The sequence below is a fragment of the Olea europaea genome, chromosome 2 (assembly GCF_002742605.1).
Source record: "Olea europaea var. sylvestris chromosome 2, O_europaea_v1, whole genome shotgun sequence".
NCBI classification, from domain to species: Eukaryota; Viridiplantae; Streptophyta; class Magnoliopsida; order Lamiales; family Oleaceae; genus Olea; species Olea europaea.
This window is the reverse complement of record NC_036238.1, coordinates 10097399-10169487: the sequence shown is the minus strand read 5'-3', so window position 1 is coordinate 10169487 and position 72089 is coordinate 10097399. Positions and strand designations below refer to the sequence as shown.

The 72089-nt window shown below is 34.9% G+C and overlaps 4 protein-coding genes and 1 long non-coding RNA gene across 5 annotated transcripts; 1 reads left to right on the top strand and 4 right to left on the bottom strand.

Annotated features, from left to right (window-relative positions):
* Positions 1-23172: 23172 nt before the first annotated feature.
* On the bottom strand, positions 23173-25959 carry LOC111410722. The gene is made up of 2 exons (XR_002705744.1): positions 25643-25959; positions 23173-23545 (listed from the first exon to the last, which is right to left on the bottom strand). It is a non-coding gene; the product is annotated as an uncharacterized LOC111410722 (long non-coding RNA).
* Positions 25960-35677: 9718 nt separating this feature from the next.
* LOC111372194 lies at positions 35678-36543 on the bottom strand. The gene is made up of 3 exons (XM_022994414.1): positions 36194-36543; positions 36027-36117; positions 35678-35936 (listed from the first exon to the last, which is right to left on the bottom strand). Exons 1-3 carry the CDS (start codon positions 36541-36543, stop codon positions 35742-35744), a joined length of 636 nt encoding a protein of 211 aa, XP_022850182.1. The 3' UTR covers positions 35678-35741.
* Positions 36544-39218: 2675 nt separating this feature from the next.
* Positions 39219-42581, top strand: LOC111410707 (UPF0415 protein C7orf25 homolog). The gene is made up of 4 exons (XM_023041186.1): positions 39219-39481; positions 39598-40417; positions 41537-41703; positions 41880-42581. The coding sequence occupies exons 1-4, from the start codon at positions 39234-39236 to the stop codon at positions 42085-42087; spliced, it is 1443 nt and encodes a 480-aa protein (XP_022896954.1). The 5' UTR covers positions 39219-39233; the 3' UTR covers positions 42088-42581.
* Positions 42582-42668: 87 nt separating this feature from the next.
* Positions 42669-43714, bottom strand: LOC111410716 (NDR1/HIN1-like protein 6). Its single transcript, XM_023041198.1, has one exon. It carries the CDS (start codon positions 43546-43548, stop codon positions 42778-42780), a length of 771 nt encoding a protein of 256 aa, XP_022896966.1. The 5' UTR covers positions 43549-43714; the 3' UTR covers positions 42669-42777.
* Positions 43715-45566: 1852 nt separating this feature from the next.
* Positions 45567-50493, bottom strand: LOC111410698. Its single transcript, XM_023041174.1, has 3 exons — positions 50383-50493; positions 48314-48669; positions 45567-48032 (listed from the first exon to the last, which is right to left on the bottom strand). Exons 2-3 carry the CDS (start codon positions 48658-48660, stop codon positions 45776-45778), a joined length of 2604 nt encoding a protein of 867 aa, XP_022896942.1. The 5' UTR covers positions 48661-48669; positions 50383-50493; the 3' UTR covers positions 45567-45775.
* Between the last annotated feature and the right edge of the window lie 21596 nt (positions 50494-72089).

Sequence of the window (72089 nt, the reverse complement as noted above, 5' to 3'; positions counted from 1 at the left end):
CAGAATCATTTGGACGTAACCCATGTTTTTTTTATCAATAGTTCATTATTCTGTTCAGCAACAAGTAGGCAAGATATAAGTTCTGAGTACTTTTTAAAATCACGCTCGCGATATTGCTGCTGCAGGAGCACATTCGAGGCGTGAAAGGTGGAAAAAAGTTTTCTCCAACTTATCTTCATCGGTGATTTTTTCTCCACACAATGTCAATTTTGAACATATTCTAAACAATTCTGAATTGTACTCACTCACAGTTTTGAAGCCTTGCAAAGGAATGTGCATCTACTCATAACGGGTTTTGGGGAGGACTATAGTTCTTTGATGATCAAATCTCTCAGTTAATTTTTTTCAAAGAATCTGTGGATCTTTTTCAATGAGATATTCAATTTTTAATCTATCGTGAAGATGATGGCGAAGGAATATAAGTGCTTTTGCACGATCCTGTAAGGATTTTTTGTTTTCTTCTTTTATTGTCTCTCCCAAATCTTTTGAAACAAGATTGATATCAGCGTCGAGTACCCATGATAGATAGTTTTTCCCAGAGATGTCAAGTGCGGCAAACTCAAGTTTCGTGATGTTTGCCATTTGATTAACTACACAATAAAGAAAATACAATTAGTTTTGAAGAATGTAATTAAACATCATATAATGATGAATCAAGTAGTCAATAACATAAGTTACATATTTTCTTTTAGGGATAAATACTAAAATAATATTTTCTTCAAAACATATGCCACTTTAGGAGCACGTTGTAATTTATTATTATTTTTTCAAGTTCAATACGTCAATATTCTTCTGAAATATTGAAAAATATAATTTATGCTCTTCAAGAGCAAATAATATTCTTCAAAAATATTAATTATAATATTGTGTTACTTCAGGAGTACCAACAAATTATTTATAATAGATAGATCTTCGATTAATATTCTTCTGAAATATTAATTATAATATTGTGCTACTTCATGAGTAATAACATGATAAATATAATAGAGCATAAAAAAATATTTAATTGGGTTAAGGACAGAAAAAAATATTCAATAATCATCATAAACTTATATTTTACAAACATAAAAAAATTTAAAGTTGAATTAAAGCATGAATTAATACATATAACGTTATAAAGTAAAGAATATTTAATAATTTATGTACATGAATTAAAGCAAATAGTATCTAACTGTTTTTGCCGCAAAGTTATCCAAAAATTCATATAATAATGGTGCCAATGATGGCTCAAATTTACTTATTGTTACTAGGCAAATTGTTTTTAACATTATAATAATAACAATATTGCAAATTGATTGGAGTTCGTACACATCTAATAATTGTGGCAAAAAAGTTTAATACTCTATATGGCTAAGGCAAAAAAAATTTAAAAAAAATGTATGTGTTTTATGTATATGCATACAAAAAAAAAAAAAAAATTTACATGTTATCAAATTAATTTTGATACATGTGATAGAAGAAAAAACTACTATCTTCACAAAATTTCGAAGAATTATGCTTTTTGTGTTGATAACGTATTATAAAAGTGAAGAAAAGAGAAGAGAACAGAGAGAAGTTAATAGACTTGTGTGTTTTATTAAAAAACAAAGCCCTATATTTATATGGCAGAGTTAAGGATACAATAATAATTATTTCTAGGGCTGCAAGGGTAAAATTATCATTCATTTGTAAACCCTAATAAACTTTCCTTTTACAACAGAAAGTTATCTACAAAGGAGAAAATGTAGAAAATCCTTATACAATTATAAAGATGATATACATCAAGTCTAAAGTTGATGAAATGGGATGAAAGCTTATTACGGCATTTGCAAAAACAATTGGAATATTTAAAGAATATTCATAAAATTGAAAATCATTGTAATGATTCAATGATGAGAATTGAATACCCATGTATGAAATCCACTAGTAAAAGTGACTGACTAGTGTAATAATTTAATAGAAATCCTCTAACCGTGTTTGGAAATCTATAAAGTTTTCGATAAAGTTATTGAGAAGTATGTAACTTCATAAGAGGATTTTTTGGTGGTGATAAGTTGTATCTATTAAATGAATCGATAGTTGGCTAGCTACATTTAAGATGATATTAAGTCACATGTAATGGAAAGTCTAGATATATAAGTCTTAAACGTGACTTCATAAGAAAGTTAAACAAAGATGGAATAATTTCCCTAAATTATGTAAAGTCAATCAAGAGCTTATCGAATCTTTAACTAAACTTCTAAATAGAGATTTAGTACTTTGAATAGGATGTAATTGAAACTCTTAAACTAAAAAATTCACCAAAGAATGCAACCCTACCTGTTGTTACTTAAGAAGTAATTCACGGATTCAAATGGTAACAACAAGTCATTTGATATGTGGATAATTTCAGCATTATAAAATCTGCAATAATCCTATCCTAATTAAATAATGCTAGTTGTTATTTGAAGTGAGGTTGAGCTTTAAACTCTTGTTGACATCCGAACTCCGACCTAATAAAAATAGTTCGCTAACCCCACCTTAGTTAAATGTAAGTTCGGCCCATACTCCTAGGTCGGACAAACCCACCGTTATCTCAGAAAAATATCATAATTATCCCTTGTCACATCACCTATCAATCAGATACACTTGCCATAAGTGACATCATCGCGCCCGGAACAACCAATTCCAAGTCCTTGAACTCCAGCCCCTTGCAGGTTATCATTACCTGGGTAACACATTGACACATAACCATAGGCCTCATCGACCAATCACAGGAGAATTCGACGACCCGAGTTCCGAGCTCGGCACTGTTGCTAATTTCACTGATGTGATGTAATTTCGCCTGAAACTATGTATAAATAGTTGAATAGAACTCTTGTAAAAGGCAGGTGATTTTCATACAACAACTCAAGGCATAATTACACTCTCTAAACATATTTTGTAGTCTTTTTCAATAATAAATTGCCCCTTTTTTCCTTAAAGTTGGCTTAAAATTAGCCTTGCTAATTTTGACATCAATAGTTAGGCGCTAGAAGGAGGGCCCTAATTGTGAAAAATAGTCTCATTCTCTCCACAAAATCCGAGAGCCATGAGTCATAGTTGAAGTTCCAGAAATCCATTTCACACCCACCCTCACGAAACGAACACACCACCAAATTCTCCACGACGGCAGGATACTCAAATGACTGCCATGAGGGAAGCCCTGGAAAAATTGACGAACGCAGTGGGATGGTTGGAAAGGAGTCAAGCCCACTTGTCCCCACCAGATCCCAAGGTCGAATCCCCCGTAAGGACACAGGTAAGGCGTCCCTCCACCAGGAGGACCCTCCACTTTTCAAGGGGAGAATCCTCCATAAGCCGAACTAACGAGGTCAGAAGTAAGGAACCTGAGGCAAGGAGGACTGCAAGAATGTTCGACAGATTGGGGACCCAGCAATCACTAATCCTATGCAAGGACAAGCTGACCTGAACATCCGTTGAAACAAGCAGAATCCAAACTGAGTGCACTTAAAAAACACATCGCCAACCTAGAGGCTAAAAACAAAGGTTGCACTAAAGATTACCAAACCAAACGACATTCCCCCTTCATTGAGGATGTCCTCATGGAACCACTGACTGAAAAATTGAAAATCTCCTAGATCGCCGCATACGAAGGGGATGGTGATCCCCTTAGCCACATGACAAATACACCTCGTGGATGGAACTACAGGGGGTAAGCAACGCAATCATGTGCCGAGCATTCTCCCTGACTCTAGGAGATAAAGCGCAAAGATGATTTAGGAGACTGCATAAGAGGTCGGTAAAGAATTGGAATGATCTGGCCACAGTGTTCTTGGCCCAGTTCATGGGCTCCAAGGCCAGAACCACGCCAAAGAAATGACTAGTAAGCATCAAGCAGGGAAGAAGTGAATCCCTCAAAAGCTATCTGAGCAGGTTCAACAAGCAATCCATGGAAGCAGAAAAAATATCTAACGATGCGGCACTCATGGTCGTACTAGCAGGATTGAGGCCTAGAACACGATTCTGGTGGTCAGTATACGAGGACGGTCCAAGGACTTATCATGAGTTCCTTAACCGAGCTGAGAAATACATAAGTGCCGAAGAAGCGACCTCTGACCAAGAGGAGGAGACCTCCGAACCCGATTTCAACAACACAATAAAGGAGAAAAAACCAAGTCGCAGCACCCAGCCCGAAAGAAAGAAGAAGAGAAAGAGAACGTCCTAGGGCTCAACCATACAAATTTCGAGAATACCACCCACTCAAAGCCTCCTTGGAAGAGGTATTCATGCAAGCCAATGCAAAAAAGGCATTTCACAAACCCATGATCCTAAAGGACGGACAAGCAGGACAACATCAGGGACCATACTGCCGGTATCACAGGATGGTGGGTCATGACACTGATAACTGTCGGGACTTAAAAGAGGAAGTTGAGTCCCTAATTCGAAGAGGTCGGTTACAGGAGTTTGTTACCAAGCCAAAAGAAGCAGATCGACCTACGACGCAGCAGCCGCTGCTACAGGGGCCTCCCACGCGAGTTCAGCAGGCAGTTTCCAACCGTAATCCACCATCACATGCTGAAATCAAGATGATGGTGGGAGGAAATTAGTATGTTGAGGGATCCAGAAGGGCGAGACAAGACAAGCCCGAAGTGCTAGAACCATGCCGAACTACTGGGAACCAACCCCAAGATCAGTATAGACCCTGAATGGTTCTGGTTTACGAAAGAAGATTCTGAAGGAATCCTTCAAGACCAGAGTGACGCCCTAGTGGTTACAATGACTATTGCTGGAGTAAAAGTCCACCGAACTTTGGTAGACAATGGAAGCTCAGTCAACATACTGTAGTCACGAACTTTGAGGCAGTTGGAAATATCAGAACGCTATCTCCAACCATATCTAAAGAAACTACAGGGATTCTCTGGGAACCCTATTAAAGCCCGAAGTCAGATCGTCTTTATTGTGGAGCTAGGCGAAGCTCCTAGCCAAAGAAGGATCCTAGCAGATTTTGTGGTGGTTGATTTGCCATCCAATTATAATACAATATTGGGATGACCATTTTGCACGAACTGAAAGCTGCCACTGCAATTTACCATTATTACATGAAATTCCCCACTCATTATGGGACAGGAACTATCCGAGGGGATCAAGCTGCTGCGAGGGCCTGCAATGTCGACATGCCAAGGCTACAAGTCAACATGCTAAGGAGAAGGACGAACATGCAAGTCAGGGAGGCCAGATTGAAAAGACTAGCCGTTGCAGATCTCTCGAAGATCAGCATAACTGAGAAGAACCTCAAAAAAGCCACAGATGAGCAACTGTCCTTTGAGGAGAAGGAGGCGGACCCACACCCTTATCTTGGAGTTCTGGTTATCTCGTTGCCTGTGGCCGGGATAACCATCCCCAAAGTCTTGGTGGATACAGGAAGCTCTCTGAATATCCTATTCAGTAATACCCTTAAATGGATGGGTATCTCTGCTAACTTCCTTCGACCATACCTGAATATGGTCCTAGGATTAAGCGGAGCCTTGACCTCTGCCAAAGGATCAATCAAACTCAAAGTTGAGTCAGGATCAGCACCCCGAGAGGTGAAGACAAACTCCAAGTTCGTGGTATCTGACATTCCCTCCCCTTATGATGCTGTGATGGGACAACCCCTACTATTCAGCCTAAAAGTAGCAGTTTCCCTATATCACTATTTTATCAAATTCCCCACACCCCATGGTGTGGGTGAAGTCAAAGGGAACAGGGAGCTCGCCGAAAGATGTCAGTGGAAAGCCTGTACCAATAATCAACGCAACCCCCCGGTAGTGCATATGGCGAACATATAGAATCCGAACATAAGTATTCGAGATCGGACCCTCACAAAGAGAAGTAGGCAGTGGATGCCTGGGTCCAAAGTGGGAAGGCCCCTATCTCGTGATGGAGTTCTCGCCAAAGGAGGCATATGAACTGGAAAACTTAGGGGGTAGACCCTTACCCCATCCTTGAAATGTCAAACACCTCAAGCAGTTCTATCGGTAAACGGGAAAGTCCATAAAAACCGCTTGTAATGCCAATCACATCAATTAAAATAAAAGATTTCTTATTTTTGAACATTTTATTCAGCATTCTGTCAGAATATTCAAAGCCATATTCCCTACACAGGCCGATCTAAGGCTGTACGTGTTACCCTTAGTAGACATTCCTCTTAAGGAATCTTACAAATCCCTGCTCCCTATGCAGGACGATCTAAGGTCATAAGTGCTGCAACCCTTAGTGGAAATTCCTTCTAAGGAATCTTACAAAGCCCTGCTCCCTACGCAGGCTCATCTAAGGTCATAAATGCTGCGACCCTTAGTGAAAATTCTTCCTAAGAAATCTTACAAAGCCCTGCTCCCTACGCAGGCCGATCTAAGGTTGTACATGTTACCCGTAGTGGACATTTCTCCTAAGGAATCTTACAAAGCCCTGCTCCCTACGCAAGTCGATCTAAGGTCGTAAGTGTTGTGACCCTTAGTGGAAATTTCTCCTAAGGAATCTTACAAAGCCCTGCTTCCTACGCATGCCGATCTAAGGCTGTACGTGTTACCCTTAGTGGACATTCCTCCTAAAGAATCTTACAAAGCCTTGCTCTCTACGCAGGCCGATCTAAGACTGTACGTATTACTCTTAGTGGACATTCTTCTTAAGGAATCTTACAAAGCCCTGCTCCCTACGCAAGCCGATCTAAGGTTGTACATGTTACCCTTAGTGGACATTCCTCCTAAGGAATCTTACAAAGCCCTGCTCCATATGCAGGCCGATCTAAGGCTGTACGAGTTACCCTTAGTGGACATTCCTCCTAAAGAATCTTACAAAGTCATGCTCCCTATGCAGGTCGATCTAAGGCTGTATGTGTTACCCTTAGTGGATATTCCTCCTAAGGAATCTTACAAAGCCATGCTCCCTACGCGGGTCGATCTAAGTCTGTACGTGTTACCCTTAGTGGACATTTCTCCTAAGGAATCTTACAAAGCACTACTCCCTACGTAGGCCGATCTAAGGTCGTAAGTGTTGCGACTCTTAGTGAAAATTCCTCCTAAGGAATCTTACAAAGCCCTGCTCCCTATGCAGGTCGATCTAAGGCTGTACGTGTTACCTTTACTGGACATTCCTCCTAAGGAATCTTACAAAGCTCTGCTCCCTACGTAGGTCGATCTAAGACTGTACGTGTTACCCTTAGTGGATCTTCTTAAGGAATCTTGCAAAACTCTGCTCCCTACACAGGTCGATCTAAGGTTGTGAGTGCTGCAACCCTTAGTGGAAATTCCTCCTAAGGAATCTTACAAAGCCCTGCTCCCTACACAGACCGATCTAAGACTGTACGTGTTACCCTTAGTGGACATTCCTCCTAAGGAATCTTACAAAACTCTGCTACCTACGCAGACCGATTTAAGGCTATAAGTGTTACCCTTGGTGGAGATTCCTCCTGAGGAATCTTACAAAGCCCTGCTCCCTACGCAGGCCGATCGAAGGTCGTAAGTGCTGCGACCCTTAGTAGAGATTCCTCCTAAGGAATCTTACAAAGCCCTGCTCCCTACTCAGGCCGATCTAAGATTATTCTACAAAAATTCTTCTTAAGGAATTCTACGAAATTACGCAGGCCAAGCTAAGGTCATACACGCTACGATACCTATTGAGAATTCTTCCTTAGAAATTCTCAAAGATCCTTCCCTATATGCAATTCCAGCTAAGGTCGTATGTGCTACGATACTTAGTCAAAATATCCCATTAGGAAGGCAAATGTAGATAAGTTTGTGAGGTATTGTCGCACATAAACGAGATCGTGCTAAAGAAATCATGCTAAAACATAAACAGTCATCCATTCCAAACAAAATGTCATGAAACATCAAAATGAAGTTCGCAAATGAGTCAAAACATATTACAAAATACCAAATATCTTCAAAACAACAACCTCCTAGGGGTCTTGGGGGATTGGGGCGCTACCCTCAACATCCTGGTCAGTAGGAGATATCCAAACTTCAGCAGCTTCAGACAATTTGTGCAGCTCCTCCCTCTACTCGCCTAGTGCTTTGTCCAGAAAGGTAGCATCAAACTCCGGCCTCTCCCTTCGGACGTGCTTTATCAACTCTTCCAAGGCCACTACATACACATCTTGGGCTAAGGCGTCAAACTTTGGAGATTCTCTCCAAGCCTCCACAGCTCTAACACCTTTGGCCTTAGCCTCTTCAGCTCTCTTCATTGCGTCCTTTGATCTGGTATGAGCTTCCTCCATCTTTTTGATAGCCTTTAGCGTATGAGAACGCTCCTCGAAAACTTGGGCCCTCAGCTCTTCCGCCCACGCCCTCTCCTCTTCAGCTCTCTTCTTCTCCATCTCGGCCCTCTTGTTGGCCTTCTCACCCCAAATCTTTAAAGCAGCAACCTCGTCCTGGAGATTCTGCTCAGAAGTCAGCACAACATTTAGCTCATCACCCATTTTTTGAAGCTGACCTCTGTAATCCTCCTCCTTGGCAGCAAAATTCACTTTTTCCTCATTCATACTCTCATATAATTTTACGGCCTGATCCTTGGCCTCAAGTAGCTTGTCGAGTTCGGCTTTTACCTGAGAAGGTCAAAAAGTAAATACAGTTAAAACACGATAAGTAACAAAATCTCTGTAACAAAAGCATTACCGAGGACAAGTACCTTGTCCGCCACCAACATCATGTACAAGATGGAGCGATGACCATGAAGTTGAGCAGTGACAATGGCCTCCCCAACAGGCATCTCCCCCAAGAAATTCTGTTCCTTTTCCCCTCAACTCCTTGTGAGAAGGTTGGCAGATTCATGTAAAGGTAAGGGGAAGGCCGTGGTAGTCTCCCTCGACGGAGAAGGAGCACGTAGAAAATCCAGAAATATCTTCGATCGATGGCCCAGCAAACTCTTCAAGCTCGGTCGCTGCAAGTTTGGACACCGATCTTGAGACCTGACTGAGCTGGTGGAGGCAACAGCTGGGACACTCGGAGGAGTTGAGGATGGCAATGTAACTGCCGGTATTTTGGACACTTAAATCATGGGCACGGCAGTTGGGACCACCAGCGACGGAGTAACCTCCTCGACCGACCTAGGAGGAGAAGCAACTGGAGTAAAAGTTGCCAAAGGAAGAGGGTCATCGGGTGTCGCAGATTGGTTCCTCTTAAGTGGCTGGGAATCCTCCTCAGTCCCTTCCGAATGACTCTCCACAGTTAGAACCTCCCTCCTCTTCCCCTTAGCCGCAGCTCCTGCCTTAGCCGCTTTGTAGCCTAGCATCTCGGAGTGACGTGCTGAAATGGGAAGAAAGATATAATATCGTTATCATATGTATTAATAATAATAACAAAGGCTTAACCTTCATCTGAGCTGGACGGAACCGAGGTAGACACTCTTGGAGCAGATGGACTAGACGTCCGCACTTGCACTAAACCAGCCTGAAAGAGGTTTGACTCCGAGATCACAAACTCACAAGACCTCTGCCTCTGTGGAAAATTCCTTATCACCTCAGCTCTCCTTTGTATATCTCTTGTCAAATTCTCCTTTTTATAATTTGCCAAATAGGACAAGGGTCAATATCGCATCAATGTATAATCACTTACACAATGAATGGTAGAGCCTATGGACTACATCCTCTCTGCCCACCTCAGAAGGATGGAATTGCCATTCTCTGGACACATAGAAAAACTCCTCTTTCCATTTTTTAATTGAGGACGGAGTGTTAAGACTAACGAGCCCCCAGTTCTCGGCCTAACGCTGGTATACCACTAATCGGAGTTCTTCCCATACTCCTTGAAGGTTAAAAGGGAGTTGAACTGTTGGACGCTCAGTTCAAGATTTCCTAGATTATCCCAGAGAATGAGGGTGGTGATCATTGTTCCCCATCCGTTCGAGCATAACTTAGTGGGAGCTATGCCCCAGAAAGAAAGGAACTTACGGACTATTCTAGAGAATGGAAGCCTAAGTCATGCTTGAAGAATGGCTGAGTTAAGAGCGACGCATCCTTTCAGGAGAACGTCAACTCGGTCAGACGGTTCTGGCATTATCATGATCATCGAACTCGGAATGGCGTACTTAGCTTGCCAGCTCACCAGCATATCACCCGTAACAATAGATTTATAAAAACTAGCCCCCCACTCACCTGAGTTATTCTCCTGACTGACCTCGCGAGAATCATCCCTTTCTCCCCTCGAATCCTCACTCCCCGACCTCATAATCACAGGATGTCCTAAGTCCAGTGGATTAACTACGGAAAGAGGGACTGGGGTCAAGACTTCCTGACTGCTGGACAAAGAACTAGGAGAGAGTGGGACAGATTCTTCTTGGTGATTCCCCAGGAATGCACTCTAGATTCGTTCGAGCTCATGCAGAGGAAAATAAAGCTTGAACAGAAGAATGTGAGGAAGAAATAGAGGAATACCTGAGAACTGAAGGTCGTCGACATCACTCGTGAAAACAGAATACGAATTGAAGAAATTTCCCGAAAGCTTTGAAAGAGAAGATTCGTACAAAGTGAAACAATGAAAAAGAGGAATGGAAAGGGATTTAAGGGAAAAGAAACTCAAGAGACACGATCTGAACCGTTCATCCAAAAATAGAGGGAAAGGTCAAACGGCCTAGAAACTTACAAGTCAAAAACAACGTAGTGTTGATGAAATTTCCTGGAGAAGCAATCCAAAAGTGTTGCATAGCTCATCCCTATCCAAGCACGACACTTGGCATAAGTAATAATTACCTTTCTTGGAAAAAGAACCAGTCAAGTCAGAATGTCAGCTCCCCCTTATGGAAGAACTGACTTGGGGGATAACTAGTGACATCCGAACTCCGACCTAATAAAACAGTTCGCTAACCCCACCTCAATTAAATGTAAGTTCGGCCCATACTCCCAAGTCGAACAAACCCGCCGTTATCTCAGAAAAATATCATGATTACCCCTTGTCACATCACCCTATCAATCAAATACACTTGCCACAGGTGACATCATCGCCGCCCAGAACAACCAATTCCAAGTCCTCGAACTCCAGCCCCTTACAGGTCATCATTACCTGGGTAACACATTGACACATGACCACCGGCCTCATTGACTAATCATAGGAGAATTCAGCAACCCGAGTTTCGAGCTCAGCACTGTTGCTGATTTGACTGATTTGATATAATTTTGGCTGAAACTATGTATAAATAGTTGAATAGGAATCTTGTAAAAGGTAGGTGATTTTCATACAACAACTTAAGGCATAATTACACTCTCTAAACATATTTTGTAGTCTTTTTTCAATAATAAATTGCCCCTTTTTTCTTAAAGTTGGCTTAAAATTAGCCTTATTAATTTTGATGTCAACAACTCTTAATGAAATTCAGTACTAAGTTACTAAGTACAAGTATCTCTAAAAGTTACAAAAATATTGAAAAATCATCACCGAAATGAACTTCGAGATGGTGTCGTCTCAACAGATAGTTGAAGTGTTTCTCTTAAAAGTTCAATGAATAGGATGAGCATAAGGTCACATTAGCGCTAAGCGAGTTGAGGAACTTGAGAATACGTTATACTTATGTGTGTGTTTTTATCAATATTGTCACAAGAAATAATTGGTTCAAAACTTCTATGCTACCTCTAATTCCGATTTTACTTTACTTGAACTACACTATGGTTAGATTCAAATCGAAAGATATCTAATACTTATGAATAAATGTCGCCATTTTGAATATGTGATCATATTGATTTTGAACAAATGGGGATTGTTAAATATTTGCTCAAAATCAATGGAATGACAATGAACTGATTATTGGACTTAATTGTGGAATCAGTGGAATCAAAAGAAATTGAAAAATGAAAATTTTGATTTTTGCCTATGCATACGCATAAGCTTAATTTTGTGCGTAGGCGAGATGTATTTTGGCTAAATCAAAATCAAATTTATTTCTACTATGCATACGTAAGATTTTAAACTATGTGTATGCATAGTGTTAAAAAATAGACATTGGCTGCTTTTTCAATTTGAAACTTGGTGACGTTTTGGATGAAAAAGTTGTCACTTTTCATCATGTTTTGGCACTATTTTGTGGTATATTGATTGAGACCTATAAATAAGTGATGAATAATCAATAGGAACACATGAAAAACATATTGAAGATCAAATTCATTCCATTAGTGAAGATCAAAATCTCTCATATTCAAAATCATTTTGTGTTCTTGAAGTTTTGATAGAAAACACTAAGTGCTTAAGTGTTTCTCTAATACAAGGCTTGATTAATCTTTCAAACCATTTGCCAAAAGTCCCTTTAAGCATCTAACTCAATTCTAGAGTGGGCAAATATCGTTTGAGAACAACAATTTTCGTGTTTGAGCCTTCATTGTGACTACGATGATTTCTTTGTCGTTTCTTCATTTTTTGTTCTTTGTTTCTTCTCCTTCCCCTTTGTGAAAATATTGCCCAACATTTTTGAGCTTAGCCAATACGCTATTTAGTTCAGTGAATCTCTAAACATGAAATTAGCATAGAGGTTGAAAGGGAGAAAGATCAGCAATCATAACATTTTACGTTAAACCTAAATAAGAGCAATTCTTTGCAGTGGTACAAGGAAGTAAATGGATCAATTAATTCATTGCATACATACACCAATACATAGAAGAAACAATTTTATTGTATAATGTCGATAAACTGTGTTGATAATCCTTAAATAAATTCCATCATTTGCCTTCGCACCTGTAAATCTCATTTTCAGCCAGCGGTCATGACTCACCACCAATCTGGTAATGGGCGTTCTCCTCATTTTCTCTCAGCTGCATCCCAATTTGCACATCATTAGCTAGTGTTCAACACTAAAAACGATTTATTTCATTTGCAAATAAAAGGGCATTGTACTGGACCAGTTCAGGATTTTGCAAAAATTTCATCTTTTCGGTGTCATCAAATCATCTATGTTTCAGAGTTTCATGTGATCTTGAACTGGAGTGAGTAAAATGCTTTATCAAGACATTTTCCGGACATTGAACTTGTGCTCTCCGAAGCAACCAGCTGACCTTAATGCTGTCACATTGTTAGTGAATGCTATGAAAACAAGAAAGGGCAAGAAGATTAGAAGATAGCAAGACAGTAAATTTTACATAAAAAAGCAGGTGCCTATTGAACCTCTTAGCTAACTATATTTGATTCGTTAACTAGGTTGCTTCATTTTGGCTATTTTGATGCTATAATCCTTGATGAACCCCAATCTCCGTGCTCATCCAACGAAAATGAGATTAGTATCCAGTTTTGAGTCGCCAATCACTCCATTCAGAACCATTAGTACATCATCACTGATATTGAGTGCGGAAGCTTCAGCAACAAATTCATTAACAATGCCATTCACTTCAACCCAACTACACCCAGGTCTTTTCTTGATTCTTTGATCTCTCATCATCTTTGCTGTTCTTAAAGCATCTTCCCACCTATTCGCAGAACGATGTGCACTCCGTAGGAGTATGTACGAAATAGAAGAAGGTGGACCCTCTCTCCATCGAAAGAAATGAGATTATCGCGGATACAACACATTAAAAAATTAGCCAAATTTGTCAGGTACTAGTTGAAGTCCTTTCTTTCCTGCCACTTCTTCTAATTCAGAATCCCCATGTTCCAAAGCAGCACTCAGAATCGATCTCCAGATAACAGCATTTGGTTTCATGGGCATTCCCTCAATCAACTCTATGGCTTCCTTTAACCGCCCTGCTCGACCAAGAAGATCCACCATACATCCATAATGCTCAATCTTGGGCTTCAAATGGTAGTTATTCACATATATCTTGAATAATCTCTCTTCCTCAGTAACCTATCATGCATGGCAGGAGGCTGATAAGACGGAGAGAAAAGTAATTTTATTCGGGATCATTCCAGATTCCACCATTTCATCAAAAGTCTGAAAGAATACTTTCGGCTTCCATGTAGTGCCAAACCAGAAATCATACTAGTCCATGAAAATAAATCCTTGTTCTTCAAGGCGTCAAATATCTTCACAGCTGAATTAAGATGTCCAATCTTTGCATACATGTTAATTAAACCATTATTCCCGGCAACATCCACAACAAATCCAACACGTTATTAAAATAACCATGAATTGAACTACCAAAATCAGCACAATAGTTACAGTTGTAGGAAAACAATCTTGTCCAACATCTTCTATTCTCATCCTCTGGAAGAACTCCATTGCCTTAATTGGAACCTTCTCTCGCACATATTCCCCAATAATTGCAGTCAAAGAAACCATTTTTTTCTTTTTTTCTTTATTTTCTTTATTTATTATTTTTTTTTTCGGCATTTCATCGAACAACTTCCTAGCATAATCAATACAACAATTCAAAATATGTCCATTTATCAAGCTAGTCCAAATAGCAACATCCTTTAAATGCACTCTTATCAAACCCATACCGAGCCAAATGAATTCTCCCATTTTTACAGTACATATCAATCAGCGCACTCTAACCAAATGGGTGGTTGTTGGTGGTTGATAGTGGTGATTGTAGTGATTTTTGTTGGCGGTGGATTGGATCTAGAGGTGACGATTTTGTTGATGGTGTTGGTAATGTTGTTGGTGGTAGTATGTCACCAACTATTTGGTTATTCGTCACCAACTATTTAGTTGTGACCTAAAAATTCATAATTTGTGACAGAAAAATAATTTGTAACCAACTAATTTGAAAATTTGTGATCCACAAATAAATTGTGAATTTATAATTTTTTTGATTTGTAACCGGTGAAATAATATGTAATAAATTAATTTGGTTAAATATGATGTTGTGACCTTACTTACATGTGATATAATTATGACCTTAATATATTTAATTAATAAAATATTTTTAGTTAATTAATTAATACCTAAGTTTTGAATTTTAAAACTTTAAACCTTAAAATTGAATTGTCCATATGTAATACATGACTTGTGAATTTTTCTCTACTTGTGAACTCATTTGTCATTACGTACAATATTCGATACATATTCAAGCTTGGATACTCTCTGATATGCATACATAATAATTTTTAATTATCTTATATGTTTATATTTTTAAATTTTTTTATACGTATCGGATACATATTTTTTATTATTTTATATTTTTAAATTATTTTAAATACGTACTGGATATGTTAGCACACATGAAGAAGAATTTTATTAGTTTTAAACTCTTTTAAAACTTATTATTATTGGCTATAGGTTGACAAAAAATTTACTTAATAGATAACTATTGTTATTATCAATATTATTGAAAATAGATAATATTTATTGAAAATATACAATTAGAGTTTTAATTTATTTGATAGCTATAATTTTTTTATTAGAAATATACAACAGTATTAAATCTTCTAATGTATGTAAAATCGTGTTAATAGTATATTTTTATTATTATGAATACATAATAATAAGTGGAAATTGGGTCAAATAGCCTATCTCATGATACAATTTGCAAATATAACTTTTGACCAGAATAAAAGTTTTAAAATAAATTTTTTAAATTAATATTAAAAAACTACTTGAATTACCCTGATTCATTCGACACAAAAAAATTTCCCATTTCCTTTCCCAAATCCATCTCTTCTCTCTAGAACGTAGTAACCCGTCTATCTAACCATTGTTTCTTCTTTCTTCCCAATTTTAACTCTTATTCTTTTGTATTTCTTCATCTAAATGAGATGAAATTTGTATGTAATTATTCTTCCATTTCAAACGCTACCATCACCTTGAGCAGCTTCGTCGCGAATAACGACCAGTGTGAACGACCTATTCAAGTAACCAATTTCCCAATTACATTTCTTGCATTGACGAACAGGTAATTTTCCTTGCACCTTGTTGTTCATTCTTCTGATCAATATAATGCTCTAAGAAATTTATTGCATTTTGAGTTTGTATGTTGTTATTCGAAGAAATTATATTGAAGGGAGCTATGATCTGTTTGTTGAAATTTCCAAGTGATTGGTGGAACTTAGTTTCTATTTTTTCTTTGTAATCTTTTCCATTGGGTTACTAGAATTGATAATAAATGGGTTGTTGCAACTCAAAATCAGTAAAGAAAAGTTGTGGGGATGATATGAAAATGGTGAGGTATCTTTAAAAGAAATACACAGATTATTTGCACACAAAGCAGGAAAAGACGATTCTTTAGGACATGGCTTAGCCATACAGACGACCAAAATCCTTTACCCCTCTTGTCACTATTTATGTAATTGTCTTTTACACTCGTTGGCACTACTATTACTAAGCAACTCTATAAGGTATGTTTCACTGCTTGTTCCATTTGGCTTGTTCACTTGGCTCTATGGAATTAAATTTTAATTAGTTTTTTAATTTATGACCTTAATATATTTAATTAATAAAATATTTTTAGTTAATTAATTAATACCTAAGTTTTGAATTTTAAAACTTTAAACCTTAAAATTGAATTGTCCATATGTAATACATGACTTGTGAATTTTTCTCTACTTGTGAACTCATTTGTCATTACGTACAATATTCGATACATATTCAAGCTTGGATACTCTCTGATATGCATACATAATAATTTTTAATTATCTTATATGTTTATATTTTTAAATTTTTTTATACGTATCGGATACATATTTTTTATTATTTTATATTTTTAAATTATTTTAAATACGTACTGGATATGTTAGCACACATGAAGAAGAATTTTATTAGTTTTAAACTCTTTTAAAACTTATTATTATTGGCTATAGGTTGACAAAAAATTTACTTAATAGATAACTATTGTTATTATCAATATTTATTGAAAATAGATAATATTTATTGAAAATATACAATTAGAGTTTTAATTTATTTGATAGCTATAATTTTTTTATTAGAAATATACAACAGTATTAAATCTTCTAATGCATGTAAAATCGTGTTAATAGTATATTTTTATTATTATGAATACATAATAATAAGTGGAAATTGGGTCAAATAGCCTATCTCATGATACAATTTGCAAATATAGCTTTTGACCAGAATAAAAGTTTTAAAATAATTTTTTTAAATTAATATTAAAAAACTACCTGAATTACCGTGATTCATTCGACACAAAAAAATTTCCCATTTCCTTTCCCAAATCCATCTCTTCTCTCTAGAACGTAGTAACCCGTCTATCTAACCATTGTTTCTTCTTTCTTCCCAATTTTAACTCTTATTCTTTTGTATTTCTTCATCTAAATGAGATGAAATTTGTATGTAATTATTCTTCCATTTCAAACGCTACCATCACCTTGAGCAGCTTCGTCGCGAATAATGACCATTGCGAACAACCTATTCAAGTAACCAATTTCCCAATTACATTTCTTGCATCGACGAACAGGTAATTTTCCTTGCACCTTGTTGTTCATTCTTCTAATCACAATATAATGCTCTAAGAAATTTATTGCATTTTGAGTTTGTATGTTGTGATTCGAAGAAATTATACTGAAGGGAGCTATGATCTGTTTGTTGAAATTTCCAAGTGATTGGTGGAACTTAGTTTCTATTTTTTCTTTGTAATCTTTTCCATTGGGTTACTAGAATTGATAATAAATGGGTTGTTGCAACTCAAAATCAGTAAAGAAAAGTTGTGGGGATGATATGAAAATGGCGAGGTATCTTTAAAAGAAATATACAGATTATTTGCACACAAAGCAGGAAAAGACGATTCTTTAGGACATGGCTTAGCCGTACAGACGACCAAAATCCTTTACCCCTCTTGTCACTATTTATGTAATTGTCTTTTACACTCGTTGGCACTACTATTACTAAGCAACTCTATAAGGTATGTTTCACTGTTTGTTCCATTTGGCTTGTTCACTTGGCTCTGTGGAATTAAATTTTAATTAGTTGTTTAATTTTGTTGTAATAAAACAAAAGCATTTTAAAAATTTGATTCATTCATTCACTAAACCCTTTTAAGGTGGTTCGTATTTGATGGCACGAGCTTTAGCTTAATTTCCTACACATAAAGTCCATGGTAATTTTGGCTTTTGATTTGAGGGCCTATACACGATTTTACGATCTTTTTTCTCTCTTGTGTTCCCTTATTTGAAAATTTACTTCTGCAGGAGTATGTATTTAGTCAGTAGGTAGTTGATAGTTATCTCTTGCACTTGGTAGTTGGTACCGAGGGATCTACTTCCATTATTATCAAGTGGGAATTTCTTTTTTTCTTTTCCTTCAAGAGCACAGTGTAATATTTAGCTATTTTTTAATTTTATCATCCGAAAGCCATGTCTTGCAATATCGAAGGGCTTACGCTCTTTGGTATATTCTAATGACAATAATCATGTTTAATTATAAAAAAAAGCAACTTTTGACTAGACGTATTCAAGGCCCATGAAATGGATGCTAAGGATGCCTATTGTTTTCATTGATTCTAAAAATTAGAGGTGTAAACAGTCTATATGCTAAAATAAAAATATAAGGAAATTCTCTACCTTGCACGTGACTCATGTCTGATCAACGATGTACTAGTAAATGACTTGAATCATAGTTTTCATTCATGCAACATTTCATCAGTCAATTAGTTCACTGGTTTGTAGATTTGCACATAGACATTTTTTATATTTTTGAAGTTTGGTAATTTTCTATTAAACCTAGTAATACACATGTTGCTAAATCATTCTTTCTTGCTTTTAACATTTATTTTTGGTTAAATTCAGTGCTAGATGCTTCAGTAGTAGCTTATGCAAAGTCTAAACGGAATAACTTGTAGGTGTTGCTTTAGAACTATTTTACTTCATCTTATCTTATCTATGCTGGTGTTGCTATTCTTAAGACTATTCTATTACCTAAAATTTTAGTCCTGGCGATGCAGAAGTTGATAGAAACACTAAGCATATCAGTGAGAATTTTCATTTGTGTTTACTCTGACCAGCATATCTATGACAATATTATCTAGAAGTATTCAATCATTTTTTGTAAAACACACACTTAAGTCTCCGAATTACTATCTGATGTTAATGATACTGTAAAATTCACACAGGCAAAGACATCAAGAAACTGATGCTCAAATCTTTAAGGAAACATATCGGATTGGTCCAACAAGAGCCAACTTTTTTGGCCACATTAATCCGAAAACGTTCTTATGATTAAGATGAAGCCACAAAAGGAGATTATAGAATCAGCAAAGCTCACTAATGCACACAGTTTCATCAGTGCCCTTTCGGAGGACTATTCGACTAAAGTTGGTAAACAATGTGTTCAACTTTTCGATTGGCAAAAGCAAAGAGTTACGATTGCATGCGCTATTAGATGAGTGAAAATGAAGCGAAACGGACATGATATTAGTATATACGACACTCATACTTTAAAATTATTATGTATCGTTTGGATCATGGGGTCTCGATTTCACTCTAAAACTAGTAAATGAATGTTTGAAACATGATAGAAGATTTATATACTTGAACGAATAGATGTATTATGTTTTTTGTTCGTTGTCGAGTGTAGTGTAATTTCCAAACAAATGTATGGTGTTACTCACTATCGTTTGAACTTTGTGTGGATCATGACATCAAAATGTAGCCAATCATATTTTGGAACATCTTATGAGATTTGTACAAGTTAAACGAGCTATTTTGTTGATTTTCTTATCTTAGAATATAATGGAATTTGAGTTACTTAACTTCGTTGTTAATGAAGCTCAGTACTTCGTTGTTAATGAAGCCCAGTGTAGTTTACTCACAAAACAATAGTGTTAGTTACTACCACGTGAACTTTATATAAACTACGGTGCCCAAATTTAGTGAAAACTTACATTCATTTATTTTCATGTGAATACTAATGCACATAAAGTTAAACGGGCATGAATTAATTCAAATGATACCTAGCCATTTAAAATGACAACATGTCATTAAATAATAGTGTTGGTCATTATTTCGTGACTTTGTATCGACACTAGCATCCAAATTTAATAAAAATTTGTATTTGTTCATTTTATGTAGATACGAGTGAAAAAAAATGTGACAATAATGTAATTGGAAGTCATACGACTAAAATGTTCACGTGCCATTTTAGGTAGTGGATCGATTTTAGTTCGAAATGTTCTATACTTTATATACCCTAAACAGCAATCATACTTGTAAAATGATCACGTGTTGTTTTGGGTAGTAGGGTTCGAATTTCACTTATACATGTTGAATGATTACACATTCGATGTTTTTTATATCCTAGACCCTAAATGACACCCCTACGAGTAAGACAACAATATGCCATTTTAAGTCAAAGAGTCTTGATTTCACTCTAAAACTAGTAAAATAATGTTTGGAATATCATCCAATACTATAAATACAACCATACATTTAAACCATATACATAAAATCCTCTATCCTAAGCCCGAAACCCTAAAGTCTAAAGACAACCATACGTTTAAAATGACAAAATGTAGTTAAAACTTTCATCCTTAAACTTTCAAGTGGTTATAGGCGTGAATAAACCGAAACAAACATGAAATGAGTAAAAACATCACTTATACGTTTAAAATGACCAGATGTCTTTTTGGGTTACAAGATATCGATTTCACTCCAAAATTATTAAAGCAGTGTTTAAAATATCATACATGACTTGTACACATTGAATGACTACATGTGCTATGTTTTGCATACCACACTTACCTACTTTTTTTTATTTTTCAAATATAGTGTAGTATAATTTCCAACCAGATTATAGAGTGACTCATTATAGTTTGAATTAATGTATCGATGGTCACGTTGAAATGCAGTTGAAAATTTCATCTTAAACTTTCAAGTGATTAAGGGCATGAATAAACCAAAAAAAAATGATTTTTACAAGCTAAAATGAGCTAATTTATTATCTTAACTCACAATAAAATATAACAGAATTAGAGTTCTGTATCTTCGTTCGCAGTAAAGTCTAGTGTAATTTTCTCACAAAATAATATTGTTGATCACTATCGTGTGAACTTTATATTGATACTCAAGTCCAAATGTAACGAAAACTTCCATTTGCTCATTGTCATGTACATACGAGTGAAGATAAAGTGAAGCAGATATGAAATTTGATTAGACGACACCCAATCATTTAAAACGGTAGCGTTTTAGATTACGGGTTCTCGATACCCAAATGTAGTAAAAACTTGCATTCATTCATTTTATATCGATACAAGTGAACATAAAGTAAAACAAATACAAATATAGTTGAAACAACACCTGACATTTTCATTGACATCATGATGTTTTGGGTCTCGGGCCTTGATTAAACTCCAAAAAGAGCCGATAAAACTTGGAACATTTTAGACAACTTATACAAGTTAAACGAGTCAACTTGTTGAATATATTATCTCATAATTAGAATATAATAGAATTTACTTACTTTCGTTCGTCGTTAAATCTAATGTTGTTTACTCACGGAACAAATGTGCTGGTTATTATCGCGTGAACTTTATGTCGATAATCGGGTCCAAATATAATAAAAACTTTCATTCGTTCATTTTCATGTGCATACTAGTGAAAATAAAGTGAAGCGGATACGAAATTAGTTGAAACGACACCCAATCATTTAAAACAACAACATGACATTTGAATTATAGGGTCTCGATTTCAATCCAAAACGAGTTGATCATGTCTTAGAACATCATATAACACTTATACAATTGAAACAAGCTAATTTGTGGAGTATCTGATCTCATAATTGGAATTTGAATTATTTAGCTTTTTAACGACATCATGTTGTACTTGATGATGGGGCCTTGATTTCACTATAAAATGAGTCAATCAGATTTGGAACATCTTAAAAGACTTGTACAAGTTAAACGAGACAATTTATTGAATATCTTATCTCATAATTATAATATAATCGGAATTTACTTACTTTTGTTCGTAGTTATATCAATTCGGTTTATTCATGAAACAATAGTATTTATCATTATTCTGTGAACTTTATATCATTACTCGGGTTCAAATGCAATGAAAACTTTCACTCGTTCATTGTCATATGCATACGAGTGAAAATAAAGTGAAGCGAATATGAGATTAGTTGAAACGACACCTAACCATTTAAAACATCATGACATTTTGGATTATGAGGTCTCGATTTCACTATAAATTAGTGAAAAATTGTCTACGTTAGTTAAAACGTAGACAAATTGTTTATAATGATAGCATATCATTTTGGATCACAGACACTCAATTTCATTCAAAATATAATTAAAACTTGTTTTCATTAATTTTATGTAAATATGAAGAAATGTAAAGTGATACAAACATAAAATTAGTTAAAACGGCATTCAATCGTTTAAAAGGCAGTATGCCATTTTCCCGTTGGTTTTGAATTGTGCATGAGAAGTTAGAATGAAAGTAGGGATTTATGTTTGGGGAATTTGGTACATTTTTGTTTTTGGATATTTTAGATATTCCAAATGAAGGGTATTTAAGACTTTTAATACGTGATAAAATAGACTAAAGGTTAGTTAATCAAAAAGTATTGACCATAGCTTATTTTACCAAACATTATTGTTAACTAGGCTTTTTAAACAAATCACCTCAATATTTATTCAAAAAGAAAATTCAAAATGTGGTACATTGGCGGAGGCTCATTTAATACTTTTGAAGGTTGAAGGTGTAAGGCTACTTGAAATTGCTAATCTATCATTAGATGAATTAGAGTTAGAGGATGTTATTTTTAATGATAATGAAGAAAGTGATGTTGTCATGTTGATGTTGAAAAAAAAAAAAAAAAAAAAAATACACACACACACATATAGAAAAGTAATAAGTTGCATTGTGATTGGTACTATGACTGTTACCGTACATGTTTTTCTACGATAGTGTTTATGATAAACTTGCATCTTGTACAATCTTCATTTCGAGCAAATTAATCAACGAGTGCTGCCATTGTCCAGAGCCACATGGGCCCTGAATTTCTGGAGCATAAAATGTGCTGCCCTGGACAAGCGGCATTATTGTTAAGAGTTTTGCTAGAGTGACATGGGCCTGTCACTCTAGCCCCTTGTTCGTCCAGGACCCATTTTGCCCTGGACAACTAGCAAAACTCTTATTGTTTATCAACCTTTCGGTTAGGTAAACTAAACTGCCAAGAATTTGTTCATGTGTAGAGGCTTAAAAATGTTACAAATGGCCAAATATAAAAACTTCTCATACATTTGCATCTCGCTCCAATCTTGATTTTACAATGAAGAGTTTCAAATTCAAGCATTTCAATGTCTTAGGCCAATTGGGTTTGCCAAGCCCAGGTGGAAAAATAACTTGATGTACATAGCTCAATTCAGTCACGTTAAACTCATACAATTCGAGTTCATGGCTACAAAAACAACTGTGATGTACAATCTACCTTTACAATAACAATAGCATTATTTATGAACTCAACCATTGTAGTTATGTCCTTTTAAATCACATTTCATTGTTAATTTCCATCAGGTCATTTGATACATAAAATTTACGTCTAATGTTTCAAGCATCTTAAATAAACCTAGATTGAGTGAAATACATTCTATTAAAGATTCTAAGAAAACAGAGTTATACAAACTAAAAATGATTGTAGAACATGCTTTGTAATTCACGGTCTAGAATTGATGTTTCCCTTCAGTCTTGGACGCCATTTTTGCCATCTTCTTTCAATCTCCTCTTTGCTTCTTCTTGCTCTGCAAAAAACACGGTTTATTCACGCCAATTAGTTCACATACAACCTTACAAATCATTTCGTAGGATGCTTATAAATACAACACCATTCCCAGCTATGCTAAGATAAGAACATTTGCAGGATGGAAACACTTACTAGTCGTAAAGCATGATCAAAACTACATACAAAGATCTTATTGTAATATACAAAGAGCAATCAATTAGTGGCGATCATCATGCCAGAGTGGTCGTCTCCAAACAAAAAGTATAGAGGATAAGCTCATGAAAATAAGTCTGTTTTACATGTTTCCTAAAAAGTTACTAATAATTTCCTTTTTATCGACTTAATGTCAAACATTAATTTCAACCTCACATTCATAGCTACAACTCGTTTATTATCCACACATTTTGTGGGACCTAATACTATTCACCCTAAAAAGTTATAACAATTTTAGACAAATGGAGCATTAATCTGCCAACAGAGTATCTCACAACTGTTCATAACAAATAATGGAACCAATGATCACCTCGGCCAAGTTTATATACCAGAAGCAAACAAATGAAAATGTGATGTGGATAATATAGGTATCTCGGCTGTACAGTGTTGACCATATTTGTGCCATAAATTCTGGAAAATAGCACAGTAAAACTTGCATCTACTGTTGCCCATTGAAGCCACAGAAAAGCACATTATATTAGTTCAAAACCATTAAATGCCAACGGCAATTAGAATGATTCAAATCTCTTTAAGAATTTATAAAAATACATTATATCAGTAATGAAATTGATCAAGTATGGGATCCAGAAATGGCCAATTCTTGTGGCAATAACTCATCCGGATGTTATTAAGGAAATTTGAGAAATGAGAATCTTAATTGACTTCTATATGGAGCATAAATTGCAAAATCTCATGGAAACAGGAAGTGAGCCACAAAATTATGACTCTAGTCTCATCAATATACATTTGCTAATGGAATCAGATCTGACTTAATTTGCATTAAACACGTTCTGGTTTACTACATATATAAGAGTCAAGTATCTCCAATAAAAAGTTAATAAATGGGCCCAGCCTATATATGGATGTGCTTAAAAGTATGTCACTTATGTTACTTATTTTCCAAACATTATTTTTTTTTCGAAGTTAGTTTTTGTTAATAAGAAAAAGTTACGTGTTATTGAAAGTCAGTTTTAACTAACTTTCTAGAATAGAGGCTTTCAAAAAAATCTAGAATGGTAAATTCTAAGCACAACCAAGCATGTTCATAATTTGACTAGTTCCAATGGAAAAATCACCATCTACACATTTTCATTCCGAATCACAACCTTCTAGCCTAAATAAAAATACAAAATTGATGCCTTCTGTACTTCACAATAAGAAAATGCTGATAACCCAAAAATTGACAGAATGCAGCAGAAAATTTAAATTGCGGTTATGTGTTCTACATTTTCTCACAAGACATGCTGCTGTTTGTATGTAAACATTATATTAGTGTAATATATGTCAAAGATATTAGAGAATTAAACTGCTTCCAAAACAAAATGATTAATATTGCAAAATTATCTTCAATGGAAATACTTGTACACAAGCTACTAAATTAGGTAGCTACTTCAGTGGTGTGATTTAAAAGCCCAATTACATCAATCCTCGGAAAAATCATATGAAAATTCTCAATTTCATAATTCAGCAAAAATGCAAAATAAGATTAGTTTTTTGAAGATGTTCCGCTCATGATTGATTGAAACAATCATTGGAATCTTCGAAACAGACAAGGACAACTAGTTATGAAATTTATATATAAAAGCCTTACGACAATCTTAGTCCAAGATTCATATTATAATCTTAAGCGAAATTAAGCCTCAGAACAATCTTAGTCGAAGATTCATATAATTATCTTGAGCGAAATCATAGCAAGGCCTATATTCAATGCCTGTAAGTACCTTTATCATCAAATTTATAACTTAACTATTAAACATCATCCGCAATTTCAACAGAAAGTACTACATTTCAGCACCCAGTACTTAATTATTTGTTAAAACTCAATCCATAACAAGACATAATTTCATCTTAAATTTCAAGCTAGATAATGGACAGAACAAATGAATAACAGCAACTTTCTTACCTAAACAAAAATAAAATGGGGGGAAACGAAGAGAAAATTACTCTTGCTTTTGCTCTTCTTCCTCTTTTTGTTCTTGATTGTTGTCATTTTCAGCATTAGCATCTGGCGTATTAAGGAGTTCCTGAGCCATTTTGAGCGATCTCAGCCTCTTTCACCGAGCGGCCGCCACTGCCTCTATCGATTCCTCTCCACCATCCATTATATTGGTAACTGAGTATTAGCCGGAATAGGATTCTGCACCCCGCTGCTTTGTGTAGAGACTCGAGGGGTTTCCCTGGAGGGAGACAAGCATCCCTTTGTATGTAGCCCGGTTTCCCATTTTCTATTCTCATTTTGGACTACCCGTTCTTTCGCCCCTGTTTTATACGAAATTTTAATATTTTGTACAACTTTTCAACAATAAATAAATTGTATCAACTTTTATTAAAATTTACTGAAATTTTGATTTTAATATCTAACCAAACAGGGGATGATAAAATAGTTCATTTTCAAACAAATGACTTTTTTCACAAAATCTATCCTAAAGAAATCTCTATCAAACATTTTTTGCGACTCTATTTATGTTTCTTGTCTGTTTAGGGTTGTATGTGAATTGGCATTGGATTGGACCCAACACTATCATTGTGTCCAAAATAAATGGAGATTGAAGTAAGGATGGCAATAAAATGAAGTTGACTCACTCGACAATGATCACTCAAACTCAATTCAACTTCTTGAACGAGTCAAGTTCATCCCATTGGTCAATGAGTTGGTCGTCCTAACTTGTTGACCAAGAGGTTTGTGTAGAGTTCTTTAAACTTGTTCCTGGGGTCTTGTAATTTTTTATTAAAAATATAATTTATTAAAAGAAATTAAATACAATGTAAAAAACCTCCTCTTATTTTGGACTTGGGATTGACTTGTAAAACATGCCCAAGTGTCAAAGACCGTAGCTTTACCTAGACCCTTGACACAATCACAGTCGCAATTTGCCCAATTTCGACCTCATATTGTAAATATTAGTTTAAGTTTGAGTTGTAATTTTCTTTAAATTATAATAGTTATTTCAGTTGTAAAATAGCTCTGGTATTTATAAATGTTTAGTATGATTCCTCGTCATTTAAACGTCTACTCCTATCACTTAGATTTTGTTTCGAAAGCTATTATAGGGGGGCACTAGTCATTCAAAATCTTTCAAACTCACTGGTGTCCTCCTCCTATACCAACAATTGTAATTTTTAGCTTTCATTAATCAAACATCAATTTACTTTCAATGCATTCAAATTCTCTATTGTAAGCTTTCTACAAAATTGTAATCAAATTTTCTTTCGTCTCGACGTGATCGAGAAAAGGCGGAAGCCAGTCTAGCGGAGCATATTATTGCCACACGGTGTCCCTTTCTGTGCCAAGAAGAAATGCACCCCATGAAAGTTGGTATCAAAGCTGTGGCTCACGACCCTCGATAAGAAAGCTATGGATCCAATTATATCACACACCACTAAAGTGGGAGATGCTCGAAAGAAGAGTACTAAATAGCGCGTTGATGTGCTTGATTAGACAACTATTAGGTTGTGCTATGCTGTAGAGGGCCTCAAGGGAAAAGTTGAGGTGGCAGAGTCGAAAATTCGTGATTTACACATCCAATAGATGAAAACCAAAAGGATACGCAGCAATGACTGAAACTGTTGCAATCATTCCTGATCTGCAGGATGAAATGGAAGCATTGAGAGTTCAATTATAAGTACTCCAACGTGCAGTGGGCAATTGACAAGCTTCCGTACATGAGTATGCTCCCAGACTCAGAATTCCTGAACCGTGTACCTATGGAAAGGCACGTGATGCAAAGGAAGTCGAAAACTTCTTATTTGACTTGGAACAATACTTTCTCACAGCTTCAATTGAAGACAAAGTAAGAAAGGTAACCACAGCTACCATGTATCTGGGAGGAGATGCGAAACTATGGTGGCGAACAAAATATGTTGATATTCAGTTTAACAGGGTCCTAATAGATTCTTGGGATCTCCTCAAGGAAGCAATAAAATCACAGTTTTTCCTAAAAAAGTTGAGTATCAGGCTCGACAGGCACTGCGAGACCTAAAAACATACAAGCTCCATCAAGGAGTATGTGAAAGCCTTTTCAGGGCATATGCTGAATATTTGAGATATGTCGGAAAAGAATCAGCTCTTCACCTTTATGGAAGGGTTGAAATCGTGGACACGCACGGAACTTTAGAGATAGAAAGTTATTGATTTGAGCGCGGCCATGGGAGTCGTCGAATGTTTGAGTGACTATCAAATGGAATCGAGAAAAGATCGACCTTCGGGGAATAATCAAGCAATTGGAGGTGGAAACAAACCTTATAGACCCAGCTTGAACTCGAATGAGAGAGAGCGTTACTCTCAAAATAAGGGAGGAATCTATCAAAGCACCCGTCACTTTTAAGGAAATTATTGTAATAGCCATCAATGGAACTCTAACGGTAGCAACAGTAACAACTGGAACAAAGAAAAAGCAACGAAGGGCCGACTTGATGCCACTCCTAAACTAATGTGCTTTTTATACGAAGGACCTCATCGTGTGTCGGAGTGTCCTTAGAAATAGATGGTGAATGCATATTGTTAACTACCAAGTGGTGGATCAAGTTCAAAGCAAGATGCCCCACAAGCTAGTTGTCATGGTAAGACCAACTCCGAAGAGGATGAGAATGTAATTGGTGCATTCTCACATTGTTGTAATATACTGTCGCATCGAGTTGCTAAAAAGGATAATGACCCCTTGAAAGAGGTAAAGACGGAAGAAGCAAAGGTTCGTATTTGTAAGGCCAAAGGCCTAATGTACATTTTATGTAAAGATCAATGGGAAACCAATCAGGACTATGGTGGATACTGGTGCTACCTACAACTACCTTGCATGTACCGAAGTAGAGCGACTCGAACTTGTTCTAGAAAAGGGCACTGGGAAAGTCAAAGCAATCAACTCCACTGCTCAACCAATAGCTGGAGTGGCAAAGTCGGTGCTGATCAAAGCAGGTCCTTACGAGGGAAGGACAAATTTATCTGCAGTTCAAATGGATGACTTCAAGCTTATTTTAGAATTGGAATTCCTTCGGGATACTAAAATAGCAGTGTTGCCATATTTCAATTCATTAATGATGATGGGTAATAAGCTGCATATCATCCCAACACAAGCTAGGATGATGAGCGAGAGGAGTATTATGGCTATGCAATTTAGTAAGGGTTTCAAAAGAAATGAACCTTCTTTTTTGTACACTCTTTAATTAAAGGAGATTGAAAAGGCGACTGATCCTATTCCACAACCCGTTAAAAGGCTTATTCGAGAATTTGAGGACATCATGTCGAACGAATTACCAATGAAATTGCCACCAAGGAGGATTATTGATCATGAAATTGAACTTATTGCAGATACCAAACCTCCCGCCAAGGCACCATATCATATGTCTTAGCCTGGGCTTGAAGAGCTTATAAAGCAATTGGGAGAAATGTTGGAGAGTGGAATTATTGTGCCTGCAAAGCCACCATATGGAGCTCATGTGTTGTTTTTAAAAAAAGGCCAATTGAGTCTCTTAGACTGTGTTGTGACTATCGAGCCTCGAACAAGATCACTGTAAAGAATAGCTATCCTACCCCACTGGTTGTCGGGCGAAATATTACACAAAAATTGATCTTAGGTCCAGATACTAGCAAGTTCGAATCAAGGAGGGAGATGAAGTAAAGACTACGGTGGTAACCAGATATGAAGCCTTTGAATTTAAAGTGATGCATTTTGACTTAACAAATGCTCCAGCAACGTTTTGTACTATGATGAATAAGGTACTTCACGAGTTCTTAAATGATTTTGTCGTGGTGTACTTGGACGACATAGTAATCTACAGCGAGACATGTAAGACAAGTTTTTAATCTGCTACGAGAGAATAAACTCTATGCCAAGCAATCTAAATACTCATTCACTTAGACATTTATCAGTTTCTTGGGTTACATCATTAAACAAGGTAAAATCCGTATGGATTCGAAGAAAGTTACAACCATCAAAGATTGGCATCCACCAAAAATTGTACATGATATATGTTCATTTCTTAGGTTATGTAATTACTATCAAAGATTGTGAAAGGCTACTCAGAAATTGCACTGCCACTTACCGAATCGACAAAAAAGGATAAAGATCGGGACAGGTCGTCCCAATGCCAAACTGCTTTTGAAAGATTGAAGAAGTCCATGTGGACAAACCAGTTTTAGCCTTATCAAATATGACTAAACCATTCGAAATCCATGCAGATGCTTCAAATTTTGCACTTGGTGGAATCTTTATGCAAGAAGGACATCCGGTAGCTTATGAGAGCCGGCAATTGAACTAAACAGAACATCGTTACTCGGTGCATGAAAAGGATTGTTGGCAGTAGTCCATTGCTTTAGAAGATGGCATCACTATTTTCTTGGGTCTCCATTTATTGTGAAGACAGATAACACTGCGGTTAGTCACTTCATGTCCCAACCAAAACTATCGAACAAATAGGCTCGTTGGCAGAAATTTCTTTCCGAGTTTAGTTTTATGCTAGACTATCGTCTCGAATCTAGTAATTATGTTACTGATGCTCTTAGTCGATGAGTCGATTTGACTGTCATTTGCTCTGTGGCTGCTCTTTTAGGAAATATCGTTACCACAACCACAAGAGACCAAATTTGGGCATTTATGGATAAGGACCGACTACTCAGTATTTGGTTTACCTCATCAAGTAGTGAAGACTAAGAGAGATCGCCTATATGTTCCTAAGGATGGAGATTTGTAGAAATCTCTAATTATGGAATGCTACGACACGATTTGGGTAGGGCATCCTGGAGAGGAACGCACTTGTACACTACTACGATGTGCATACTATTAACCTCAAATGCGGGACGACATTGCAACTTATGTGAAAACCTATCTTATTTGTCAGCAAGATAAGGCAGATTATCAGAAAAAATGTAGGCTTGCTGGAGCCCATTTTCGTCCCACCTAGGCCATTCGAAAGTGTATTGATGGATTACATTATTGGGTTGCCAAAAGTTGAGGATTTTGACACTATCATCGTTGTGGTGGACCATTTATTAAAGTACACAACTTTCATCGCAACCTAAGTGTGTATTAGCGGAAGAGACAGCTCAACTCTTCTTCAAACATATTGTCAAATACTGGGGACTGCCTAAGGACATTGTCAGTGATCGAGATCCTCGATTCACTGGCATATTTTGGATCGAATTGTTTAAACTTCTTGGTTCAACTTTGAGCATGAGTTCTAGTTTTCACTCACAAACTGACTGACAAATTCTTTGCTAGAAGAATATCTTCGGCATTTATCTCTACTTCGCTGAAAAATTGGATGAAACTTTTGGATGCGATGCAGATTTGTTTCAATGCTCAAAAGAAATCTTCCACCAATAAGAGTCCTTCTGGGATTGTTACTGGCTAGCAACCGTTACTCTCTCATACAGTGGATATCAAACAAAGTACCAATTCTCCTCAAGCGAAAAACTTTTCTCAAGCGTGGAAACAAAATATTGAAATTACTCAGAGTTATCTTGAGAAAGCTCAAAAATACATAAAAAGTCTGCAGATCTGAAGCGCCATTTCCTTGAATTCAATGTTGGAGATTTGATAGTGGTTAAGCTTCCCGACAAAAATTATTATAAACTGACAAAAGCAAAGGACTCGAGATTGGCACCGAAATATATTGGACCATTACCCATCGTGAAAAGGATTGGGAGAGTCGCATACAGAGTTGAACTCCCTTCATGGTGCGAAATCCACAAGGTCCTTCATGTTAGTGTGCTGAAACCATACTTTACAGATAAGGAGGACGCATCTAGAAATGAGCCAAAGCGACCTGTGTTTGAACTAAAGAAAGCTGGAAAGAAGGTTGCTGAAGTTAATCTTGACCATTGAATCACTCGAGTTTCAAAAAAAGATCATTAAAAGTACTTGATCAAATTGATTGAATGCAGCAGCGAGGAAAATACTTGGGAAAAATAAAAAGATTTTGGAGCCTTCAAATCATTGATTGAAGCCTATCATGCATTGATAGCATTGAGGACATCGTCAAAATAAATGGGGTAGAATGTCGAGGACCGTAGCTTTACTTAGCCTCTTGACACAATCGCAGCCGCAGTTTGCCCAACTTCAACCGCACATTGTAAATATTAGTTCAAGTTTGAGTTGTAATTTTCTTTACATTGTAATAGTTATTTCTGTTGTAAAATAGCTCTGGTATTTGTAAATGTTTAGTACGATTCCTCAACATTTAAAAATCTTTAAAACTCACTGGTGTCTGCCCCTGCACCAGCAATTGTAATTTTTTTCTTTTATCAATTTTAAATTTCAGCTTTCATCAATCAAAGATCAATTTACTTTCAATGCATTCAAATTCTCTGTTATAAGCTTTCTGCAAAATTGTAATCAAATTTTCTTTCATCCCAACGCTCTCGAGAAAAGGCGAAAGGCAGTCTAGCGGAGCAGACTACTTCTACATGGTATCCCTTTCTATGCTAAGAAGAAAGGCACCCTGTGAAACCAAGACTTGATCTTGCCAAGCTAGACATGGAGTTCGACTCAACTTTGGGCCATTGTAAATGTAGGCCCAAGTCGTCCCTAGGTGGAGCTCTCACAAGCGGGCTAGGGCCCATTGCCCCTAATTTGAGGTAAAATTTTAATGTAATAGAAATTAGAAGTGCATTAGTAGGTAATAATTGTGAATCTTATGAAATGTATTATTAAAATTTAAGTTTGATATTTTGACAAAGTACTTATATCTCTCCTCTTCTTATTTCTTTTTTAATCTTTCCTTTATCCACATATTTCTTTTCCTCTCTACTAGTCAAAAAACTTCAACGAACAATACAACTTTAAATCATTAATTACATAATAAACCAGCAAATTTTTGCACATAACTAAAATCCAGCAAATACATGATAACATTAAGAAACATGTGTTGATCACGAAAATGTATACATTTTCATTTTTTGTTGATCAAACAGAAAAAATTGACAGCATAAGTTGTCAAGATTTGTTGGTGGCAAATAGGACATCAAGATTTGAAGACACTTTAGCAAAATCTATAGTAAGTATAATTTGAACTTCTATAACAAGCCTACTCAATAAGTGCACTAAATCAGCACAATTATGTCTTAAGTGTACAACAGGCTTATGTTTATGAAGTCTTTATAAAAACTCAAGACATTCTTGTTTACATAGTTCGAGACATCCACAAATGCTACTCACTTTAATTATTCATTTACATCTATATATTAATTAAATAACGTTTAAACACTTTCCAAACATGTATGAGTTTATGTATCAAGTGAACTTCTCTAAATAGTTCTTCTATAGTTCTACATTCAGCAACTAGTCCTTTTCATTGACTACCACTAACCAATAGGATGAGTTTTAAGTAGTCTCGTTCTCCACTAACTTCTGTAAAAACGATCTTGTTCAGAAATAAAATCTACTTTCGTAGAGTTATGAAGAATTTTAGTTGCTGAGAAATGAACAATGGAAGATGGAGGACCAACTTGATCATCTCACGAACAATAGGTTAGATACCTTTAGAGCAATTTTCCTTTTGATTGCTTCACACAGAGAAGAGTATAGGGGTACTTTAAAATTAACCTGGTCAAATTATTTAAATTCCATATTGACTTCTCAACAAAGGGATATTATGAAAATGGCCTATCCAATGTTAAAAGACAAAAATACCCTTAAATACATTATACAATTACAAAAGTTGCTTTTTTAAAAAGACATGAATATCCTTTCACTTAACAAATAAAAATCAAATACTTCCTACATTTCTTATCTGTTTACTCCAATATAGATAAATAAAACACTCTCATCCTTCATCTGCTTCAACTGCAGAAACTTAAAAATTTATCGAAATCGAAAGTCGAAAAATTTGTGGACATCAATCTCGTCGGTTCGGTAAGTTTATATACACAGATTTAATCTTATTTTCGTTAAATTATTGTATGTTTAAATCGATAAATTGTATTTCAATATTTAATTATTAGTAGAAAAAATGTAATAGATCTATAATTTTTTAAGTATTTTTTCGAAAAAATTTCATCTGCATATTTATGCTGGCGTCGGTGAATCGACTGTTTGACTAGCTGTTACAGTCGGCCAAACAGTCGGTCAAACAGCCGACTGTTTTGACCGACTGTTGGCCTACTATTTGATCGACTGTTTAACAGGCGGTTTAAACAGCCGACTGTTTGCCAACTGTTTTCTTTTTCCCCTTTTTTGGATTATTTTTATTGCTGTTGATATTTTTCTTGTAATTAAAAATTCTGTTTCGACATGCAGATATAGTTGTAGTCTCAATTTGTTACTTTGATGATTTCGAATTAGACGAAAGAGATCAATGAGTATGGAAAAGGACAAGTGATAAACGTGGTGGTATCGCAATTTCCATATCATCACGTACATCGTATGATTTACAGAACAAGTTGAATGTTGATCCTTCTCAGTGCAACATGAAATTTAAATTTAAATTCAGCGAGCATGCATCGGTTCCGATTCAACATATAATGATTTCTTCTGTTGATGAAGTGAATTATCTGATTGAACTGAACAATAAGCACATGACTCCTCTTTGCGTGACTTTAGTAAGGAAGGATGTCGTCGAAGATGAACAAGTAGACTCGGGAGGTGGGGATCACAATGCGAATAATTTTTGGGATACGGTAGAGATAGCTCGTAAAGATGATATGGTTATTCTAGAGATAGTTGCACACAAAATCCCCTTCGCTGCTCGTGACAACGAGAATGAAAATGCAAATACTTTTACAAACAAGGACTTGATTGCTTTATCCCGACAGAGATATGAGTAGGGTGGCACCTCGGGGGTTAGATCGAGTGGACCATCCTCTAACTCCTCTTGTGTGGTTCCTGATAATGAGGATTTGTATGTCGAGCAACTGTTTGAAACGAAGAAAGATTTGCAAGAAACCGTGCACCTAATTACACTAAAATACAACTTCGAATTTAGAGTGAAAAAAATTGAATAGGTCATTGTTGACGCTATCATGTGTAGATGATAGTTGCAGTTGGCGTTTGCGAGCAACAAAGATGGACACGAATGAGTATTTCGTAATTCGCGAATATACACGAGAACATACTTGTGAAGTGAGAGTTTGTTGCAATGATCACAAGCAAGCCCGAGCTAGGTTTATTGGTCGACAGATAATGTACAAGCATCAGGATCCACGGACAATCTACAGACCATTGGACATCATTAATGATGTTCGTCGAGAGTAAGGAGTAGTCATGAGCTACCAGAAGACCTGGAAGGCCAAATAATGCGAATTGGAGGATTTAATGGGCTCGACAGAGGAAAGCTATGCTAAATTGGCCAGGTATTGCCATAATATGGAGAAAATTAATACTGGCTTGACATTTTTTTATTGAGACGGAGGCCAATAACTGCTTCAAATTCTTCTTTATGACCCTTGGACAATGCATTCGGAGATTTCGAAATGCTATGCAACCCCTAATTCTAGTCGACGGTACAACTCTGAAATCCAAATACCAAGGCAAGTTGATTATTGCTACATGTCAAGATGCCAATATTCAAATTTACCCTCTTGCATTCAGCATAATTTATAATGAGAATGATCTGTCGATGCGTTGGTTCTTCACAAAACTAAGGGAAGTAATCGGAGAAGTCGAGGACCTTGCATTTGTCACCGATCGGGGACAGTCTATAATAAATGGTATTGCTGAAGTTTTTCCCGATGCACATCGTGGGTATTGCATGTACCATATACAAGGTAACTTGAAGACCAGGTATCGGGGCAAAGGTATCGTTTCATTGTTTAGGAGAGCGGCCGAAACTTACAGTATTGAAGAGTGTAATAGGTACATAGTTGAAATAGGAAACAAATCATTCCCGGCATGGGACTATCTAACGAAAATGGGGATTGAACATTGGGCGCGCTCATATTTTCCAAGACATCGATACAATATGATGACGTCAAACAACGCGGAGTCTCTCAATGCATTATTTAAGAGGGATCGAGAGTTACCCATTCTCGCACTAATTGAGAATATCCGTACGAAGCTGCAGCAGTGGTTTCACGATCGATGTGCGAAATCACATAATTGCACAAGCGTGCTAGCCCCAGCACAAGAGGTAAAGCTCTTCAAAGCTGCACAAGAGGTAACGGCACGAAAAAACTCGGTGTTCAGTATTATGCGGCCAGGCTTGTGGAATGATTGTGGATATCTCTCAACTCGATCGCGCAACAAGTTCATGGCCATGTCGATGTACTACATCAAGAAAACAAAAACATAAATACTTATTTCATTTACCAAATTAAACATAACGTATACAAAAAGTAACAATAACACTTCACTTACATCGTCGACGAGCCAAGCCCCCTGAGTGGTGATATCATGGAACCACTTGTATGCGTCCAATATCGTCCTTCCGGCTATCATGTGCGTGGCTCTGGAAATAAAATAGAAAAAATGTTAAACGAAGCATAAACGAGTAATTCTAGTCTACTAAATCATACAATACTTACCCGAGCAACATTCTTCGCCACTCAGCCTCAAATGCTTTCCACTTCGCATGGTCAATCTCCCGGAACAGAATGGGGTACCTCCCATTGATGAACCTCCTCCTCTTTGCTTCAGTCGTAAAGGAAAAGACGACGTATTGTGATGGCACTCTCGACCTCTTGCCGACCACTGTCTCCGGCATGTCAACAGCACGATTTTTTGCTTTATACACTGCCACCTCATCCACCCTAGGGCTCACCACGTCTTCCATCCCCTCATCTGCCACGGTCTCCGACGGGGCTACTCCCTCATCTGCCACTCTCACATCTGCCACCATCTCCATCCCCAACGGGCCCACTCCCACATTTGCCATCGTCTCCGTCCCCGACGGGGCCACTCCCTCATCTGCCACCGTCACCCTCCCCGACGAGCCCCCTTCCTCTGTCATGCTCCCGTCGATCGCGCTCCACGGATAAAATAAACGATTCCCATGCATCATCATCATGTATGTATGACTGCCGGAGACCCCCATCTCTATCACCCCCGTCCCTATCACCCTCTCGATCACCCCCTCGATCACCCCCTCGATCACCGTCTCCGTCAACCCATCGCCTACCGGCTATATCACCCCGAAGTGCTGCAATCTCATTCAACAAACCTTCGACCCTTCCTACCAACTGTCGTCCCAGATCATCAACCCTCTCTATCATCTCTCGATGCAGCCCGTCGACCTGCCCTTCTATAAATCAGCTCAGACGGGCGTATAGATCACCAAAATAGTGTCCCTGACTACATGCGGGAGATCCACATGAAAGGTCTCTGGACGGGAGAGGCAGAGGAGATGCCCTCGACGGAGGTGATCGTCGATCAACTGGATCACGCTCCTACACAAGCAACAACATTACAAATTATTAACTTAATCCGTAAATGCTAACTCATACAAAACGGTAATCAATAGATTTTATTCAATTCGCTCACACAATCCCGATCGTGGATCGGATCGGACATATGGTCGTCTTCGGTGTGCGAAATGCCTAATTCACGCACAAGACCCTGAGTCTCTTCCCCCATGGACGGCGTTAACTCAGTTATGACTTCAAGCTGACATATTAACATTTGAACTAGTTAACGATCATGCAATCAGATGTTAAATCACGCACAATATAAATTACAAATGCATAATACTCACCTGAGGGTCGTTTAGGATAGTCGATAACTGTTTCACAATGGGACATTCCTCCGATCGAGATGTTCTCCAATGGTGCATCCGAGGGCAGCATGTCTCCCCTCCCCTCGCAAAGCCGGCACCCAATATGGAGACGGCCTCAAACGCTCAGATATGCAACACATACAGTTATTATATATAAATTCAATATGAAAATAATTTTAACATTCATTATGTTAACCATTTACCTGCACCGCCAGGGGCAATCCATAGGTGTCGTACTTACGCATGACTCCCTTCGGCTTCGAGTGCAATCTGGTAAAGACGTGTACAGTGTCCTCAAAATATCTTCGACCCCACGGATAGTCGTTAAAACGATCGATGTCGTCAACGATCTCCAGATGGAAGAGGTCGATCGCAGTTTTCTTATGGTGACACCGCACCACGCTATCAAGGATGTAGACCAGACCTAATTTCAGTCTGTCTAACATCTGATCACACCTCCTGATTGCGTCCAACAACTGTGTAAGAAGCACAGTACCCTGTCCCTCAAAGTAAGCGTCATGAAGCCTATTTCTTCTCTGAGTCCTATCACCAGCTGCTTCATCGCCCGTAATCTTTAATCTCGTAATCAGAGCAAACTCGAACATCGAAAAACTAGCGATTTTACCCCCGATTGCGAAATGGATGGTGTAGCTGTCGACTGGACTCAGCAATCGACATAGGAGTGCATCAATAATCTGACCCGAATACTGCATATCTCTCAACGGGTACAAAGGCCACAGGAAAGACTGGCGCAGCGTATCAGCATGCTAATCATCAAGCAACTCTAACACAGCTGTGAAACAATCAAAGCTACTATTCCACGTAACTTTGCCTAACATCTGTCTCAACTCTGCGTCAAGATGATAATTCATCTCGTAAAAATTCAAAATGTTAGAACATTGTACAAGTGATAATAGTAATAACAGAAAATTTAGCGAACGAAATTGTAACTACAATACGCAAAACGCAGATTCATAATAATTAAAATCATCAATAATGTGAAAATTTTTATCATATTATCAATAATGTCAATTTTTCCCAATTATCACAATTTTTTTAATCAATTTAAGTTCAAAAAATATTTAAATTCGATGAATGAAAATAATATTATTTATCAAAAACTAATAATAAAAATAAAAAATAAATATTAAATTTCAAATTAAATTTTCAACAATTATTTCAAATTACAATTAAAAATTTCCCAACAATTATTTCAAATTATTATTTACCAAAAATGAAAAAATAAAAATAAATATTAAAACAAAAATTAAATATAAAAGTTTTATTTAAATTTAGTTGTAACAATTTTATTTAAATTTGACACACTAAATAATTTATTATTTATTAAAACCAAATAATAAAAATTATTTAAAATTAAATTATTAAATTATATGTGAAAAAAATTAGGCAAAAAAAAAAAGTGGGCCGACAATCGGCCCAAACCGCTAGTTTGGCCGACTGTGTCACCAGCAGCCGGCCTTCTTCAAGGATTTCTCACCAAAAAATCACCATTTCCGACGAGGAAAGCTTCCAAATTCAAACAACCAAATATTTTTTACACCATACAACCCCATTTTACTTATATAAAAAAAAATATTGAAAAAATCTCCAACAAATAAATCGTTAACACCTTTAACCAAAATCTAAACATTAATCCAACCAAATAATGGTTACCTTGACAAGACTGTTCGCCGGCGATGGATAGCAACTTCTCCGACCGACTGGAAACTGTCCTTGCTTTTTCAGTTTTGCGAGATTCGGTTTTTGTGAGAGCTAAGGGTATTTTGATATTTTAATCTTTAAATTCGATTTTTTTTTTAATTAAAAAATCGGTCAAAGGTCAATTTGTAAATATGGATGGGTTATCCGGTGATTTACAACAATTTCCTCAAGAGTATAGAATGGAAGGGGGAAGCATGGAAAGAGCAGCCATGGCAGCAGTGGAAGAAGCAAAGAAAAGATGCAGTGCTCTTACACAACGAATCATTCACTCCGAGAAACTCTCCAATTTATCATCAAAAACTACCCTTCTCAAACTAATCCAATCCGAGCTCTCTTTTCTTCACCGCCTCTCTCATCCCTTTCCTTCTTCCCCTCTCAGGTATGACAATCTGGATTTTTTTTTTCCAAAAACATTGTAATGATTGCACATATGATGCGAAGATGTAAATATTTGCTTGAATTGAAACAATTTTTCATGATTTGAATTCGTGGCAGTGTCAATATTGGGCATCTGGAGGCAGTTGTGCACGTTCTTCAGCAGCCATTCGTAACTGGGGTATCGCGCGTTTGCAAGCCTATTGTTCTGTCGCCTTCGAAAAGGATCTATGTTGATATCGTATGTAGTTTGAATGGAAACCCTGTGTGGTTTGTTGTCTCGGATAGGAACCCCAGATATATTTTTTGGGACAGAAACGAAGGTTTAAAGACACGAATTCGATTACTACTTGAGGCGGCAAACGAGTCTCCTGTAACGCTAAGGCCATCTTCTATCATCTTCTTCTTTGCTAATGGACTTGATGATGGCGATAGTCAAAAATTCAGGGATGAATTTGGAGCCACTAAATTAGAACTTGAGTCATTTTCGTATGAAGAGTTAGAATTAGAGGAAGACTGGACAAGTGTGAATCTAATTGGAAGGTCATTCCCAAAGTCTTGTGTTCTTCAAATAAGGGTAGAAACAGATGGCTTTGGGATGAATGACAAACATCTTTTGGATTCTGCAGGGAAAGATATCCTATCCTCTTGCAAGAAGCACATTGAGTCCTGTGGTTCGAATTTGGGCACGTCTTTCTGTTCTCTGGTTTCTGGATTGAAATGCTGCTGCTGCCCTTTGGATATGTATACTGGGCTTGAGGAAGGGTTATCAAAGGAGTTGTTTGATGGGATTGGAGCCAAATTAGTTAATTTTGATACGACAGCAATGATTGCTATCGTGTCAGGAATCAGTAATGGAGGGACTGAGAAACTTTTGGCTAAACCAGAGAGCGAATTGAGGGGTCGATTTAAAGGCAACTATGAGTTCGTGATTGCACAGGTATGATCTAAGGGAAACAATGTTGTAATGTTTCGAAGAAATCGTTTCTCATCGTTATAAGAAATGCATTCTTGTTCTATTATTGTACTGTTTACTTCTTAGGCAAAACCATAATGTTTATCTACTGAGAATCCATCAATGGAAGCTGTTATTTGCTAACTCCTGCATTTAACATCCTTCAGGCTTACTGTTAGGTGAATCTACAGCATGATGTGGCCCGTGTGGGAATATTTATGCATCTAAATTCATCATCTCAAGTTCACTATTGAACTATCGCTCTAATATGGACTAGAAAATATATTACATTTGTTGTAGTTCCTAACTGTGTATAGAGAAACATATGAAGTCCTTAGTCCTTTACATAATGAATTTCAACTGATGAATTAGTTTATGAAAAGAGAACTGGCCAGTTGAAAATATTCATAGCTTTTTTCTTGTTAGGCATTCCATATATATACATTCACCACTCTACCCTTATTTATAATCTGGCTAAAGCAAAATCGTAAACTAGAGCAATGTCGTGCAACAATCTTTGCTAAATGAATTTGAAAATTAAAAGTAGCTTTTTATACCACCCACTCACAGATTCTCGGTTCTCCGAAGCACAATGACTAAATATGCGAGTATCTCTGCCAATGCCGTTACTCTTATCTTTTACAGATTTCAGCAGAGAATATATTGTGACAAGTCAGTGGCAAGCTATTTTAATTTAATACAAGTGACTTAATTAAATTGCTCAAAAGACTAAAAAAGTTCAAAACTGAAAAATTACTTATAGAATGCATATTCACTCACAGAGTGCTGCTACCCATGTCAAATAATTGTTATTTTGAGTTTACAATTGATTTTAATTAATTTCACTCTGTTCTGTTAAGTTAATGTTTCTCTTCTAGCGATATAAAATAGCTCATTTGATATATTGACTTCAACAAAGATAAAGTTGTGGGAAATTATTATTTCTTTTTAAGTGTTTTTTTATTTTATCCTTCTGTATTACTGGCTTCTGCTGTTACAACGTAGTCTAAACTTGTGAGATGGAATTTTTGTTCTCTTATTCTTGTATAGTGATCATATATGCCACATAATATGATGAATGTAAAAATTTTGATGTCTTGCTAGGTCAACTCCGAAATACAGAACCCGATCCATGGGGAACTGGCTGGTGTAATATCAGGAAAGATAGGTATTATATGTGAAAGCGTTCATTCAGAATTTGAGGAGCTTATCTCAATGTGCGGTGGTCCTAATGAGATATCAAGAGCCAACCACTTTCTGAAGTTCCTCAAGTGAGTTCTAACACCAATTTAAGTTTACAGTTTCTTCCTTCCAGTAGACGTGGTCTTTCCATCATTTCTTCACTCACTGCCCCCAAATTGGCATTATATTCATATTGACAGTGATGCTATTGTTATTGTTTTTTTAATCTGTATTTTTGTTAATGAGTAGCTTATAACTGGGACAGGGTAGTGCCTGATTGTGCTTCAACACGATTGATGAACCTTCCGACGACCAGAAAAATGGCCTTGAAAAACAAGGTAGTTTTTGGTACTGGAGACTACTGGCATGCTCCTACTGTAACTGCAAACATGGCTTTCGTCAGAGCTGTTTCACAGACAGGAATGTCTCTGTTTGTAGTAGAGCATAGACCACGGGCACTAATTGGCGACTAGCATCTAACTCCTATGCAAACAGAAAATCATATATGTTAGAAGAGCAGTAAACCACATCTCCATTGTTTCATCCATTGTATGTTCTGCACGGAATTTATGGTCACTTGGTGCTAATCATATACCATCCTCTGGGAATCATTTGTTTTTCTTGCTTTGTTGACTGGATATCTCGTTGCATCGCCAGGGTTATAACATGTTGCATCTAGCCAGAGAAGGATGCTATACTTTTTGACCAGCATTACCTACCTTATTTCTTTGTAAGATAGGTTCATTATGTTGTACATTTTCATGGGACATAGTTTGTGGTTCGTTGAATAGTTTAGCTCTTCTGGAATTGCAACCACAATGGAACTCGGTATGTTTCTGATTTTTATTATTTAGTTTTTCCTTTGTTCTATGCATAGAAGCACTCCTTGTAATCTTCTTCTATGTGGTACTAATAAAATTCCCTTTATTCTCTATAAAATATAGAACGGATCCTCAAGTCTTTTTCACCCCTAACGAATTTGACAGATATAGTTATATTAGTTTCTTTTGAAATAGATTCAATGACAGGACTTAGTTTCGAGATCAGGAAAACAAATTAGAAATGATAAATTATTTAGCTTTTCAACATGCAGATACGCTGTGCAAGTAAACTGTTTATCCTGGAATGGAAAAATTTATATGCTTAAGACATTAGAAAAGTGTTCAGAGCTTGAGTCCAAAATTGCAAGTACTGGCTTTGATGCTAATAATACTATCAGTCGACAGGCTATCAACGATCAACTTACAGGTGCCTATAATCTTCACCTTCCTCAGTTTCAGAGTCTTGAGTTTGATGCTGACTGGCTCATTAATCTTGAGATCCAATGGAATTCTTCCAGTCTGTTGCTCCTCCTGTAATGCCTTGAGGAGAGTCCTCCCATATTGATTTTGGCCACTCAAGGCCACATTTAGCACTGTCTTATTCTGGTAACCTTGGTAGAATCTGGGAATTGATCCTTGGCACAGGTTTATGTTCTTGTACCATACACTCAAATGGCTTCCTTTCTCGTAGTATATTCCGATATTCTTATTTGGGTTATAGGCAGTGATCTTTACGTTGAACCTCGCATAGAGGCTCAAGTCGAAATTGAGTGTCAGATCTGATATTCTGAGATTGTCAACTGAGTATTTGGGAAGCTTGGGTTGAAATACAAGGTAAAGAATGCCAATAGTAGCTCCAATTATTATGAGTAGGAGAATGAATAAGCTAAGTGTCCAGCATATGCATTTGCACAAACAGCTTCTCTTCTTCTTAGGTGGCGGTGGCGGCACAACTGGAAAGGTAACATTGCGTCTCATTGGAATATGACGCGGCCCCTGCCGTTGTGGCTCGCCTTTGTCTAATCGAAGAATAGAACCTAGAGGAGCCGACGGGCGTGGAGGTGGAGCTCCTTGGTAGACCTCCACTGGATGAATTCTTTGATGGTCCGCCATTTTTCTACCTCCTTTTCTGTATCGTAATTATTCAATTTGAGTGGTTAATAACTTGTTGTAATGAAGGAATCAAAGATTCAAACAATGTTGAATACCATATGTATTTATGTAAACGCGTATACTGTGAAATGGTTTGTTGTAACCATTTTTACCTAATAGCAACATAAATGCATGCAATGTGGAAGAAGTAGGTCAGCTGCACGTAATTAACTTATTTTTGTACATAAAGTAATTATCTTCATCAAACACCATACACAAAAAGAAATAGATCAAGTAAAAGAACCAGTTTCTTCGACGTTCATTTTGGACATATGGTCAAGGGCGGGTTCAAGACGGAAGTCCAGTGGAGGCGAAACCAAAAAATATTGGGAAAAAAATCTGAAAACCTAAAAAAAATTTGGAGAAAAATTGAAAATCTGAAAATCGAGTGGGGATGATCGACCCCGCTGGACCTTAAGTAGGTCCTCCCCTACATATGGTTTTCATTTGTTGAACTAACTCTAGTGTTTCTGTCAAATAAGGTGGAAATGTAGTATTTGGTTTTGGTCACTCAAGTTGTGTCACATGGGAACTGTACAATTGAAGAATAAGTGGATAAATATATTTTTTATTTTTTTAGGTTCAAATCAAATGTGTCCGGTGTCCCATCCCATGTGCTTAGTTTTTATTGGGTGGGCAATAACTTCAACTCACTTAGATTAAAAAGAAATGGGGCTGCTAATAAATGTCTTTCATAACGCATCTACAATATAAGAGTCCTTTTGTTCAAACAAATAAGAATGTGCTTAGGCATAACCCCTTTTGGGTAGATGGGATAAAGATAAAAGGGCTTTCTTTCATTAACATTGAGTAGTGGTTTTCTTTCATCAAATCACTTAAATTATTTTAAAAACTTCAAAATATTGTAAAAATTTGAATTATATTATTTTTATACATAAATATGATAATAAAAAATAATTTTTGTTTAGATGGGAATGGGAATGGGAGTGACTCTAAGCAAAACAATTTGATCCCATTTCCCGCATGTTTCCCGATTATACAAGGAATTCCCGCCCTGTTTGGGACGAATCCTCGTGTGGATCGGAGAATTCTCGCTCATTTCCCTGAGAAGAAGGGATCATGTCTAATATAGAACCCTAACCGCCAAAAGAAAGGGGAAAATTAAAGAAGGGTGGAAGCAAATATAACCTCTATTCTACTTAAGCTTGGGCGCGATTTGATTCAGGTCAGTTACAACTCAAGCCCGAAATCAAAATCAAATTTGGTTTGAATGAATTTCAACCAAATCAACCCATTCTAACTCTTAAATAGAATCGAATTGGTTTGATTCTATTCGATTAGTCAGTTTAGACTTTTAGTCCAAATTGAATTTTTTTTTTTAAAGGTCCGAATTTTGAGCTTACTTAGATTACAATAACTAAAATAATTAAAACAATTTTATATTATAATAACTATTTACTAACAAATAAAATTAAACTATTAAAGATGGATCAACAGAATTTTGTTGCCTTTTATACATTATCTAGCTCAACTGTCTAAATAAGGAAAAAAGACATAACCTAATAAACTTGTTAAAGGAAATTCTCAATGCTATTACTTACTGATAATGTCATAAATTTGAAGGAATTGAAGTATGGATATGAGATTAAGGCTTATCTAATGATTTTTATTTTTCTTTAAAAGAAAAAAAGAAAAAAAAAAGTTAAACATGCAAGTTGGTTAAGTTGGTTCAATTAATCATTGGTTTGATGCTTCAAACTATGGTACAACTAGTCCATCATGATTTTATTTAAAAGTAAACCAAACCAAACCAAATCAAATTAACGACCCTATCAAACCGACCCGAACCAGCCCAAGTTTGTTCTATTTGATTGGTTGGGTCATTTTTTCGATTTTCTTGCCCTGCTCTCACTTTCGAAAACTATTTTTGCAAAAATTCATTTTCAACCACGCATTCTCTCAATAATATAATTTCTCGCATGACTCCATGAGTTTTCCATACTTTTCACCACATATTCTCCAAAGGAAATTACTTTTCACAAAATCTATTATTAAAAAATTTCTACGAAACAAAGGCACAATAAACAACTAAACATAGCTCACTAAACACAACTATTTGGAAACTTAACAGTACCATTACAGCTGCAGTAATCATAAATTAAAACAGTTCCTGATAATTTAAGTCTGCCCTCACATGCCAACATCCAAGCTGCTAAATCAAACAAACCTACAAATTGGACTTGCATGATGCTTTGTTATGCCCGAGTTGCTTGCACTTCGAACAAGTGACTGTCCTCTTATCTGGATCCTCAATTTTGATCTTCGCCTTGTGTTGTTGATCTGGTGATCGAGGGGGAGGAGGAAGCACAAGCATGGCGTCAGAATCAGTCTCTTCGGTTCCCACTGGTGCACCAATTTCAGGAATATTGTTTATGGACTCTGAATATGTCGACTTGTAAGCATCAACACTGAAGTGTCTTGGACAATAATCGTACACACTCTTCCCACTAATGTTGAAGGAAGCAATAGCATGTCGACATGGTAACCCACAATCTTTCCATTCTAGGCAAGTACAATCCCGTTTCTCGATATTCACTACATGAGTAGATTCGTCGTGAACCTCATATAGAATATCTGATGCCATAAACACTTGAAGATTTTCTGCTTTAAAGGCTTCGTCCTGGATCTTTTTCTCTTTGGATGGAGTGAGTTTTGTAGTCCATTTACTTGACTCTGATTGACGAGTATTTATCAATTCACTCACCGTGTATATTAGGCTTTCTATCTTCTGCATTATAGTTGATTCCCGTATTTCCTCCATCAGCTTAGCATATGGTTCTGCTACATTTTGTATGATATGGTTATATGGTTCACCTTTAAATAGCGAACTTGTCCACTGCTCAGGCTCAATTTGAATAACCCAGTCATATGCATTTGGAGAAATCTCTCTAATCTGCTCGGTGAACTTTTTGAAAACATTGAGTCGAGCAGCATGTCCAGCAGCTAGAAACAGTCCAGGCAAAGCACCTCGCCCTTCCCCATTGAATGGCCCCTTCGAGTTTCTCCTGAAACTTTCTACAAGGTGGTACATGGAATAACCATGATGAGCATTCTCAAATACCTTTAGCACTGACTCTTTTAATCCCATCTCTCTATCTGAGACAAAAGTTAGGGGTTGTGATGTTGATATTGCACATTTTAGTTGCTCCAGAAACCAATGCCAGTTATCATCATTTTCAACATTGACTATTGCAAATGCAACAGGGAAGGAACCGTCATCTGCATCAACTGCAGTAGCTGTTAACAAACTTTCTTGGTGCTTCGATCTCAGAGAAGTCGCATCAAGAAATAGAATGGGACGGCAACCATTCTGGAAACCATTTATACAGGAAAGAAATGAGATGAAAAGGCATTTAAGTCTTTTCTCGTCATCAGTTATCAGCTTGGCGAAACTACCAGGATTTGTCTCGATCACCTTCTCGCAGATCCAAGGCAAACGATTGTATGACTCTTTATATGAACCCTGAAGGTGCTCCCTGGCATACTCAATTCCACGCCAAACTTGTGTGTAACTCAATTCAATTCCAAAGTCCCTTGAAATGCTCTTAGCAATTTCCCTGGGTTTCTGATGTGGGGAATTTCGTAATTTGTCCTTTATAACATTTACCAACCAATTCTTGGATGGATGAGCATTCTTCCAAGATTCCCCTCCACACGTATGTGTATTGTCAAACTTTTTTATCCTAAATGACTCATCAGCAGGAACCCAAGATGCATGAATTTTCCAAGAACAGCCCTCAGCAATACATATGCCACTTGCACGGTTAGCGTCATTCTTTTTCAATTTGTAAACAAAGCGGTGAGCAACAGCATACTTCTGCAGTGCCTCCCGAAATTCTTTCACACTTTTGAAATCCTGCCCCACACCAGTAATACACTCTTTCCATTCAGCAACTACTTTCTCTGGCAAATCATCATCATAGAAAGCAATAGCTGAGACACTATCATCATTTACAGCAACAGTACTTTTATTTTGGTTCTTCTTTCTCCGCGATTTTCTTTCTACGTCATTATCATCACTAACTGCAACCACAGTGGGACCGCGTGCACCACTCCTCCACGAGGCAGTGCGCCTACGCTTTTTAACTGCATCTGCTGGGCTATTACTTGTATCAAAGCCAGTTGGGCTTGGAGAATTTATGTCAAAAGCAACCGAAACACGTGGCTTATAATCAGAATCAAAATCAGACTCATGTTCAGAAGATGGAGATGAGGCAGTCGATGCATGACTGCCGCTTGAGCCATCCGCGCCGTCCGCATCAGATGCTGCTGCCGAACCAGAAAGAGCATGAAGAGGAGCATAAGCATCAAGTTCAGCAATAGCATGAGCAGAGAGAGGTTCAACATCAAGGGCAACTGTATTGAGAGCAGTTGAGGGTGCGCCAACATGATTCACAGTCTCTGCCAGTTTTACAACATTTTCCCTGCAAATGGAATTCATGTATTTACATGCAGGCATGTCAAAAAATATTTTTACCAGCCAGGTACCAGTAACCAATCATCACATCATTGAACAGAGAGATTTAAAATTTCACTATCGAAAGTGTAGTATAGTGTAGGGGTTTGCCGAAATTTTTCGAATGAAATCTTCTCTAAGGTGGTGTGCAGTGGCTGGCAAGAGGCTGGAATCACTAGAGAACTCATACTGACAACAAAATAAATGTGTGGAAGTACTTGATAAACAAGATGCACCTCAGACATATACCTGCTAGCATGTATTTTGATGGCATCACGGTCAAATCCTTCTTTACCATTGACAAAAACATCAGCAGTCACTGAATGCCCGTGGAAATCAATCATTCTTTTCAAGTCTTTGTCATTTCTCAAAGTGATGAGATTCCTCCTGTTTCCTGGGAGAAAGTACTTGATCGAAATTGTTCGGTGATCTAAATTAGACATTTCAGCCAATTTTATTATCAGATCTTCAAAAGAAGTATCTTGATTTATATTCACAGCATTTGCCTCTCCTCCCTCGTATGATAAGGTCCCATCATCATTGGTAATAAACTCGCCACTAGACTGGCAAATCAATATAAGCTTCCCTTTTGTCATGGAAAGTATCTTCAGCAGATAAAGTAAAGAATCAGAAAAGGAAAAAAGATATCACCTCCAATTTTTGTACTTCTAAAAGATCTATTACGGTTTCTATTTCTTTCCAATTCAAATAAGAAGTGGCCTTTCCTCTTCATCCATTTTCAAGGTATGTGCAGATAAGAAGTTGGAGAAAGAAATTATAACTCCAATGATTTCCCAAAACTATCAGAAGTAACATAGGTCTGGGATTTAGCCTAGGCCAGCCACCCAAACCTAAATTTTTTTCAAGGGAATAAAATAATAATAATAATAATAATAATAATAATAATAATAAAATAAATTAATAAAAAATAAATAAATTACGGTAATATCAGCCCAGTAATTTTTTTTTTTCCCCCGATGGCTCTGCCCCGCTAACATTAGAAGCCAATGTCCAATACAATGCTTATCGAAATTGGTTAATGTGAATTACATGGTGAGCATATAAAGATGTCAGATAATCATTAAGAAGTTATCCATAGTCATTCAATACAGATTGCCACCAAGTTCATTTCCCATTCCAAATATAAACTTTAGGATATTCAGAAACATATCTAAGGCGACACAAGAACAATTACTAATCTCAACAGTATGCATGATACAATCAAGAAGTAAAAACAAGCAAGTAAGGAAACCAGTCTCAGCTTTCATTTCGATATGGAGAAAAGGAAAAGAAAAGGAAGGTACGTAATAAAGCAACAGCCATCTTGGTGAAACGTGAAACGATTACATCACATATTCATAGGAATGGTTGCCACCACATTTGTTGGTCATATTGTCATCATTCCAAATATCAAAACACAGAGCATAAATTCATTTTTAACTTGTCACTCCACATTATAAAAGAGTTTTGTTATATCAAGCTTCAAATTACACAACTATCCTTATGTAAACATTCTTGGTGAAACTTTTAAGCTGACAAGAACCGACTCAAATGAACCAGTAGTCAACCAATCACAAATATTTATAATGTTACAAACTACACTTTTTAATGCAAGGAAAACCTAACATCATATGACCACAATAAAAACATTAATTTAAAACAAGCACACACAATAGGAGTAGGAGGCTAGGAGCTAAACTAATGTTTTAAATACCATAAAATTGCTATAGAAAAAATGGAGAACACAACAAACTCTCGACCAGAGTATTTTCGAGAGCTTGCTCCTTGAACCAGACGACCAGCAATTAAATTAGCAGTCCAGTATCCAAAATGTGAACACAAGGGGTCCACCACTGCTGAAAACTACTCTCCTTGGGTTTTATTCACACTTTCACTACACGAATAAAAAATATATTTAACATGTGGCTATCATAATAGTTCTTCACATAAAAAACACAGGATACAAGTAAATGTTTTTCATGTGATAAATAGATTAACAATCAAAAATTGAGATCAGCCTCAGGATGATGAAAAATCAGAAACGGTGACAGAGAATCGTAACTCGAACAACATTACTATAACTGTCCATGGAAGCCGGAAAATTACAATTAAGCAATCAATTAAGTCAATTCATGCCATAAAAATTCCAATATTGACTGTAAAACACCGGTGACAGAAAAAAAAAAAAGGCTACGAATGAAGAGTGCGTGCAGATGAATGATAAGACAAATGAATAAAGATTAAATAACAACCCATACATTCAAAAAAGCTAAGAATGAGTCAGTAAAAGTGAACAGTCGAGTTGAGAAAGAAATTACCGGAGTGAGTGGAGAGGGTGGGGGAAGATGGAGGAAAACCCTAGAATCGGGGGCTGAAATAGAAATTGGGGATAAAAGTGAGACCGACGGGCTAAATGAAGGATAGGGGACCAAAACTAGCTAAAGTTGCAATTTTAAAGCATAAGTTGTGATTTTATTTTATTTTATTTTATTTTCTATAGAAGGTTTTTTTCCCCTTAAAACTAGGAGACATTTTTTTACATAAAAATGTTTTCAAAATAAATTTTGTAAAATGTAATTTTTTTTAAATGTAGAAAAAAAATTATGAATTAATTTAAAAATTACTTTATAAAAAAATTGTGATTGAAAAATAATTTTTTTTATTATCTTATCATCTATAAATAAGATAATAAAAACATGAAAAATACTAATTGTAGAAAAAACTTATCGTTCATAAAATAATAGCTTATAAAAGTAACTTAATTAATAGTGAATTATAGCTAAGGAAATAAAAAATAATGTTAAATTTAAAAAAAATAAAGAGTAATCTTTCATCAGTTACACTAATAACTTAACTGTCAACCATCAGCATCGTTGGTGATTGTCGATGACAATTATTTCGAAAATCACTGATGACAATGGTAATTGATGTTATAGGTGTCCATAATTCCACGAAGCCGCTCGCAAAATATTAATTTTTTTTCAAAATTGCCTATAATAGTAATATTTGTAATTATAGATAGAATTTTGTTTGTTTGCATTTTCTCCTTTTTTTTTTTTAATTCATATTTTAATTTTTTTAGGAACCCTTGTCAAGAACTTTGTCTAAGCTATCTAAATTGGGGAGTCCCATCCACTTGAGAGATAAGTTCAAGAAAATTGAAATTTATTTAAAAATAGAAAAATAAAATTGATTTTTGCTTTAAAGTTCTCAATAATCACTACAGCAAATGATTTGGTGTTTGATTAAAAAAGGATTTTTCCAAACAAATAATTTTTGGAGAATGTGTAGCTAAAAGTAAGAAAAAATTATAACCACATAAAAATGTGGAATTGGAAATAATTATGCGAAAAAGGATTTTAAACCAAACAAACCATAATGTGATGTGAATTATTGATGCATGTCTTATGTTTTCTTCAAGTCTTATGAGTTATTGAAGTTTAAATTTGCAAAATTTATGATGCTATAATACCAAGGAAATTGTATCATATTGTGATTTATTATTGAGATGGGTCACATATTGTGATTTATTATTGAGATGGGTCATAAAAAAAATGTTTTTTATTTTAAAACTAATACGTTTTTCACTAATGCGGTTAAAAAATGGGTTAGGTTGTATAGGTCGAAGATGAATTATTCCATTAAAACTTGGATTGAAACAAGTCATGTCCAAACTCAAGTTTAAATCAACAATTAAATTTAACTATACATTTCAGGAGGATCCATAACTTTCCAATCGCACATTCCATTACTTTTATTAAAATCTAATAAAATTTTGATTTTCATATAAACCAAACTGGAGCTAAATTGTACAATATTTTAAACAAGATAATAATTGAATAATGAATCATAATTGAAGGATGGATAAGAACTTGAAAAATATTAGAGATAACATAATCATCCTACAATATTTCTTCAACATTAAAACTTTTAAGTATAATAGATATAGTCCTTAGGATTAAAATTAGATTTTTAGTAGATTTTGATAGAAGTCGATTAAATATGTGATTAAAAAGTTGTGAACTCTATAAAACGTGTGATTAAAATTAATTGTTGACTTAAACTTACGCTTAGATTAAAATCTATATTTTAATCTTTACCAAACAAGAATATAATATAGTAAAACATAATTTTTCCTTTGCTTTCCTATTTTCGAGCTTTTAAATTATCCAGAAGCCAAAGGTCAAACTCTTTTCCAGTAAAGTTACATTTACAATTTGTCCATAAAAGCACTTGATCTATAATAAAAAAAATATAGATATTTCAACTATCAAGTTGAACATTGTAGTACTTAAAATTTTTCATCTCGCATGTATACAAACTATGCATTACTTTTGTTCCTTGGACCAGTAAAGTCACAAACAGCCCTGTAAAATATGGGATTCTGGCCTAAATCAATATATTATCCACTTCCAAGTGAAAAATAACAAAAATGATTTATCAAGTTACTTAACTCTTGCTATTTAATTTCACATATTTTAGAATCTAACCAAGCTCTTATATTAGGGGTGTCTTCAATTGAGATTTTAATGAATTTTAATTAAAATATTAGTGTCTCCAAATGAGATTTTAATGAATTTCAATTAAATCTTTTAAAATCTAGGTATTCTTACTAAATCAAAGATTTATAAGGGTTCCATTAATAGAGGGGTTTTAAAAGATTTTGATGAATTTTAAACTTAAACTTAAAAATACATATAAAAACTCTTCTGTATTATAAACTAAAGAGAAAGAAATAAAAACAGAGAGAAATCAATAGAGTTGTGTGTATTTTATTGATAAATAAAACTCCATGTTTATATGGAAGAATTATAACTACAGAGGATACAATAGTCATAATAATTAAGACTAAATTGATTTAATTGTCATTCATTAATAAATATATAGTTTACAAGGCCCCCTTAAGGACACATTACAAAATATCTACCTCATTAAAACTTTATCGAGAAAATTCAATGGAATAAAACCTGAGCCAAGGAAAAATAGTATACCTGCTCTCCTAATTTCAATAAATAAAAATTTTTGTCTAGTGAAACATATTTGGTGTTATCTAGTTATAGCCTTCAATCAATATTGTCTTCATAGATGATGTTTATTAATCTTAGATTGTCTTTAGTCAAATGATGATTTGTTGAAAATTAAATTGTGTTATTGCTCTCTTCGATAGTCATACACAATTTGTAACATATAAGAATATCATCTTGAGGGTAAATATCTTATAGGTTATAAACATTATTACCCAAAAAATATGCCTCGTTACAATCTTATTAGGAAAAATTCTAATGAACGAAAAAGAGTGTATTATTTTTTTTAGTATGCTACAAAAGTTGTTTGATTGAAAATCTTGCCACGAAAATCCGATTAAACAAAACCCTGGTAAAATAAAAAATAAAATAAAATAGAAGGCAATGCAAATTTACTTCTCTCGTGATAACATTACTTGAATTATATGCTTCAAGTATATTAAATACTTCACTGAAAAGATTAATAGCCATGCCAAGTGAATTGTGTATAATTGCATTTCAAATTTCATGCATTGTTAGGATGACAAGATATGGACTAGTGATTGCATCCACTACTATATTTGTAAAATTTATTATGTTAAGAGTTGTGCATTACATGATACGATTTCATTTTTCTCATTTACATTTCATACAAGTATACCTTTAAATTTCAAACTACAGGTCTAGAAACTTCAAATATCTTTAGTAGATTTAATTTTACTAGGATTGCGTCCTTTTATTTGGCAAATTATTTCTTTGATCAGTATAATTCAACAAATTTATTTCGATATCCTTGTTATTCATAATATGAAGCGATACATTATATACAAAATATTTTCGATAATTTTAATTTTTACATTCTATTTCTTTTCCTCGATGACATAACTTAACGAGAGAGATCCATTTTCAATATTTTAAGTACTTGAAACTCTTTTGGAATATTATAATTAGTTATGTTTACATGTTCTCCAAAAGTATACGTCTCCTAAATGGGACAATCTTTTTATTTGCTCATTTTCTTTTGGAGATTTTTATCTTAGAATCAAATATGTTCATGCTCCAAGCATCCTATAAATTTATCGAATTAAATATTAATGAACTGTCCTCCCAAGACATCAATTCATGTTGGAGAATTTGAAATGGTTGTATAAGATATTGTTGATCTCTTCGATCAGTAAATGTATTTAATATAAATTATGTTTTGGTTTTCTAGTTTGAATTGTCTTCTATAAGGATTTATATAATATAATGATGCATTATGTATATAGTTTTTAACTTTTTAATTTCTCTCCTTAATGTTGAGAGAATTATCGAATCAAATTGACAATTAGTAAATCGTGTTATAAAATATCACATGTTAAGGTTCAAGATATTGCATAAGGATTCAAACAATGCATTTATTTTCACAATTCTTTACTTTCTGTATCAGTGTATTGTGGTAGATCAATTATACATATATTGAACTATCAAAATAATTAAAAGAAAAAGTTGGGCTTTGCTTATAAGCCAAATATAGCAATAAATTTGGTATTGGCATGATACCAATTGCATTCCCTAGATAGAAATCAGAAGTATTTTGTTTTCATTAGTAGCGATTTAAAAATTATTTTAAAACGTTTAGCAAATAATAATGTTAAACTATTGATCACCATCTCAATGAACAATTATTAAAATGTTGAGATTAAAGCTCACTAGCATTAACAAGACATACGATCTTGATTATATGATCAGAAAATTATTTCATACTTTAAAATTTAAGCAGTGATTCTTTTTTTTAGGTTGTGAACTCTATGCAATCATCAAATAGATGTATATCATATCTATTAAATACAAACAATATTTAGATGATCAACATGGAGAGTGATGGAACCCTATTATATCAATTTAATTAATTTTTAATATTATAAGAATTAATCTAAATATTAGCTAGTGATGAACAATGACCAATTTACGACATAGAGATAATAATATTTTGGTTCTTCATTGAATATTCATTTAAATTCTCACTTTTCTTCATTATTAATCCAATGATGGTCTGACTGGACATATCAATAATAAAATATTAGAATTATTCAATTTTTTCAATATAATATTTATCTTAGTATAGTGTATCTATTAGGAAACACAGTTAGAAACATTGTAAATTTCTCTTTTATTTAGTTTTGAACAAATTATTAGTAATAATAAGTTTGTCCCTTCACATCACATAATATTGACTCTTATCGAGATTTCATGAAATTATCATAAAATCAATGTATTCAAACTCGAATCGAACAAACCTGTTCAATCGAAAAACCTAGGAACCTGACCAAAATCCGGCCAGACCACAGCATAAAAATCGGCACAAAACTCAAAAAATCGTATAGTTCATATGAAAATCGGTAAATCAATGTTTTTTTACTCGAATCAGACAAATCAGTTCAATCAAGAAACTTGGGAACCATGCCAAAATTCGGCTAGATCACAGCATAAAAATTGGTACAAAACTCAAAAAATCGTATAGTTTATACAAAAACCAATGAACTAGTTACGGTTTTTCGGATTTCACATATAATATTTCTTAAAAAATTATAGTTTGAAGAAGATGATGCATTACTGTAAATTCTCGCGTCCTAATAACTACCTACATATATTTGGATTCATGTAATATCAACAACGCCTAGCAGAAGAAATAATGAAGTTCAGTCGATCAAAGATGCTTGCATATTGGGCTCCAAAATCGATGGTCTTTGGGCCATTGCCTAAAATTGCCACTGAAAAATATATAAACATATATTAAGGGCGAAGGCAAAGGAGATGGAACAGGTGAAGAAGAAAAGATTATAAGAGCCACTAGTGTACATAACTCTTATTAAATATGTATTTTTGCTGTATAGAGGAAAGATAGAAGTAGAAGATCGGTACATCAAACTTGTATAGATTTTGGAAAATTCTATTGTGTTTTCAATTTTCATTTTAGGGTTTGTTAATAATCATTGTGGGTTTTGGGCCTTTTGGCCCATTACTGTTAATTGCTCAATAATAAATGTTACACAAATCTATATATTGATTTATTATTTTAACTTTGGGTCAATGTCGGTTTAACCGTTTGACTTTTAACCCTTCAACTTTTTCGAGTCGATGATCAAGTTGCTTTTTAAAACATTGTATAAAATATCAAATCAAATCTTCATCTGGTATTCTTCAGGAATAACAAAATAATATTTTTCTTGAAGATTTTGTTTTTTAAATAGATTAACACAATTTTTTTCATATTAAGTTATGCTTCTTCAAGAGCAATATGTCAATATTCTTCTAGTATATTGAAATTATAATGTTATGCTTTTTAGGAGCAAGTAATATATTTCAAAATAGTATAATGTTGTGCTTTTTTGAAAACAATAACAAATTGAACATATGAATTAAACTTGTTCAAATAATATATTTTACGTTGTGATAAATTATAACATGCAAATTGAATATAAAAATGGCATATGCACAATGTAATGAAATAATCTATACATAACAATAATTTAAAGAAAATGTGAAAGTTTATATAAGTGGCTGCGGGCATTAGAATAATTATTTAATGCAATCATGCAATTTGTATAATTGAGATAATATGCAATTCTTATGTTGAACAATCAATTCAAAAGAATATATAAATTTTTGGATATGAATTGATGGATTCTGTAAGTAGCATTCCAAATATTTATTTTGACATTAAGAACATCTATTAGTGATTATTATTATTATTATTATTATTATTATTATTATTATTATTATTATTATTATTATTATTATTATTTTGTAAGAAATTTGCAACTGTTCACATACAAATTTCTCACCAATGGATCTTTGAATTTTAATCATAATGTTGGATTTAAAGAATGATGAGTTATGAACATGTCCAAATTTTACGACCTTCGGATCATGGATCACTAAAATATCAATATTTCTACACTGTTGATATAAAGAAAATAAAAATAATACAACTCTTCCATAGAGTATAGAGTCATTTTTTTTTCATGAGAATCAATCTAATTAGGAAGCAACAACAAAATATTCTTTAGAATTTTAAAATGTATAAAGTTTATACTTTTTAAGGAGTATTAACGCGGTATTTCTATAGAATATTGTTTAGATAGAGTCACGTTTCACTAATATTGACATAGAATTCGTCTAGAATATAAGACATAAAAATATTATACTTTATCAAAAATCATTGTTATTGTGTGAATTTATACTCCTTCAAGAGCAAAAAAAATAACCTGAATATAAAATTTATTTTTAAACAATTCTACAGTTTTCTTCTGGAATATTGATTTATATTATTTTTTTAAAAATAATAATACAATATTCTACTGAAAGTATTGAACGAAAAATATTACATTCAAACTTATATTTATTTATCATAAATTGGTATAGTTATATCGCTTTCTTATGCAATTCAAAATTGAGAGAGTGTTGACATTTTCTTTTAGAAAAAAAGAAGAGTTTCTTAGTAAATTTAATTGGGTAGCACTTTTTGACTTTCTTTGATTGAATGAAAATTATTTTTCTACCTTAACTAGCTAGAGATCTATTAGCAAAAAGATGAATAAATATTGTTTGCTCTATTGACAAGAACTTTGTGCTGATTACATGCTATAAATTAGAGAGAAGAAAAAAATAGAGAAAAATTAATAGACTTGTGTGTATTACATTAAGAACTAAAGCTCATATTTATAAAAATAATAGGGCTGCAATAGATTCATCAATTATAATAACTAGAGTTGTAGGGGTATAAATTATCATTCATTAATAAAAATATAATTTACAACATTTTGGAACTTCACAATTATTGAGATTTTTACAGATTTTGTGAAAATCTATTCAAATCTCAGAACTTCATTAGAATTTATGCTACTATATTTAACCAATGTTTGACTCTCTTTAAACAAAAGCTATTTATTTCTCATATTTGTTTTCAATCACATCCTACTTTTTAGTCACACATTCTCCAAAAAATCATTATTCAATATTTTTTTTTCTAATTTCTTTTTATAATGGCTGTGAAACAGGAGCTTTGCGGACAAACCAAAAACCTAACACGTGTTCATTTAGAAATACATGAGAGTTAATAAATTTGTTAAAAAAAAAAAAAAATCTTAGAATGTAACTGAGCCATGATTCTAAACTTATGTAGCTAAACTTAATTCAAACCCAGCAATATCTAAATGCGTAGACTTTAAAAATGCATATTCGTTGATTCGCAATGGAGCACTAAATATTTTATTTTAATTATAAATAGTTAATTCTTGTTAAACAATCCAAAGAAAATAAAGAAAAAAGGAGGAGGCTAGGGTTTCATTGATACTACATTAATTAATTGAATGCTAAAAGATGGTTTAACCTAAATACAAAGAGAATATATATAGGCTAAACAAAGGAAACTAAAAAGGACTATTCTACCCTTAATAAATAATAAATAATTCTATATTTCTTAACATCTCCCCTCAAACTCACGATGCAGCAGCTACAAGCATCGAGAGTTTGCCAACTAGAAAACGAAATCGAGAAATAGAATGCGACTTGGTAAAAAAATCTGCAAGCTGCAAAGAAGAAGAAACAAAGGGCAAAGTAATTGTGCCATGCTTGAGATGATGACGAGTAAGATGACAATCGATCTCAATATGCTTAGCTCGTTCATGAAAAACTGAGTTGTGAGCAATCTGAATAGAACTTTGGTTGTCGCAATACATAAGAGTGGGATGAGAAAGAAAAACTCCCATATTTGCAAGTAACCAACGTAACCAAACAATCTCTTTATTAGTAGATGCCATAGCACGATATTTTGCTTCGGTGGAAGATTGAGAAACAATAGGTTGTTTCTTGCTTTTTCAAGAAATAAGATAATCGCCCAAAAAGATACAGAAACCAGTAACAGACTTGCGATCTGTGGGATCACTGCCATGATCAGTATCAGAGTATGCACGCAGCTCCAAGGAGGAGGTGGATGGAAGTAACATACTCTGAAAGACTATACCCCGAAGATATCACAAAATGCGAAGAACAGCTGCCCAATGATCTGTAGTGGAAGAAGCAACAAACTGACTAACAATATGAACAACATATGCAATATCTGGACGAGTAATAGTGAGATATACCAAGCTCCCAACAATAGTACGGTATAAAGTAGAATCTGACAAAGGTAAACCATCAAAAGAAGAATACTTCGCGTTAACCTCAATTGAAGTATCAACAATCTTATAATCAGTAAGTCTTGACCGCTCAAGAATATCTGCAATATATTTCGATTGAGAAAGAAGATAACCTCTGGGTGAGAAGGCTACCTCAATACCCAAGAAATATCGTAGAGAACCCAAATCTTTCATTTCAAACTGTCTAGCTAACTCTGTCTTCAAAACTGAAATACCATCAATATCATCACCAGTAATAATCATGTCATCAACATATAAAGATAGAATGATACGACATGCATCAGTGCTCTTAACAAAAAGAGCAGAATCATGACTACTAGAAGCAAATCCAAGGGAAGAGATCACAACAGAAAATTTCTCAAACCAAGCACGAGGTGCTTGTTTGAGACCATACAACGCTTTCTTGAGCTTGCAAACATACCCAGAATCATGTGAAACACCAGGAGGGGGTGCCATATAAACCTCTTCTTGAAGATCTCCATTCAGGAAGGCATTTTTAACATCAAGTTGAGAGATACGCCATTGACGAACCGAAGCTACTGCAATAAGAGTACGAATAGTAGTCATTTTTGCAACAGGAGCAAATGTCTCCTCATAATCCATACCATACTGTTGAGAATATTCCTTTGCAACCAACCTAGCTTTGTATCGCTCAATTGACCCATCAGAATTAGTCTTGATCTTATACACCCAACGACAGTCAACAACACTCTTACCAAAAGGTAAACGAACCAAATCCCACGTACCAGTCTTATGCAAAGCAGAAAGTTCCTTATCCATAGCTTGCTGCCAAAGAGGATTAAGAATTGCCTCTTTATAGGAAGAGGGCTCAGAGAGACAATGAATAGAAGCTAAAAAGGTAGAAAATGATGAAGAATAACAAGAATAAGCAAAATCTGGTAACTTTGTAGACTTACGAATGCATATGGATTGACGTAGAGGCGGATCCACAATCTCAGACGGAGCTTGAGGGACTGTAGGAGAAGAGGACGCTTCAGGTGTGCCGAAGAGTAAAATGTCAGTACCTGCGGAATGATTAGTACGAGTTGGTTGTAAAGACAACGGGGTAGGAACATGAGAATGGACATTTGAAGTAGTAGGCTCCTGAGAAGACAAACTATCAGGATTGTCAGAAAAAGGATCTATACGAATAAGATCAGATCTAGTCAGACTATGAGTACTGGATGGAATAGAAAAGAAAGGTATATGCTCGAGAAAAATAACACGACGAGACACATAAAGTTTCTGAGTTATTGGATCAAAACAACGATACCCCTTTTTACCTTCACCATAACCAAGAAAAACACAAATTGCAGATCGAGATGACAACTTGTTGCGTTCTACATGAGGACGAAGAACGAAACAAGTACAACAAAAAACTCTAAAGAGAGAATAATCAGGGGTATATCCATACAACTTTATGAGAAGATGGAATTGTATTAATCAAACCTACAGCAGTAAGAACAGCTTCACCCCAAAACACACTAGGGATAGATGCAGACAACAAGAGAGAATGAGTAGTTTCAACAATGTGCCTATGTTTTCTTTCAGCAACACCATTTTGCTCAGAAATATCTATACACGAAGTTTGGTGAATAGTTCTAAAGCAAGCAGCTCACAAAATTTATTAGAAGTGTATTCCCCACCCAAATCACACCTAAAACATTTTATAACAGCTGAATGTTGAGTTTTAACAAGAGCATGAAAGGCTAAGTATATCTCAAAAAATTCAGAACGATGTTTCATTAAATAAACCCAACAATAACGAGTGTGATTATCAATAAAAGAAACATAAGATCGAGACCCTCTTTTTGTAGCAATAGGAGAAGGCCTCCATATATCAGAATGAATTAAATCAAATGGAGAAGAAGAAACAGAAATACTTCGATTAAAAGGTAAAGTTGAAAATTTTGCCAATTTGCAACCACTACAATCAGAAATATCACAAGGGTGTAAATTTCCTAAAACCTATGTAGAAGCTAAAAATCTCAAACGAGACGATGAAACATGACCTAGACGAGAATGCCATAAATAAAAACTAGAAGAAGAAGGACTCAAACGACACGAAGACAAATCAACACTAGTAGCGGCAGCAGCAACTGTTACTTTTAGCTCATCCAAAATTTATAGTCCACCCTTCCTACGGCCTGTCCCAATCAGCTTCTGAGACTGCAGATCCTGCACATAACAAGAAGAAGAGGAAAATGTGATTAAATTACCAAAATCACATAACTGACCAACAGAAGCAAGGTTTAATGTGAGATTCGGAATATGATAAACATTAGGGAGGGACAAGTGAGGTTTGACAACAGAACCAACACCTGCTAATGGCATAGGAGTGCCATCAGCAGTCATGACGGCAATAGAGGACGAAGGGGACACAAAAGCAAAAGACGAAGAATTTGGAGACATATGATGTGAAGCACCAGAATCCAAGACCCATACAGAATGTGACATACCTGAAGAACTATGAGGCAACTGACCTATGGAAGAAGCAGACATAGCTTGAGGTTGTAAGGAGAGAAACTTCTGAAATTGCTCAGCCAAAGTACTAGGATCAGTGATAGGATCTGATGAAGCTACTGCTGTAGTATTAGATTGTGATAGTCTATGAGCATTAGATCGTGATTGGTTGCCAGGCTTCCAAGCTTGAGATTGCTGCTGTAATTGATTCGACTGTCTCAACTTAGGACACTGAGCCTTCCAATGACCTTTATGCTTACAGAAACTGCACTCGTCAAAGGCAACCCTTGTATAAGGCTTATTTTGATTATTAGAGGATGGCTTAGAAGACACTGCTAATACAGAAGGCTTAGAAGCAGAAAGAATTGCATTTTCAGCATAAGACTTAAGACGTATTTCTTCAGCCAATAACTCACTGACAACTGAGTCAACAGAAGGAAGTGGAGAACAATGCAAAATTGAACCTCTGAGTCCTTCAAAATCACTGTGAAGTGCCGTTAAAAATTGTACCAACTGTTGCTGCTCTCTATGAGTAATATAGGCAGCACATGCCTTTAATTTTGTCGATTCTGTAAGGGCCAATTGATCCCAAAGATCTGTCATAGCAGAATAAAATTCCTGAATACTCATATTATTCTGATGAAGAGCTCGTATATCATTCTCCAATTGATACTACTTTGCAAAATTTGACTGAGTGAATAATCTTTGCAGATGATCCCAAACCTCCTTTGCTGTCTCATACTTCGCCAACTCTCTACCTATGGAATGCTCCACAGAGTTGTTAATCCAAGTAATAATTTTTGAATTGTTTGTTTCCCAGGCATCTATCAAAGCAGTATAACCCTCATTGGTATTCTCAGGTTTCACAGAAATTTCACTAATGAATCCCCACATCTTTTTACCCTTAAAAAAATTTCTCATCACGTAACTCCAATACGAATAATTCTTTCCATCCAACCTCACACTCACAGAATGAAGGGAATCGTCTCTTTCAGTAGCCATAATAAAAAAAATAACAGATTCCAGAAATACCAGATTTAACAGATTGCAGAAATATTAGATTGCAGAAATATCAGATTTAACAGATTGTAGAAATACCAGATTACAAAAATACCAAAAATAATTGGATCCGCGAAAGCTGTGTTTGAGATTAAGTTTTGTCCCATTAAATCTGGCTCTGATACCATGTTAAACAATCCAAAGAAAATAAAGAAAAAAGAAGGAGGCTAGGGTTTCATTGATACTATATTAATTAATTGAATGCTAAAAGATGGTTTAACCTAAATACAAAGAGAATATATATAGGCTAAACAAAGGAAACTAAAAAAGACTATTCTACCCTTAATAAATAATAAATAATTCTTTATTTCTTAACAATTCTAACTATTAAGTGCTGAAATAATTATCAACCACCCCATGTCAGCTAGCTGCAAAAAGGCAACATTGCATACTCACAAGTTTCTATTTTTCGTAGCTTGATTGTCGAAACTTAGTTGAAGTAAAACATGCCTTAAACACCAAAGCAATATTTAGCAATGAATGTGCAAAGCCATAACACTTGATTTCAAACACAATTTAAGATCTCAACTATCAAAAGATCTAAAGGCTTTGAACTAAGATTTTAATAACGGCAAAAATGTTAGTACGAATTCTGACACAATCAACATTGACTTCAGTTTAATAAGCTCATGTGTGCACATAATGAATTTCTTGACAAATATTACAAAAGCACAAAACTCAACAAAATCTTGAAAATCAAACATAATAATAACTTACAATACAACGACGAGTGAATGTTAACTCATATAGATGATCAAAAAGCCCACTAAAATGCTTATAAATAGGTCATTTGCACAACTAAAAGAAGGTTAAAAATCTAATATCCAAACTTCCTTTCTCTAAAAATATCGTCGAAAATCAATGCAAAATTAAGGATCAATCCACCCAAAATATTTAACATTCTCTTATTGAAGTGTACTTCCGATCAACTTGCTGTATTGTATTGGGTGTAATTAATGTGTGATGAGAGAAGTGAGAGACAAAAAAATATATGGTGGTGGGTTACCGTGAGAGAGTGTGGAGAGATGATGCCACAGGTCCAATCGATTTTGAAACTTTTAATATAATTAATGCATTATTAGTTATTATTGATCTATTATTTAATTGAATTATTACTCTAACAAATTAAATTAATAGAGTCCATAGAATTAAGTGTTAGTAACTTATTAATCACAAGGAGTTGTGACTATGAGAAATAAATTACATATGATTGAATTTTAAATTATTTGTAGCAATAAGTAATAACGATATACGAATATCAATTTTACGAATACACCAGCATGTGTGAATTTCTCATTTTTAAAATAAATAGTTGATCTCACAATGTAAGTGTAGTCATGGGCGGACACAAACATTTTACATTATGGGGGTCCTAATAAAATTTTTGACGTCATTTGAAAAAAAAAATTAATTGATCGAGAGGAAAATGTAACAATAATAAAAAAATTCTAAAAATGATTGAATATATATATAATTTTTTTCATATATAAAAATAATTAAGATGAAAAAGTAGTATAACAATTTATAACCCCTATGACGTAATAAAAATTTTATTAAGAATTTTTATGTCCAAAAAAAATAAATTTTGACACCATACCACATATAAAATTTCCTAATAAAATGATGTAAATTATATTGAGAAATTTGTCGCGCAAAGATAATAAACATTAATAAAATAATTAATTTTTTTTCAAAATAGACGAGTTTTTATACATCTTTTTTTGGTATTCATTAGATCATTTCGATATGTTTATGATATAGTTCTCAAAATGAGCTTCGAGATGATATAGAAGATTTATGGATACGGCTAGCTTATAATCATCAAAGAATTTTTAAAGTTAGCTTGTTATCAAAATTCTCGAAATAATAGTTTGGAACGATCTACTTTGATACGTCATAACATTTGCTACGATTGGCCATTTTGGACACCATTAATGATGTGAAATATTAGGCCGTTAGTACTTCAAAATGATATTAAGAATTTAATATTTCAACTTCGTTTGATATTCCATAATGAGCCCAAAACCTAAGGAAAAAAACTGGAAGGTCAAGTGACCTATGAGACCCCCCTTGGGTCCGCCCCTAAGTGTAGTCGCATTTAAATAGAAGCATGGATGTTTTATCGTGGGAACAAAATATTGGAGAATCACTAAAGAAATTCACATAGATAACTATATGAGTGTCGGTGGTTAATCTCTAGAGTTCGGTACTGAAATTGGTTATTTCACTTGAGGTCATCATATTGTCTTATATAGGGACATATTTTTGGTGATAATAAATGTTGCTTTACCAAGAGTCGCTACAACACCGTTCGAGTATGTCAAGAATTATATGAAAGTTGTAAACGATTAATAGATGATTAATCACTCTTAGTTCGTAAGAGATTATAATCTATATTTTATTCAGCTAAGTTGATAATGAAATCCTTAACCAAGATATACTCGTAAGTCGAAAAAAGTTTTCAACTTATATTGATTGAATAATGGGATGAAAGATATAATCGATTATCAAGATTGACACACTTTCATATATCGTAATTGATTGGATCATACTGTCGAATGGATTATAGTTTCATGATAAATAAACAAGTTTGATTTTGTAATACCACACCACATTTTTCATCACACAAATTGTCCTAACATATTGCCAGATATCAATTTGGGGCAACATGTGTAAATTAATTATAAATTAAAAGAATATTTTAATATATCGATTTTGATTAGATCAAAATAATTATTTACATCGTTAGGCATCATGATCGAATACCTGATGGATCACATGCAATAAGGAAAACTAAAAGATTGATATTACTAATTAATTAATTGACAAATGTTGGGTATTTGTATAATTAATTAATTGGATTGTTTATTAAGGGGCCCAGGTCGCAATTAATTAAACTTGGTCCGAGTTAAGTTTAAGGGACATGTCAAACCCGTTTAAACTTCTATTAATAAGTTGTTAGGATTTGATATATCATAATAAAAATTCATAATCTTGCTAACACAAGAAAAGAGACTCTAATTCTCTCATTCTTGTTCCCTTGTATGGATTATCGATGGATATTGGATTATTGGACAACTGTGTTGTATGAAGATCATGATTGTTTATGTTCCAAGATTAGCAAGAAAGTTTACAAAATTTAGCAAACGTTTAATTTTTATCGCCGTTTCTATCTAAGTACAAAGAAGATTTTTGATGAAAATTGAAATAAATTTCACTTTGCATCATTGAGTAAATTTCCAAAAGAAAACTCCAGCCTTCTTCTCTATAGAAACGATTTAGCTCCTAAAACACACCCAATCCTCCAAAATGGGGCAAAACCATGCCAAAATTCAAACCCAAAAAAAAAAAAAAAAAAAAAAAAAACAAAAAAACCCCTTGACTTTAAAAAATAATTTATACCTTTTGAGGTCAACAGTAGCAATTCCATTTTTAATACGAAATCTCACAACTTTGTTAATATAATTTTAATCAAGAACCATATGGTTGCTTGGAGATTTCACATATCATCCATAATAGTTAAAGACGATAATTTATAAGAATTCGAAAGCACTTCATGCACTAAAACCATAATGGCTGATCTTTAATTATAGATTAGCAACTGGAGCAGACCTATCCATTTATTACACCAAAACCCATTAAACTTAAGTTCGAATATTAATCCAGATTAGGCAATGCAAATTCGATCTCCTCTAAAATGTTTTAAACATTCAATCTCATAAGATAATTCTTAATAAAATGAGTTTTTAAACCACCAAAGGAGTGAATAATACTCCACTTTGAAAAAGTTGATATTGATAAGTTTATAATCAATGGCCAATCTAAAATTCACCCGTACATCCTATAAACTTGAGAATTTTACGAATCTCTAACATTGATGGCCTAACATGTACTTGTAAAAACTTGTAAGAAAACAATAACATTTTCCCTTCTTCATAGAACACCATTGTTGTTTACCTTCATGACGCATTGGTTTAGAATTCGTCGAAAGTGAGTGATGCAAAAGCATCTTTTTTTTCCCAAGCTCTTTGGCATCCAAAGGTAAAGGGTCGGCGTAAGCTTGTTCATGGTGGTGTGGTGACCGGTGGCAGCATTGGCTATAGGCAGGGGTAGAATATTGTCTAAGGCCCCACTTTTATGAGGATCCCCCAAAAAATCTATTACATATAGTTCATAAAAATTACAAATAAAATAAAGTTCAAATGCAATCAATCAAGCCAATTCAATTGTCCAATTAGCAAACATAATAATCTTTAATTAAAACGTAAACATAGGGTTAATTTAGTCTTTATTTCTAGAAGCTTATGTGAATCGTTTGACACTTGTGACACTATCAAAAACATGTTGAGAGTCAAATTGATGTGTTAAATATATATATATATATATATTTCTAGTGCCACAAAAAAGTCACTTTAGGATACTTGCTAGAAACATGTAATGACCTTAGGCATTTAGAGACACTAAAGTTTATCTTTTGGCATTATGAATTTTTAGTTCTTATTTGACATGATTATTTGGTACAATAAAAATTATTATTAGAGTAAGCAAAATATTGTAAAGTGAGGACATGTCTATTGATATTGCTACTAGTCACTTGAAAGCATTTATTTTATTTTTTGAAATACATTGAGAAATTAAATTTGAATATGACAAGATTACTGCTCAAGAAATTGTTGTTCAAATGGAAGTTGACATACGTTTCAAGAAAAATGTATTATTTATAGAAAGAAACACTTTGATGAAAATCTCAACAGTGAGATAATACATTCAACTGAAATATCTTTTAGAGTTGATTATTTCTTATATATGATGTCCAGGCTCTTTCTTAACTTAAGTTATAACGATTTGAACAATTTCAAAATTAGGAAAATAGTTTTGAATTTTTATTTGATTCTAAAAAAAAATTGAAAATTTGAAGAAATTTTCAAGTACCACAGAAAATTTGATATTATTATTATTATTTTTTTTCCTTAACCTGCAAATGTCAGAATTGTTTGCCAAAAGAAATTGAAAAGATAATTGAAGTGCTAGACTATATTAATATGATGGAAGTTCAAATGGAAGTTGACATACGTTTCAAGAAAAATGTATTATTTATAGAAAGAAACACTTTGATGAAAATCTCAACAGTGAGATAATACATTCAGCTGAAATATCTTTTAGAGTTGATTATTTCTTATATATGATGTCCACGCTCTTTCTTAACTTAAGTTATAACGATTTGAACAATTTCAAAATTAGGAAAATAGTTTTGAATTTTTATTTGATTCTAAAAAAAAATTGAAAATTTGAAGAAATTTTCAAGTACCACAGAAAATTTGATATTATTATTATTATTTTTTTCCTTAACCTGCAAATGTCAGAATTGTTTGCCAAAAGAAATCGAAAAGATAATTGAAGTGCTAGACTATATTAATATGATGGAATGTTATTTTTCAAATGTGGATTGTTTGTAGAATATTATTGACCATGCCAATTACAATTGCATTTGTCGAGAATAACTCCTCAAAGTGAAGTTGATAAAATCCTTCATTAGGTTGACAATGTCATAAGACAGGTTGATTGGATTAGTCATGGTATCTACTAAAAAAGAAGTTTTAAAACAAATTGATTATAATAGTATAATTATTGATTTTCCGTAAAAAAAAATTAGATGAGTAAATTTAATTTAGATATTGAAAGTTTTAGATTAATTTTTATTCTATCAAAAATTAAAGGTCAAATGAATTAACTTTTCAATACTCATATCAGATGCATGTCAATTCTAACCCATTTTCCCTTTTATTACTCTAATAATCATCCAAACAAAAATAAATAAATAAGTAGAAAAACACTCCCAACTCTGGATGAAAAATATTACTGCATGCTGAATTCATCAATTCCAGCATCATAACTTGAAAAGCAAGACGAAAACCCACAATAACAAAACCAGGCCTTGAATTAATAATACAAAAATACTTATGCACAATCGATGACTTAGCTTAATAAATTCATAATGCAATATCAATTACTATCGTTTTCCCTTGATTGTACTGCAAGATTGATGCACGGATAGTGATGCGAGCAAATTGAGATGTTGCCCCTTATTAAAACAAGATCTGAAAATATTCAACCTACATATGGAAACTGCAGATTACAATATAAATCCTAAACCACTACATCAAAGTTTAGATCTTTCAATTGTAGGCTCAGACCACGCCCCTTACACCATCACAGAGGCACCGAGACTCAAACACAAGCCCTCACAACCCCAACACATCAAGGTCGCTTCACTGGAAACCAAAAAGGACTGCCTACCTTCAACAGATTACTCACAAAAAGGAGAATCACACAAGAACACAATTATCACAAAGATAATAAATAATTAATGGACCAAGTATTGAATCCATATTTTGGGCCTTTTCATCATTGCCTAATTGTTGGACTGGATCAAATGGCATCACAGCTCAATAGATCTCCCCTTGATGCCAGTGATCATACAAGAAGCCTAATAAATGTAAAACACAATTTAAATGTTCTTCTCAAGAAGACAGCTTCCCAGCATTCTCAACAAGCATCAACCTTAGCACCTGTACAGAACAAAAACACTTAACCAGCATCAATGTTCAGAATTTGTAAACAAGACTTAAACTTGTTTAAAGCTGGGTATTGGGCTCGGTTAAGTGGGCCTTCTAGGTATCTAATTAATGGACCAAGTATTGAATCCATATTTGGGCCTTTTCATAATTGCCTAATAGTTGGACTGGATCAAATGGCATCACAGTCCAACAGATCTCCACCTTGATGCCAGTGATCATACAAGAAGCCTAATAAATGTAAAACACAATTTAAATGTCCTTCTCAAGAAGACGGCTTCCCAGCATTCTCAACAAGCATCAACCTTAGCACCTGTACAGAACAAAACACTTAACCAGCATCAATATTCAAAATTTGTAAACAAGACTTAAATTTGTTTAAAGGTATTACCTTAGTACCTACATCAACTGGATTATACTGAGTTGCAATTTTCTCAAGTAATATAAGTTCTTTAGAAACAACATCTCTAATAAAATGCAACTTAACATCAATATGTTTTGTTCTTTCATGAAAAACTGGGTTTTTACATAGGTGAATTGCACTTTGACTATCAGAATACAAGACAACAGGGTTACTCAATTCATTTATTTCAGATAATAAGCCCTTGAGCCATAATGCTTCTTTTATTGCTTCAGTTGCAGCAACATACTCAGCTTCAGTAGTAGATAAAGCAACAATAGGTTGAAGTTGAGATTTCCAACTAATACATGTATTACACAAAGTAAACATATAAGAAGTAGTAGATTTCCTATTGTCTCTATCTCCGGCAAAATCTGAATCTACAAAACCCTTAAGCACAACACCTTCATTACAAGCACTAAAGATTAAACCAACATGTGAAGATCCTTTCAAGTACCTCAACAACCATTTTAGAGCAACCCAATGGTCTGGTCCTGGATTGGCCATAAATCTACTAAGTGAGCTAATGGAATGAGCTACATCAGGCCTAGTACATACCATAGTGTACATGACAGAACCTACGGCATTAGCATAAGGTACATTTTCCATTTGCCTAATGTCAGATTCATTTACAGGACATCGCTCTTTACTAAGTTTAAAATGGCTGGCCAATGGAAGTGAAACAGATTTAGAGTTATGCACGGCAAATTTAGTCAACATTTTTTCAATATATGAGGTTTGCTTCAAGTACAGTACCCTACCCTACAAAACCCTTAAGTACAACACCTTCATTACAAGCACTAAAGATTAAACCAACATGTGAAGATCCTTTCAAGTATCTCAACAGCCATTTTAGAGCAACCCAATGGTCTGGTCCTGGATTGGCCATAAATCTATTAAGTGTGCTAATGGAATGAGCTACATCAGGCCTAGTACATACCATAGTGTACATGACAGAACCTACGGCATTAGCATAGGGTACATTTTCCATTTGCCTAATGTCAGATTCATCTACAGGACATTACTCTTTACTAAGTTTAAAATGGCTGGCCAATGGAAGTGAAACAGATTTAGATTCATCGATAAAACCAGGTGGCTGTCTCATATAAATCACTTCATCAAGGTCACCATGCAAGAAAGCAGTTTTCACATCCATTTGTTCAAGTTCAAGATCATAATGAGCAACAAAGGCAAACATAACTCTAATTGTTGTGTACTTTATCACAGGTGAAAATATCTCATTATAATCTATGCCCTCTTTTTGCGTAAATCCTTTCGTTACAAGTCTAGCCTTAAATCTTATGGGCACCTTTTCAGTATTTCCCTCCTTAACACTAAAGATCCGCTTGCAATCAACAAGGGTCTTACCTACAGGTTTTGGAACTAAAGTCCAAGTCTCATTTTTCATTAAGGAGTCCATCTCATCTATCATAGCAGCATGCCAGTTCTCAGACTGCTTGCAGCTTATTGCCTCTTCATAAGATTTTGGTTCTTTAAACATTAAGTCATGATAGGACAAAATAGCAAGTGAAAGGTAATCTCCATACCTACCAGGCTCTCTTACTTCTCTCCTAGTCCTATCTCTAGTTAATTGGTAATCTCCCAATTCATCAGGCTGACTTTCCAGATTTTCTTGAACATTTTCCTCTTCATTTTCTTGAGGATCAGAAGCTGTTTCAGCTTCTTCATCTACCTGTTCATCACTAACAGGTTCTGTAGGTAAACCAAGCTCCACCTGCAGCTTGGTATTATTTCCTCTTTCATCACCAGGTAGCCCTTTTGGTTCTTTATTTTCTAAGCAAGGCATTTTTGACTCATCAAAGGTAACATCTCTGCTGGTGATGATTCTAAAACCTTTTACTTCGTTACTCCATAGCCTATAACCTTTAACCCCATCGGGATATCCCAAGAAAACACATTTCTGGGATCTAGGTTCAAGTTTTCCTATACTTTGATAGGAATAGGCGGCACAACCAAAGATTCTTAAATGTGAATAATCAGGAACATGTCCTGTCCATAGCTCTTCAGGGGTTTTATCTCCTAGAGCACTTGAGGGGGTCCTATTAACAATATATGAAGCTGTCATTACAGCTTCACCCCATAACACCTTAGGGACACCTGAGCCTATCAACATGCACCTAACCTTATCTAGCAAGGTTCTATTCATCCTCTCAGCCACTCCATTCTGCTGAGGTGTATAAGGTACAGTTTTATGCCTTTTAATACCAGATTCTTTGCACAACCGATCAAATTCAGCATTGCAAAACTCAAGGCCATTATCCGTCCTAAGGATCTTAATTTTCTTCCCAATCTCATTTTCCACCAGAATCTTCCAAGTTCTAA

What these genes read in the sequence shown, in the direction of transcription:
- LOC111410716 (XM_023041198.1), bottom strand. Translation starts at nt 43,548, where the DNA reads ATGGCGGACCATCAAAGAATTCATCCAGTGGAGGTCTACCAAGGAGCT.
- LOC111372194 (XM_022994414.1), bottom strand. Translation starts at nt 36,543, where the DNA reads ATGGCAAATGTGGGAGTGGGCCCGTTGGGGATGGAGATGGTGGCAGAT. An exon ending in TGGCGAAGAATGTTGCTCGG is followed by an intron (nt 36,118 to 36,193) that starts GTAAGTATTGTA and finishes TTTTATTTCCAG; the next exon opens with AGCCACGCACATGATAGCCG. An exon ending in GGGCTTGGCTCGTCGACGAT is followed by an intron (nt 35,937 to 36,026) that starts GTAAGTGAAGTG and finishes TTCTTGATGTAG; the next exon opens with TACATCGACATGGCCATGAA.
- LOC111410698 (XM_023041174.1), bottom strand. Translation starts at nt 48,660, where the DNA reads ATGACAAAAGGGAAGCTTATATTGATTTGCCAGTCTAGTGGCGAGTTT. An exon ending in ATCAAAATACATGCTAGCAG is followed by an intron (nt 48,033 to 48,313) that starts GTATATGTCTGA and finishes TTCCATTTGCAG; the next exon opens with GGAAAATGTTGTAAAACTGG.
- LOC111410707 (XM_023041186.1), top strand. Translation starts at nt 39,234, where the DNA reads ATGGATGGGTTATCCGGTGATTTACAACAATTTCCTCAAGAGTATAGA. An exon ending in TTTCCTTCTTCCCCTCTCAG is followed by an intron (nt 39,482 to 39,597) that starts GTATGACAATCT and finishes AATTCGTGGCAG; the next exon opens with TGTCAATATTGGGCATCTGG. An exon ending in ATGAGTTCGTGATTGCACAG is followed by an intron (nt 40,418 to 41,536) that starts GTATGATCTAAG and finishes ATGTCTTGCTAG; the next exon opens with GTCAACTCCGAAATACAGAA.